Source organism: Marmota marmota, unplaced genomic scaffold (assembly GCF_001458135.2).
Source record: "Marmota marmota marmota unplaced genomic scaffold, marMar, whole genome shotgun sequence".
NCBI classification, from domain to species: domain Eukaryota; kingdom Metazoa; phylum Chordata; class Mammalia; order Rodentia; family Sciuridae; genus Marmota; species Marmota marmota.
The window spans coordinates 11,204,228-11,271,946 of record NW_026000108.1 but is presented as its reverse complement, the minus strand read 5'-3'; the positions used below and the strand labels follow the sequence as shown (position 1 = coordinate 11,271,946).

Here is a 67,719-nt window from a genome sequence, read left to right as displayed (position 1 = left end):
GGCAGGTGTGCCCCGCGGGAGCGCTGCCAGCCCTCAGCCTGGCCAGCCGGAGGCCGGCGGGCATTGCCGCCCCAGGAGCCCGGAATGGGAAGCACAGGGCTTTCCTAGTCGTGCTCACCCAAGGTGACTTTTTTGTTCCGTATTTTAAAGGAACTTGAGCCGTAGAAACCTGTTAACTTGCCCTCCAAATAGATTTTTCACACACGCAGCTAGCAGGGTGGCAATGACCGTGAAGTTCAGTAGTTTATTATTTTTCCCAGAACAGAAATATTTAGCACTCCTCAAAATGTTTCACGTGAACTTTTCCTGAACTGAAAACTTGGACCAAAATATATATGTATATATATTTGCCACGTGAGAAAATCTGCATCACTTCTGAACCTGATTTTCAGTAACTGCATTTAAGCCTGTTATCATATTACAATTTCTGTGCGTTTTAGGTTTTTTTTTTTTAATTGCATTTGTATTCATATTGCAGTTGGATAGTAAGCTTAAAAGAAAAGATCTAGAGATATTTGTTTCATGGAATATAGAGTAATTAGAGTGTTTTAATTCTTACATAATTCCAAGTCTTGGACAGCAAGCTGAACCATAACTCTATTAAATTTCTTCCAGTTAAAAATTTGATTCTAGACTGACACAGCCGAATAGAGGCTGTGTTAGCTGTTATTTCTTGCAGTTCACACACATAAGTGCTTAAGTTATAAAGCTGATGCATCATTGATTGTTCTTGGGTGTTGAAATTACAGGAGTACTTAAAAGACCAAGAGGCTGATCAGATGAGATCCTAATTGATTTGCTAATTCTCTGAACTGGACACATTTTTAAATAGGTTCATATCTTTGAAAACTTAAACACAGACTGCGCCTTGTTTGGTCTTTTTTAGTTAACCATTTGAAATTTCTCAACAATTTTTCATTTGGTTTAGTTGTCAGTTAAACACTTGCTTGCTAGAGTCTATTAATTGGTAGGATATAAATAAAACAAAGCATTAAATCTTTCAGCTCCCTGTTTGCTTAGACTTGACTTTTGAAAGCACTCTTCAAATTGAAATATATCTGACTAGTTTTCACTTTAGTTTCTTTAAATTTTTTTGAGTTCAAGAAAGCCAACATTTTAAAAGCTGGTTTGTTGTTTGCATGAGGATAAAATGAAGTTATTAAGAGCCTTTGATGAGCACAGACCTTGGGCTGGTAGAATTGCACATAATTCTCCTTCCCTGGCTTTCTGAGATGGAACTGGAAACCTGGGATGGGTCTGGATACCTGGATTTCCATACACTTCATCCCATACTCCACCCATTCTTCACCAGCATGGTTCCCTGAGCTTGGTGTACTGAAGATGAACTGAAGATGTTTGACTGGGTCTTAACCCATGGTTAGAGTCTTCACTAGAGCTTTAGCTGTTGGGATGGTCCTCCTTGTTTCCCCAATTCCATCAGTTTTATGAGGAGAGATGACAGTGGTCACTCCTTTTTGTTAGGTCACACTAGCCTTATGGATTAGGAGTTAGGTGAGCATGTTCCCAAGAACATGTCAGCTGGAGGCCCCAGCCACTAGTGTTGTAGTGGGCCTTGGCATGATCTCCTTCCTCTGTCCCCTGGCGTCTGCTCCTGTTGCAGCTCATGTCTACATGTAACTCTGACGCTGCATTGGTGGAAGATTCCCCCTAGATTAAAATTCAGTTAGCCATTCTTCCTTGTTCACTCTGCTCCGCCAGCACAGCCCCTTCTCTGCTCTGTAATCTTCCCTTCCTTTCCAGAATTTAGAACACTGTTTTCCTGGCCAGAGGGCCTTTGAGTGGCACCACCTAGTGTTGGACATAAAGCATTTCTCCCTGAGTCAAAGGAGTCTTCCCAGGTTGGCAGTCACACTGAAGGTGTTACCACTAGTCTATTCTTCCTAGTAAGTCCTCCATGAGTGTGCCGTTGCCCCTCTGCAAGTTGGGTCAGCCTTCGTTTTTCCTTTTCGAAAGTCATATCTTAGTGTCTTGTTGGCCTAAATATCACTTAGTTCCAAACTCCCCTTTATCATTTCTTCCAGGGAATTTGGGGCTTTGATTATAAGACATTTGTCCATCAGTCCTAACAGCCTAGGATTCCCCAAGCGAATGTATGATTTAAGTGCTTATCCATATTCTCCAGCTGAGTAAAATAAATCAAAATGTAGAATTTAAGCTTCATTTTTTTTTTGTTTTGTTTTTGGTTTTGTTCCTGATCATCTTGATTTATATGTTTAGAAAAATAAATATACACATTTATGTATATACCAACTGCATTTATCTACATAAGGTGTGGTTTTCTTATTGTTTCTTTTCAAACTCTTCTCTCACTTAGTTCTCAAAACTTCCGTTTTGACTGTGATACCTTGGCAGTGGGTTAAAGATTGTCTCTGATGCTAGTACTTACACCTTACAACAGGGTACCCACTGAGCTTTCCTAAAAGTGGTCACACCTTGAACTCTGGGGATGATGGTCATCTAGAACTGTATTCTCACTTCTTTGGTTTTCTTTTTTTCCTATTCTTAAAAATGCTGTATTTTTCCATTTTGCTCTTTAACATAAGAACAGATAATGAGTGCTACATATCATCATGGATTTGGCCTTGTCCCCCCTTTTATTCATCCACAGAAGTTCTGGGAGGGAGAAGGGTAGCCATATTCATCTTTGGGTATTGGCATCCAACAAGTCACCTTGGGACTGAGAGTTAGGCAATCTGTGTTCTTGGCTTGGTTCAGTCCTTGAATTGCTTTGTAGCCAGTGCTTGCTTAGATGGCTTGCCTAATCCATTTGGCTCTGTTTCATAGTGTCACTACTAAATAGTACCTAAATTATCTAAGTTGGCATAGTCACCGTGGAGACCTAACAGAAGGTTCAGTGTAAGATAAGTGTGACACCTGCCAGTGAGGCTGAAGCAGTAGCCTCCTTGGGCAACTGTCGGGTTCATAGGGATCAGTCTGCCTTGTAAACAAAAAGGCTGAATTGGGTTTGGGTGAACAGTGAGTGCTGTTTCTAATGAGAACAGTACCAGGGGGCCCGTGCTGTTTCTTTTTCCATGGTGACTATTGTTTCTGCAGCTCAGACCTGTTTTCTGACCTTGGTTCTCTTCTTTGCTTTACCCATCATTGGACCTCTTGCTTTATCTCTGTAAGAGGTTGGGCAGAGGCAGGAGGAAAGATTGAAACTCAGAAAAGCCAATGGACCTCCTTATTAGGAATCCTCACAGAAGATTTCCAGTGGAAAAAAGGTTTTAACTGTTGGTATTCCTCATGTCTTGTTACTTGTGTAATTGAAAAATGTAAGTTCTTCCTGTTGAAATATGTTTTCATTTAACCAGTCTTTACCCTCCATAGAATATTTATATGATCATCCCTGTGGTCCCAACTCATCCTAATGGATGACTAAAGGCCACTAACTCTGAAATTGTGACTTAAAGGCAGATAATTTCTTACTCACAAAGGAAAATAAAAATAATTAGAAAATGGCTGAGAAATTACCACAACCCAGCTACAGATAAGTAAAATTAACTCCTTTTCTCTGACAACCTATTGTTCTGCTTTTAAACTCCTCATTCGATTTACTAATTAGTATGTATAAGCCAAACAGACAGTGAAAAGTTATTCTCTTTTGTCTCTGATCAGTTCATTATCTCTTTTAAATTATTTAACTTTAACTTAGTTTATCCTTCAAAATTCAGTCCTAGTAGCTCATTTGTGGTTCATTGTGGCAAATATGTTTTAAACCATTAACAATCATATTATTGGTATACTGTTTCCATTTTTTTAATCCTTTACTTTGTAATCTGTGTCCTTGGAAAAGTTATTTTTTAATTTTGTACCTGTTTTCCATCTCTAAATTCATGAATATTCTTCCTTTTCTTTACTTTCTGAAATGAGACTATAAACATTTTTTTGAGGAGCATAGTAACTTGAGTATAATATGAAAAATGTTTCCTTTGCTTATATTTGAATTCAGAGGACAGAATTGGTATTATATTGATTCCCCAAAGTCTGAGTTTTTAGTTTGCCTTTCATAGGGTGTGCCTCTGCATTTATGTAATAAATTTACATTTACTATTTAATGTAACCATAATAGAGTCTATAAAATATTTCAGCTAAAAAAACTGGATATTTGCATGGTTCATATTTTCTTAACAGTTAACTAGTATTACTTTCCAACTTACTTTTTCACTGTGCAATGCTATTTTAAGAATGATATATTTAGACATATTACTGAATATATAAATATATTTATGATTACTCATTGCTTTTAATATTTATTTTACCTAGGTTTTTATTTCTAAGCTGTCTTGGAAAATAATTAAGCATAATAATTCTTTTAAGGGTGAGGAAGAAAAAATTTACACTATATTTGTTTTCAGTTTAACTGAATTATAGAGGAGTTCTATAGGGAAAGCTGAGAATTGATTAAAAATATGCTGGAGGAATTGATTGGCATTTATGATTGATATTACTTTTCTTATGTTAAATATTCACAATTGACAAGCCTTAGCTCTAATGTAGAAGCACTTACATTATAATTAAATACTAAAATCCCCCCCGCTTTTTTTTGGTACCAGGGATTGAACTCACAGGCCCTCAACCACTGAGCCGCATCCCTAGCCCTGTTTTATATTTTATTTAGAGACAGGGTCTCGCTGAATTTCTTAGGGTCTCGCTGTTGCTGAGACTGGCTTTGAACTCAGGATCCTCCTGCCTCAGCCTCACCACTGCGCCCAGCTATCCCTATTTTTAATAGAGTTTTTTGAATGTTGTTTTTTCTTCATAAGATCTGGATAAATGGACAATTTTTTTTGACATCTAAAAAGTTCAGAAAATAAATATTTGGATTCTTTTATTTTGGAAAAGAATGCTCTTAAAATGGAAAGTAGATGTATGGCATAACAAATGAGAACGACTCCTTTGCTAAGAAAGAATGAAATGCCATCAGGCACAGGAAAAGTTGAGGTGTACTCCTCTGGCAGAGTTCTTGAAGGGTGGTACCCACAGGCGAAGAATAATAGCTCTCCTTAATAATGATCAGGAAGTGATACCCCAAATCACAGGGCAGATAATTGAGACAGGCATGCAGAATGCTAGAGAACAATGTTTAACAAAGCAAAACAGAGTCGCAGGTGTGCCAATGGTGGTAACATACTGCAGAATACAGCCTCTGCAAGGGTGAGGGAGAGCAAAGGGATGGGTCAGCCTGATAACTGGCACCAGGCAGTGCTGTCCTCTTCCTTGCACAGGAATCAAAACCCAGTCGGGACTAGGTCATGTTCTCTCAATGTTTGCTGGATAGATGGATGATGATTAGGATGTAGGGGAGACAGCATGCTGAACATGGTCCAGATCTAGGTTCTGGTCCAGTTTTGCCCTTAACTTTTCAGTGACTTTGACCAAGTTTCTCAACTTTCTCTGTTTCTTCATTTGTAAAATGTGAATGCCGTTAATTGCTCCCTGTAGCCCCCTTAATCATTGTGAAAATTACTTGAAGTACTGGATGCAAGGCCTTTGTAAGTTGTTCTGTGCCTCCACGTAAAGTGTCTGGATCCTTTAAACAGGGCCTCTTCTCCAAGAGTTGGTGAGAGGAGATAAGGGAAAGCTCTTGAGACATTTGATACCTGGAGGCTTGGGGTTGTTTTGTTTTGTTTGTTTCTTAGAGTTACGTTATCCTATCTTCTAGAACTGTTCTCCATCCCATCAGCCGAGCATTTATTGTGCTCAGAGATAACCCCTTCTGTCAGAGCTCGATCAAGGCTGGACATTAGGAATATAGCGGTACATGTTATTGCTCTCAAGAAATTCATGGTCTTGTAAGGCAGCTGAATGGTTAGTGGTGCAGTGTCACAGAAGTCAGCCCAGGTGCTGTGGCAGCCCAGGGAAAGGGGGGGTGTCTAGTTTTCCAGAAAGAACACTGGCTCCTGTTCACAGCACCTGACAGTGATAGGCAGCATAAAATAGTGACGAAGGGCACGTGCTTAGGGATAGACTTCGTAGAGACCTCCTTAGCTTCTCTCTGCCTTGGTTTCTTCATCTGCAAAATGGGCTTAACTCTAGAACCTGTTTCATAGTTATGGGGGGGTCAAACTATGTTTTTATCATTTGATGTTTTAACATTCTCTGTTGTGATGCAAAATTAGTTTTAATAAAAATTCTTATTTCTGGAGATGAATTCCAACTATTGTTAGGTATTTATAATGTTGTTGAAACACTTTTGTTTCTTACAGAAACTGTTTATTGTTCAACCATAGAAACAGGACTGCAGAAATAGCATCAGTAAACATTAGATAACGGCCAAGCCAGAAGTGGTGAACACTGTAGAACTTGTAAAATGAACAATAAGTGGTTCAAGACATTGTGGCAGGCTTTGCGGTTTTCATATGCATCCATACAGATATGGTCAGTCCTCAGTGATCTCTGTGGAAGGCAAGCAGGAAGCAGGTGTCACAGAGCTGCCTGAGCATAAGTTTTCTCTTCTGTGAAATTGAGGGGGCCGGACTGGAGCTCCTTCTTCTCGTTGCTGACTCCATGCTTTTCTTGTGGGTCATAACAGAATGGATTATGGTAAAAGCTGGCCTCTGCATGCACCAAGGGAGACACCATTGTGGAAGATCATTTTCCAAATAAACTAGGTAGCTATCTAAGCCTTTTTACTTAATTTGCTTTTTTAAATTTAAAATTATTGTGTGAGTGCCCATACCTCTGTCTCAGACCCTGAGGCTGCCCAGCTTCTGTCCTTGTACTTATGTGCGTCTGTATGCAGCACCTAGAGCCCTCCTGGCTGTGACTGCACCATGGCACCTCTTCTGTCAGGAGCTGCGGTTCAGGCACCTGCTGGGCCACGCTTTACCATCACTGTGACCCACAAACAGAGTAGAGGCTGGGTATCTACCAGGGCTGGCTGAGTGGGCACCAGAAGCTCCTCCCCAGTCTCAGAACAGTTGTCCCAGTCGGGGGTCTCTTCTCCTAAGAATCTGGTGTTCTCTTCTTTTGCCATTAGATTTCCAATTCTCTTTTTTTTAAAAAAACTGATAACATTGTTATTTATGAAGCAGTTCTAATGGTTGGACATTTTGATTAATTCTACTTTTTGTGTTCATAAGATCATCTTTAAATATGGCGCCACTAACTCTTCAAACAGATTACGAATGTAGTGTTTAAAGGTGTGTGTGTGAATACTTACAGAGGACATAAAACAAGCCACTTAACACGTTGCTGGTAGAAGTAGGGATCTCTTCCAGTCCCAGAGGAGTGAGCTGTTTCAGACCCCCTGTTCAGGCACAGCTCAGTCCTCTTCTAAGGGTGTTTTTGACTATCAATGCTTTCCCTGCGTGTGCAGCCTAGCTTCTGGTACTCAGTGCAAGATGCAGTTCCTTAAGCAAATACACATAAATGAAACCAACCTTCCTCTGTCATTTTGGGAGGAAACTTCATTACTCCATTTAGTAGCAAGAGAGCACAAGAATAGCTAGAGAGCAGTTTGAAACCTTTTGGTATCCTGAGTTCTGGAAAGGAGTTTGGTCTCCTGCAGAGTAGGAGTGGGAAGAAGTGCTGCTGAGGTGGTGGGCTGTCGGGGAAGGGTAACTCTGGGTAGAGTCAGGGCCAGGCATACCCCTAGGACCCTCATATTGAGCCTCCAGTTGTAGTTGGGGGAGAGACTTCAACCTGTCTTGGCCTTGCTTTCCTCATCTGAGATTAGGGGCTGTTGGCTGGATTTGCTTCTGAGGAACAGGAAGCTGGGTAGATAGGAAGACTCTGGGAGAGGGAGGTGTCCCCTGTCTGAATGCCAGTGGCTTGGTTTAGCTGCTGTGACCATCCTGTTGTAAGCCCTCACACAGGAAATGCCATGGTTGGCTGCTTGTGCAGGATCTCTGAGGCGGATCTGCGACTGCGATGGCGTGTGCAGTGTTCCTGGGGTTCACACCTTGTGGCTCTTGGCCTCTGGCAGTGCCTGTCAGAAAGCCTGGTTCCCGTGGACTCTCTGCATGTTCACCTGATAGACTCTTGGTAGCTGCTCTTTTCCTCTGCCATCTGTCCATCAGTCCAGGTCGTGTATCCCCCTTAAGACCCAGGACCAGGCTCTTGAAACTCTTTTCAGAGTCTCCTGGCTCTCAAGAAGCAGTCCTTTCCATGGGCTATGGCGTTTCCAGTTCACACTACACACAGCATTCTCAACACCAGTTGCTGCTCACTGTGTGTAGATGGTTCTAGGAACAGAATTATAAATTGGTTCTCTTTTTGTTTTATGTATGTATTACTGTGGCCCCAGCTAGCCTGTATGTTCCTTGATAAACACTGTTCTTTTTGTTTTGTGTCATTGTTTTTTTTTTTTTTTCTGTAGAGCTTTCATTGTTGAGGTTCCTCAGTGCTGAACTAACAAGAGGGTACTTCCTCGAACATAACGAGGCCAAGTATACAGAAAGAAGAGAAAGAGTGTACACTTGTATGCGAATACCAAGAGAATTGGAAAAGGTACATTTTTATTTTTCATTTCCAGACATCATTTTGAAACTTATGTCAAATATTAATTATGAAAAAAATGTGAAGATCTTCAGTTGAGTTTCTAAGATATTGGAAATGACATGATAAGTAATTAAGTATATTGGGGAAGTAGGAATTCCCTTATAGGAGGAGACATTAAAAAGTTAAATTGTTATGTTAGAACCAGTGATAGTATAATAATCAATTTTGTCAAAATCTTAACTTTGCTACCTACTAAACTATCGTAAGTAGTTTATCCAAATAACTTTCTCCACTTCTATACTCTTATAATCTCTTCATTTTTTTTTTCACTAGAAGCAGTATTTTTTCCACTCAACATGATGAATCACTTAATTTCAGCCTTTTTAAGGTTTCACTCCCTTAGAAGCCCCCATATGTAAGATATAAGTGACAGATGATTTGCTTTACGATCATAAAAAGTGTCACGGTGAGGGTGAGCTTAGTAAGAGCATCAGAAAACTTCCCACACCTTATCCCTAGCCTGTCTCAGCCCCTCAGGGCTGATAAGAGAGGACACTAGAGCTCTTTTTTTTTTCTAAGTGCTGCTAGAATTGCTGAGTCTGAATAATTAATTGCATGTTTTCTTGCTAGAAGAAAGGAGTAAGAAATAATCCAGCTTAGCTATAGTGAAACCTGTTTTCATACTTTTACAGTAACATAAAGCTTGTAATGATTTAGTTGTTTTTTTTGGAATCATGTTTTCTGTGAACAGTGGCTATCTGGAGCTTTGTTGGTCTGCTCTGTCAGTGCAGGCTAATACTGAGGTATGGGAATGGTAGGCAGTGGGAAGCAGGACCCACTCGGTGTGGCCGATGTTCTTTTCTCTCTGACAGTTCATCAGTGTGGTAGAGGGTGACTAAGGGTAGAGTGAGTTTCAGAAGCATCTCTTTACATGGGCTCCTGCTGGAGTGCCACTTGCTGCAGTTTTAGGAAGTTTTATATTGTGGCGGGATTTAGTGAAGTGAGCAAGGGAGGGTTGGCGAGAACACAGATGTCACAGTGGTCTGATGGCCTTTGAGAGCCTCGGGCACTATACCAGTTCCTGCTGCTTTTCTAGGGAGGCAGAGGGTCTGGTAGAGGCTACTTGAATCCAAGGGACTGAAGGGTGAGCCAGGAGATGGAGGGTCACATGAGACTCTGCCACATCCTTCCAGCTGCATTTTATGTACTGGGTTTGTCTAAGATTTTGTCTGGGGGTGGAAGTCAGGGGAGAGCAAAGTTTCTTCTGCTTGTAAGAAAATTAAAGGTGAAATCAGTTCTTACATCCTTTGAAGTGAGAGATAAGCCATGAGGTGAAAGTGTGAGGGCATAGCAGAGGTAGGGGCAGGGACAGTCTGCCCAGGCCTATGTTCATGTAGGACAAGGCCAGCACACTCAGCCTTTACCTGGCTGGACTTACCCCCAAAGCCCAGGGAGTTTTCTCCACCCATCTGAGCAGTGCCAACTCCCATTTTCTCTGGAGAGGACAGAGAGGGATTTGCCTGCAGCCCTCAGTCTTCAGCAACACAGCCAGAGCATTGCCTCAAGGAGCAACCCCTTTGGTTGCCCATCCCGTGGCAAAACTAGTGAGCAGTGGCAGCATCCAGTCACGATTCTGAGGCCTCCCAGGGTCAAGTGAAGTTCAACTGCCTTGTGAGGAAATGCCCCCCAGGTCTTGATGAGACTTAAGCATCCGCAGGTGTTTTAAACAGGGTCCATCTCCAGACCCTATTGGGTCATGTGATCTGTATGATTAGTGCCCATCAGGATTTCCTTTTCCTTTTTTATTTAGAAGAAAATAGGAAAAGTATTAGAGAACATTCTAAGGGTTACTATTGTCTAGGAAACTTTTATTTCATTTATATGAATGTAAAATATATAGCATCAGACAAGTTGAATTAACACTTAACATTCAATTGTAGTAATTTTCTAAATCATTTCTTTCTTCTGAAAAAGGGTTTTGTTTTAGGCATATTTAGGAAAATTTGTTTTCTTATAACAATTAAGAAGATTTAAAGCTTAAATGGACCAAAGGCTGTTACATTTGTCAGTTTAGAGCAATTTCTCCTAAACTTTTTAAAAATTATTTTTAGTTATATACAACACCAGGATACACCCTGACATAATCTCAAAAGCATGGAACGTAGCCCGCTCCAATTCAGTTTCCAGCACTTCCCACCTTCCTCACTCCCCTCCCTGCACTCCACCAAGCTCTCTAAAATCCATTTACAGTTTTGGGGGGAAGTTGTTGTTTGTTTGGTTTTTAATGAGTGTCCTGTGTATACACCTAATGCTGGGACCCATCATACCACATCCATGCATACACATAGGAAAGTTTAGCTAGAATCATTTCACTGTTCTTCCTATTTCCTATCCCTTCTTCCCCCCTCCTCCATCCCCTTCATCCTCTACTGTTCTTTCCTATATTGTGATAAAATTCCCTCTCCCTTTTTTAAAAACTTCTCTTTCTTCTTCTTTTTTTAATCTCCCTTCTCCCACTACCACTTTATTTTGGATTACCTTCCACATATCAGAGAAACATTTGTCCTTTGATATTTGGGGACTGGCTTATTTAGCTTAGCATAATAGTCTCCAGTTCCATCCATTTACCAGCAGATACCATAATGTCATTATTCTTTATGGCTGAGTAATATGCCATTGTGTATATATGTACCACATTTTCTTTATCCATTCATTGGTCTCCTTAACTTCTAAGGCCAAGTGAAATTTAGAACAAAGCAGAGTTAGGTTTTAATTCTAGGCTAAAATGTCTTGCATAATAGCATGAATTTACTCTGGTATCTTTAAGACTTTTATTTTATATAAGCAAGCTCTCATTTAATATTCTTATTATAAATATTAATTTTAACTCTATTTTATTGGTCTCCTTTTAGTTTACATTGTCTATTCTAATATATAATATATCTATCTTTTTTTGGAAAATGCTATGATATTTTCAGGAAGAGAAACTTGAAAATTAGAGAGCTTTGTTTTTTTAAAGGTTGTAAATACAACAAAACATCTAATTAATGTTTGTCCTTTAAGGTCAAGAGAAAGATCAACTCAGTATCTCCTACCAAACCTGTTTATTAGTGTAAAAGAAAAGAACTCCGAAAATTTTTGTGTGCTTTCATCTCTGGACTAACAACTCATCTTTGACATCTAGTAAAGGCAACTAGTTTGAAGTAGTATTTCCAACTTTTCATATATTTTTGTTTTCATGCTTGAACTTCTTATTTGAGGGGGGCACTTCTTTTTCTCCCCGATCCCTCTTCCTCACACACATTTTTAGCATCTTATCCCAGATCTGCTGCTAATACCTCTTGGTTCACTTGGTGAACTTTATTTTCTGTCTTTATATCCAAGGAGATGGAATGACCCTTCCCCACACTGTTAATGGAGAACTGGGAGGAGAAGTGGTTAAGAGAATGTCCTCTAAGCCAGGTTGCCTGGCTTGGGATCTAGGCTTATAGTTGATTAGCTGTGAGTCCTTGAGCAGCTCACAAAACCTTCTGAGCCTGGGGATCTCAGTGGGTGTCTTCTCCATGGTGGACCTTATAGGAGATTGAAGTCCGCAGCAGTCCTTCCCTTGTGCACATTGAGGGCTGCCTGCACATGGAAGTATTCCCAGGAAGAGAATCTCAAGTGGGAGAACTCAGTGCCGTTTTTTATGAGGGTCAGAGAGGTCAACATCCAGGGAAAATGATCCCAGAGACTTTCAAAATAATGAACTTAATCAGAGTATCACATGGAGCTGCCTTCTTGTTAGTCAGATGGAGGTACCCTTTAAGAAAACGTAGGAATGTCTGTATTTATGTCTGTATTTACCTCTATTTCAGCATAGAAGTCCTGGAGCTCACTGTGAAACGAGTAGAGCTTGCTTACTGACACCCATGTTTATGGCAGTGGTTTCTTAGGCACCTGCTTGGTTTCTAATTTCATGAAAACTTGTTGGAGTATCATTCCTGTAAATTCTTCTCATGACGCAGCCATTGTTTGTAACCTACCCTTGCTAGATGTCCCCCTGCATGGCTGCTTAGAAACAGAAGAAAATCAGTGCAGATGTCACAGAATTTCAGCAGCCATGGCTGGATTTCTCCTTGGCACCAAGGTGTGTCACCTCCTGCTGTGACAGTGGTGGCAGCAGCTTCCAGGCTCCTGCTGCAGTTGTCTTAGCTCTCTTAACAGTGCCCCAGCCCCTTCCAGAAACTCCAGTGAGAGGGAGGAGCAGCCCGGGTGAAGCCCTCTGCAGCATGGGGAAGCCCTGCTTGCTCTTGAGCATGTTGGACAAGCCAGCGAAGAAAAATTCCAGGGCCCCTTTCACTGAGGTATTTAAAGACCATGTGGGAACTTGGCACTGTGGGGCTGTGTTTGTTAGTAACTTATTTCTGTCATGTTAGCTTTGGAAACAATCTTGAACCTCTGTCTTTCTTTGCTTTGTGCTCTGCCAGACCACTATGATCCTTTATTCCAACTGATACTTCCCTTCTTACCTGTCCATCTGTTTGCTCTCACCTTCTGTGATGCCACTGATCACTGCCCAAGAATGGAGGTGTGTGAATCTGGGAAATGTGTGATCACTACCTGCAGCGGCTTCCTTTTACTCTGCAGCTCTGAGGACCCTGCTTATTGACTCAGCCTGCTATGGGGCATGAAGGCTCCCCCATTACCCTAGCCCTCCCCAGGAGCTTCACTACCCTGTCTGTCCCCTGTAATAAATAGCTCAGCTTGGTGGGTTGTCACAGAGGAGTAAGTAAGTCTTCAACATGGATTGGAGATAAGAGAAGTAGGAAAATTTTATATGCATGTTCTTTCTAAATTAAAAAAAAGTTTTTTTATTTTCCTCTTATGAAATCTATCCTGTTAAATGTGTACAGATGCAGATTGTGATTAGTAGGAAGTCCTTTATCAAGACTGCTTGGTTTCCCATAGTTACAGAGGTTTATGTAGCCTTGCCTATCATAGAAGAGTCTGGCTGTTAGTCCTTTTGTTGGCTGTCTCCTAGAGTGTAGATCTCCCGGAGGCCTGGATATTTTAAATTCAGGTGAATGAAAATGACTCTAGATAGGAATGTCCTTAAATCTGGAAGCGATTGCTTTCAAAGTCAGTGGTTTGTAAACTTTCTTGTTGACAGCCCATTCTGCTTGACATTCTCTAATAATGGATCCCTGTCTGTGGGTGTGTTGAAGATTTCTGGAGCATAGGATAAAAGTTTGAGCTCCTTAGCAATTAACAGAAGATCATTTCATCCCTCTTACATAATAATTAACGTTCTAGCCTCACAGCCTGTAATACACTGCACCTTGCATGCTCTTCTCTTTGCCTGGGAATTCTGGTCCTCTTTACTGTGCCTGGCAGAATCTAGTGCCCATCCTGTCTCCTCCGTGGGAGAGCTTTCCTAGCTCTTGCTCCTCATACCTGTTGCGCAGAGCCCCACTCCCCCCACACAACAGACAGACTGCACAGACCTGATCTCTTCAGCTGGTTTCCAGAGCAGCGTGACTGCTTCCTTCACTGGCACTTACTATACAGCTAGTCAGCTCCAGGGGAAGGCCTTTCCTAAAGACCTTTTGTTCCCCAGTATAGGATTGAGCAAGATATGGTCTGGATCCTGTGGCACACACTCGAGCTCTATAAAGAGAGAGACTAGGGGCAGGAGAGGGGACCTCTTTCTGAGACTCTTTTCTCCTCTCTCACCACACACAGACCTGTGGTCCTCAGTCAGGGTGGTGGCAGTGATGGTGGGAGAGTTGGCGTTGAGAATTTTCAGAAGATGATCTATGCGCTCTGAAGAGATAGGTTGTGAATTTCAAAACCATTTTGCTTCTTTCATTTTAGACGTAATGTTTTATTTATTTTGAAATTTCAAATGCTATTTAAAGGAGACAGATTTTTCAAAAGGGAAAATAAAGACTTTTTTAAAAAAAATCCATTTTCTATGGGGACAGACTGGTATTTTTGTTTATTTCTTTTGAGGCAGGGTTTTTCAAGTGGGTAAGAGCAACAGTAGTTGATTTAAAATAAATGTGATAAAAACAAGATGTAGAAATTTTTACTGGCACACAATGTTTTGTTGACCTGTGTATCACCGAAGCACTTCCACTTTGTCATTTTCTCAACATCGAAGATCAGATGTTAAAAACTTATGTGAAGTCTTTTAAAAATATGTATTGAATGGCAAATCCATTGTGAGTTTGAGTCTGGAAGGCTTGAATGACAATTGTCAGTAGTAACAGTAGTGCTTCCGTTTTCTGCAGCCTGGTGCCCTGGCCCTGTCGGCGCTGCTCAAGAACTTGGGCAGACTCCAGAGTCTCACTGTAGGCAGTGGGGTGCTGCTTTCTGCCTCTAAGAGCAGAGATGAAGTGTGACTGAGGCCACGTGCACAGGCAGACTGCAGCCCAGCAGCTGCAGAGGCTCCTGAAGTCCTGCCAGACAAGGCCTCCAAGAGATAGAGGCCCATGAACGTTTCTGTCCTTTGATTGTTTTCACTTATAGGAACAGCAAGAATCACCCTCATTCATCAGCAGACAATTATGTTGAAATAATTATTTTTTCATATGCATATATAGTTGATAAATCTCTACTCTGAGAGTGGATTTTAAGAGATTTTTAAATCGTGTGCCTGTGATTTGTAACTCAGAGCTTTTAATTCACTTTTGTTCAAAGAATATGCCAAAGTGTTCCAGCTCCCTGCCCTCTGCAAAGCTCCCTGGAGCCAGCTTGAGCCATCTCCAGTGCTTGTGATAGCTTCTCAGGCAGGGAACTAAATCTCAACCTGCTTCTTTTTGGGGACCCGATTTTCAGACTGGTTTACCACCTTTATTGGGTCATGAATTTTAAAAAGGGAGAGGAAACATCAATCTGTATTTCTTAGGATAATAGTATTATCTTTGTGAAGCTTTTCTTTTGATATTTTGGGTGCATAGTGAATTGCAATATAAATGCATTTCTGACTGTGTGTTGTTTTTAAAAGTTGAATCCTCTTCTTTGGGCAATAAGTTCCTTTGTAGAACTTTGACCTTCTTAAAGTAGTGAATATGTATTTATTCAGCTTTCAGTCTGCATTGTCAGAGCTGTACAATAAATGGTGAGGGGAGAGGTAAAGGGACAAATCAAAGAATGAGCCAGCCCTAGGAAGGTCTTCACAAAAGATCTTGTGTAGCATTTTGTCTTCCATCCCTGAGATAGGGTGTGTGTCTACCACAGAATGCAAAAAGCCCAGCTTGCTATTTCTCCTTGGAGTGTTTCATTATGCTTTGGTTCTTTGCCATATTTTTGGTTTTCTGCTTTTTGTTAGACATGCACTTGCTAATTCACAGATGACACGCTCATTATAAGGCCTTCCCTGTAAAGGTGAAAAACAAGTCAAGTGAGCACAGCCCTCTACCAGGTAGCTGAGGTGAGGCTGTGCAGCTCACCTGAAGAAGCGGGGCCTGGGAGGAGAGTGACCACCACTTAGGGGGCCCGGGGTTTAAAGAGGTGTATTCCAAAATCATTGTAATTGTACTTCTTGCATTTTAGCATCAATGTTGTATTTATTTTGAAGTTTCAAATGGCATTTAAAGGAGAACAGGAGACTTTTGTGCTTCTCAAAAGGGAAGCAAAGGCATATGTGCTCATTTCATTAACTTAAAGTCACACCTTGTCCAAATGAAAAGGAAATAGTAGTTACCTATTTTATCAAGATGCCATACAAATTAGCTGACGGTATGGAAGTGCACATTGTTATTATTAATATGTTCTCAAAGCTTTTAATTCTTAATAACAAAGCTAGCTGCAAACCTAAATATGTAAAATCACTAGCCCTGTATAAAATTGACTCATTAAATTTCTATTATTTCTTATTTTGTATGATACCAAGCAATGGGCAAGACCAGTTAGCAGAAAGAAAACTGCCTTAGCCTCTATAGCCAATGGAAATAGTAAGAGCTTTTGCTCTGCTCAGACTACTTTAGGGAGGGCCTGGGGCCTGCCTGGGGTCAGGCATCAAGCTTGAGCTGGTTCCTGTCACCCTTGCATGTCCTGGGGCAGGTGTTCCACCTTAGGAGCTCCTGGTGAGTTGTCAGGGGTGACGTTGACCTCAGGAGTGTTAGAGGATTAAGCAGTGAGCACCTGCCACCCCCCAGAACACCTGCGGCACCCGACACCTTCCACACACGACTTGTTGGCTTTCTGGGTCTCTGCGTGCTAAGTGAGAAGCAGGCACAGACACCACCCTGCATAGAGTGGCTCATGGTACACAGTGCGGCTTCATGTCCTTCACAGATGAATATTTTCAGAATTATATCTTGCTTGCTTTTTTAGGAAAGTTTTGCCTAAAATTTTAAAAAGTGCTGTTTTCTGAGAATATGTAACATCAGAACAGCAGGTATTGGAGTTGCGGCACATTTCTATTTCACCAGACCCTAAAAGGCTGGTGCTCTTCTTCCTGTCGTGTGTTCCTGTGTGCATCAATGACTTCTTCAGGTTGAGCCACTTGTTTCCTCCAACTTCATGTTGTGGTGTACTGTGCTCAGGGCTCTTGGAGGTCCAGTTTCAGGTCCAGCACAGTATGGGCACACTTGCCTGTCCAGGGTTTATACAAGATTTTAATGTGGAAGGGTGGTCCTCTGACTTGTGTCCCTGTGCCGACCATGGATGATTCCAGTTCAGGTTCCTCTAAGACAGCAAAAGGTGACAGTACATTTTAAATCTTTTTTGTCCCCTTTGTGTGCGTGTCCATGCCTTGTGCCCTAGGAGGCCCGCTCCCCACAGGCCTCGTCTTCTTAGCTGTGGGGCACATGCTCTTGTCTCCTCAGATGTCATTTCAGGGTCTCCTCTTCTGTGGAGTTTTTCTCAGTCTCCCTACGTTGGTTTGGCTGTCGACCACCCTGTGCTCAGCACACACAGTTTGTCCTCACGGCCTTTAGCACCATGCAGACCGCTAGCTGACTGTCTGTACCCACGGGCTTGCACATTACTAGGCCCACAACAGCAGCTAGTGGGTGTTGGCCCAGCAAGAGCCATGGAGACAGCTACCTGCTCCCTTTCCCATGCACTGTGTCCTGCGCACACACCACAGGGCCTTCTGGGAATGCAGGTTCCAGAAGTTTCTGCTTTGGGTGCTCCACCAGGCAGTCCACCTGAAGATAGGGAAAGGCTTCTCATTGACAGGAGAAAAATAAATAAGAACCACTACTCAGTCTTGTGCACCTCTCCTTTGTAGGTAAATCAGGGATACAGATGCAAAACAAGGACTCTCCCCTGCGCTGTGGCATGTGACTTGTTGGGTTAACATTGTACTTTCATTGTTGTTCATATGAGTCTGAATTGTTGAAAACAGAACAAAAACTATTAGGATCTACATATTCAGCTTAAGAAGTTTACACATATTTGTGTAATATATTTTTGAGACACTTACCAAAAATTAATAAAACGTATGCCTTTATTTAAAGATGTGTGTATTAGTTTGTCCGGACTACCATAATAAAGTACCACAGATTGAGTGGCCTAGACAATAGAAAGGTGAGGTCAAGGTGCAGTGGGTTTGGTCCCCTCAGAGGCCCCTCTCATTGGCTGACTGATGGCCACCTCTCCTGCGTCCTCACATGGTCTTCCCTTTGGGCCCATACTAACAAAGTTTTAACCTCATGCTACCTCTTTAAAGACCATCTCCTGGAGGCTAGAGTGTTAACAGATGAATTGAGTGGGGCTGGTGTAGCCTGCTGCAGTGTGAAGTTTAGCTATCATCTGTAGGTAGGACTGTGTATTGACTCTGGGGATGCAGAGTCTGACGATGAGGGTTGGTAAAGCAGACTCCATTCGTGTGTTAGGCCTGACGAAAGCTACCACCTAGAACACAGAGTTTACTAGCCTGGGCTGTCTTCTTCAGCAAACCACCAAGACTCTATCCTCCTGTAAAATATAGTCCCAGATTTAACAGGTAAAAATATATAATGTTACCAAAAAATTAGAAAGGACTTGACAGGTGACTAAGAACATTGGAAGAGTACATGTATAGTGGCATAAATTGACATGATCATACTTCATATACAGAGATACGAAAAATTGTGCTCTATATATGTAATAAGGATTGTAATGCATTCCACTGTTGTCGTGTATTTAAAAAAAATAATAAAATCAATAAAAAAATTAACATGTGCTCCTGTTAAAAAACTAAGCCAGTTCAAATTAAAGATTAAAAAAAAAAAAAAGAGCAGTGGTAGAGTTAAAAAAAAAAAAAAGTTAGCTGCTAGTTCCTAAGTTAACAAGAATAAGACCGTCCCAATATAGCAGCTTTCAGTGTATATGAAATTGTGTTTAAGTTAATAATCAGTTCACGTTTTTAACATAAATAGTATTTTAACTCTTTCAGTCTTTTATAAAGCACTCCAGTAAATAGAAAATAACAAATTTAAGTAAGAGGTAAGAAGTTTTACCTAAAAAGTTTTCTGTAATGTCTTTAAAGTGGGAGGAGGTACCCAGAAAGCTCCATCAGACGCGGCATAGCCATGGCCAGGGCAACTTGTCTTGAGTGAGTGACTTCTTATAGGTAGTAAACCAATGACTCTGGAGAAATACAAACCTGACTTTGAAAAGGTACTGTCGTTAAAATGTAGTTCATGTGCCCAAGTGGAATTATTAATTTCCTGTATCCTGAGCTAAATTGTAAGAAATTAATTTCTTATCAAGTTTAGAAATTTTCTGATTATTTGAAATTTTTATCTATAGCTGTTTGAAGAATATTTGACTTATTTTTCCTTTTCTCCTTTTAAAATGCAGCTCATGTTTTTTGGCATCTTCCTGTGCCTGGATGCATTTCTGTATGTGTTCACTCTGCTTCCTTTGAGAGTTTTCCTGGCACTGTTCCGACTCCTTACTCTGCCTTGCTACGGCTTAAGGTAAGTTTAAGATCCTTAACTATCTTAAGTGTCTAAATTATTTCATTATTTTTTACTAGTTATAGGATTTTTAGAATAAGGATAGTTTATGGTTTTATTCACACCTTAGCCCTTAGTGCATAAATTAATTGTTTATCTTTTGAATGAGTATTATATGTTTATATAATATCATACATTTTATATGCATATTTTTTCCCAGAAACAAAACTTTTGCTGTAGCCAATAAAACGTTATTACAAGAGACTTTATCAAGGCCCAGAATGAGAGTTAAAGATTTGCTTCCGCCTTTCTTTTCTCCAAGTCCCTGGGCGTGCTAGGCATCCTTTTGGAAAGAGGGTTGGGTTCTAGGTTAGGGTGGTAGGAGGCGGGTGATTCCAGAATCTTCTAAGGAGCTCTTACTGCAGGGTTCCTCCTCCTATTGATCTAAGAATCACTATGTTAGTGGCCTGTGGAGTCTTAGTTATTGATTACAGGTGAGACTCCCCCCCTGATTTGTGACAGCAGAAAAATTCATTCAGGATACTGTTTTCATGGGAAGAGTCGGACAGCCCAACCCAACATTAGTTAGCTGGTTAGTTATAGCAAACACCTGACTTCTCTAAGCCTGTTTTCTCATTGCTTAAAAAGGGATATTGAAAGCTCAGTATCTTTACCACAAAGACTGGGAGATGTAAAGAGACCCTAGCATAATGCCTGTTTCATAGGAGACAAATACCAACTTCTCTCCCTTTCTTCTCTACCAAATCAGAGTAGGGTGAAAGTGTTGAGCCCGTGTGAAGCTTAGTGCTTACTGGTCTTAAGGCTGGAAGGAAACTTTGATTTTGCAGGTTTTTTTCTTTGTGTAGTTATGTCAACATGCCTCCACTCTGTTTAGTTACTCTTCATTAACATTATTATTTGGTTTTTAGTGTAGTTTCTGAGTTACATTTCCAACTTGCATCACTTTACTAAATGCATTTCATTTTGAAAAAATTTTTAAGATTGCTAAAATGGACAATAATTTATGAAACTTAATTTACTGTAGTGACTCTTTCTTTGTATATATAATTAATAAAATGGATTAACCATGGAAATTGAGTTATAAAAATATTTGTCTGTACAAAATTTCATATATATATACATTTTTTTTGAACTATGATCTCTAAAATCTTCAAAGGAGAAAACAAGCATAAACTTAACATATATAGTTTCTTCAAAAATTAAGAGTTTTAATATGAAAATCCTTGCATTGTAAATAGGAATGATTTAATGATCATGGTGATCATATTGGGACAAGAATAAAATTTATTCTTTGTAAGATTGCTTGGACTAAAAAGTTATAAGAATTCAGCTTGTGTTTGTGGTATGTATGATACTTTACATATTCATCTGTCTCACCTTCCAGAAAAATAGTGAATGATGTTACATATTTTATTAACCATAAGTTAATCAGATGTGAGAATCATCTTAGGAATTTAACTGTTAGCTTTAAGATATTTCTAATAGATTATTTATTTTTTGAGAAGGCCTTGTTCTTATGAGTGCACCTTTTATAAGACAGTTGTGGCATGGTGCTTTTATAGTAACGAAACCTCACCTCAGTTCATTGTTTATTACTGTTGTGAGCTCAATAAATTCATGATGTTTTACTAACCTTGTCAGAAAGCCAGAACAAAATCTAGCAAAATCTTCACCTATGGCTACATAAAGAGGATAAATCTGTGGAAATTTGGATATAATCAGATGAAACTACCTGACAAAATAATACGTGGGGATTTTCACATCTATGTTATGAACTAGATGACTTCTTCACTATCCTCTGGTGGACAAAATCAGCCAGTTTGTGTTCTAGCCACCTTCTTATGAATGGCATTTAGAGACTTAGAATGTTCTAGATGATTATTAGCATGATGAGATGAAGCATGGGAAGAGCTTAATCAACTCCTCCTCCTAGAGCGGGTTCCTTTCTTGCGTCCGTTAGCACACAGGTGACCACATGGAGTGACAGTGATTTGCCAGTATTCCCAAGGGTCTCTTTTGGAGCATTAATTTGAAACCTCATTGTGTTCAGTCATCTACTCTGTGCCACATTCGGGCTCATTTCTGTGTGTCCCTTGTCACTTAGGGAAGCAGGGCACTTAAGTAGCACTAGAAAAGTCTTGTTTGTTCTGAATACTAAAAGAGGTATTGCAAGGAATAGGAATCTTAACTCTTCTGCTCCTATTTGTTGAGTGACTAATGCCTCCTAGATCCAACCTTATTATATTTTAATATTTTAGCACATAAAAATGATTGTTTTTTTATATTAGTTTGAAAGACTTTACAATCTAAATTAGTTTGAATCACATTTGTTTCCAAGGTTTAACAGCTGAAAGGACGCTAGAGGGCAGTCTGTTACTCACTTAAGATTCCACTATGCAATTGGGATTAACTAAAAAATTACATTTCATGCTATCACTTATTAATATTTATATGATACAGATGAAATATGAAATTTGGTTAAAATTATGTAACAAAATTTCAGCACTCTTGAATAATCTGTGTGAGGGTAGGCTAGATGACACAGAATATGAAAATACTACCTTAAAATCTCAATGCCTTTAGGAAGGTATATCAAAAGAAGTATGTACTTATAGTAATATGTGTTACAATTTTATCTCCTTTGAGTAATTTAGAAAACAATTCTCTGAGCATTATGTTTTTTCATAGCACTAAAAATAAATTTTATTTACACAATTAGTATTACTGCATAGCTAAATATGTGTATGAAAGATCAGAGTAAAAATTAAGAGATAAATAATGATCAGTATCTGATTTGGACTTAGTTTTCTTAGCATTGAAGTATGTGAGAATTACACATGCCCAGTTTATAACACGAGCATACATCTGTTTTCCATGGCATATGCATAGGAGAATGTGAATTAATGAGCATTATTTTTAAAAACACAAAAATTACATGATAATGTGTAAAGTTATATTAAACAAAGCTACTGTTAATATTAAGTCTAAGACTTTTCAAATATTTTAGGAGTATAAAAATAAATTTTACTTTTACAAAATGATTATGTAGAAAGCCAAATTCTGCCTTCTTATAGCTTTCCTTCCAATGTGCTCCACTTCTGTTATAGATTATTTGACTTGTCTTGCCTATAGCTATGTTATGTTCCATCTTTTTCAGCAAGCAAAAGTGCTCTTTCCTTCAGTCTGACTTTTATTTCAAAGGGAAAAGAAGAAATTAAAGAAACCAGCAAAGGAGTTATTTGTGTACTTTTTTCTAACTAATGTTTTCTTTTTCTCACTCATATTCCAATCTTCTTACCATAAAAACTATCTTCCTAGTCTCTTAGTTCTTTTAAATTATTTCAAAAGAGAGGGGAAAGTGTATTTGTCAAACTCATCAAATGGTGACATGATAACTAGCTATCTACAGCCTATAGTACTATTTCCATAGCACACCCATAGTAGAGATATAGTGTTGCCTTTGCCTAGTTGAGGTTCCTGCTGCCTCGGCTTAGAGTTCTGTCTGGTATGGCATTTGGGAAAGGCTTTTTTAATCTTTTAATTTAATCTTTAAATCTGTTTCCACATCTTCTGAAAAATTGCCATGGTTTTGGGCTCTGGCTTTGGTTTTGCTTTTAGTTTTTTTTGTCAGAGGTGACAACCAAGTGAGCAAAGCCTCTGACTTTGACCCAGGGAGAGGACCAGGAGAAGTCTGCAGCCCCTTTAGTAAGACAGCCTTCATCGTAGTTGCACAACCACAGTGCCTTCTGCCAGCTTCTGACCCTGTCAGTTTTGTCCATTTTGAGTTGACAGGATAATTATCTTGAGTCTGTAGCCGTGTGTCTTGTTTATAGGAAGGCCTCTATAAAAAGTATACGTCTGTCCTTGGTGATCTCAAAAATAATTAGTTGAATCTGTTTCTAATGAATTAGTGATCTTGGAAAATTTTTGCCCCCAAATGTTTTCTAGTAGACTTAAAAAAAAATAGAGAAGAAAAATACATCTAGATTCTTTAAAAGCAGATTCATTTACATATTTCTTCCCTTTCCTAGATAGGGTAGTATCATTTTAAAAGCAATATTTCAAAACTTTTTGAATTAAGGTGATCTTTTAATGGTTGAGGACATGGAAAACAAATAATTTGTGATGAGTTGTGATTCATTATGTGAGGTGTCTGTTTCTAGGGAGAATGGTAGGATTTTATTTTTCAGAAAAACAGACTGGTCTGTATTATGCTAATGAGATATCAACCATCATTTTTCCAAATTTACTTGTAGAGCAAATAAAAACTAGCCAACTATGTAAGTATTTTTAATTTACCTGGCATTTTTGTGGGCCCCATTTCCTTCTAAAATTTGTGATGTTATTTTGTTTATCAAATTATCAGTCACATTTGAGTTGAAAGTTGATGGAGATTATAAAGGAAATGACAAAATTTGGTGCCAGGAGGTGTAGTTATTGTTGAAAACATTTTACTAGAGCATCTTAGTGGTGAGTTGGGTAGGGTTAAGTAACAAGTGCTGCAGTAAAAGGAAACTTTTACTTAGAACAAATAAAACATGTACAAGCAAATTTTCTGATCCCTCACCCCAGTTTTAGGCACAAACTCTTGTTTGAGGCTTCAGTGACTCTTTTTTTAAAAATTTTCTTTCTTTGTTTTAAGAGACAAGAATGTCTTTGCTTTTGAGAGTTGACCCCATAGAAAAGCACTTTTCTCCAAGAAAACTGTGAACTTCAAATGCTTGAGTTTCTTAATGAGATCCATGTGCCTTACCTCTTTCAGGATAGTTCTGCCCCAAATTAACTTCACATATGCATTATAAATAGGTTTTCTCTTTTCAGGCAAAATTAAGCCTTGGTTCTGGCCTAAGTGATTGGCACCACCAGGAGAGCACATGTAGGGAGCATTGTGTCTCTCTGGGGAGGAAGTACGCCTGCTGCTTCCTCTGACCAGGGCTGGTCTGCAGGGCTTGCCGGTGGAGAGCAGTGTGTTATACTAGAGTCTTTCTAACCTCAGGTTTTGTTGTCCCATTTCCTCACCATGACGCTCTAAGTAGCGTAGCAACATTACAACCTTCTCTCTTTCTTTCTCTTTCGTAAATCAGACCGAAGGGAGGAGCACTTTCACTTCCTTTATAGGATGGAAGGTGGTGGCACAGGGACTCCTTGTGGTGAGTAAACCCTGATTTTTCCTTCTATACTCTTGGCCAACTCGACATCAGTACAATGAATTATAATTGTGATGCAGAAGTAACAGCATAGGTACACATAACCATCTGGGCGCAGAAACATGCTGCAGAAAGGGGTTCCCTGTCATTTAATAGCATCCTTACTTGGTCTCATAGCTTTGACCATGTTTGTTAATGAAGAATTTGACCATAATTTCTCCCAACGTGAAAATTGCGTGGTGAAACGCTCTTAATTGCACATGCTGATCTAGTTTGGACAGCAGATACCTTCATCCCCAACACCAGAGTGGGTGACACACCTTCAGGGCTTCCATGTAAACACTTTGTTTTACATTACTTCAAATTACTGAACATAGCTTTATAAAATCCATTATTGTTTTCTAATATAGGTTGAAATTATTTTAAGGTCCAAATACAGATTTTAATCATTCAGTGAAAGTGCTAAGTAATCCTGTATATCAGTCATGCTTAATATTGAAAATAACTGAGTTTCCTAGTTAAGGGAAACATCTTGTTCCTAGTACTTTATTCCAATTTACTTTAAAATTATAAAGGGACTTATCTTTCAAAAATATGAACCATTTTAAATATTTTCAATTTTTTATTTTAATAGTGCTTATATTTCTTCACTTCTTCAATTATACCACAAATGTTTTGAAATGTTGAAAAAAAGCTAGATCCAGTTTGTGTATTTTATAATGAAATAACTCATGCTGATACCCTGGCCTGTTTCAACAATGATTTAAATTAATAGGATTCTCCCATTCTCCTTGCTCATTTTTGTCACTGCCTCTTCCTTCTTGATCTTTCCATCCGTTACCAGTGTTACTTTAGTAGTAGACTCTAGAGAGGGAGGAACAGCCTGACCTAAATCATCTTCTCCACCTGTAGCTGTGTCCCCATATACCTGTGAGCCCTCCACAACAACTGAAGGTGTTTAAGATGGTAAATTCTGCAATATAAAATGGTAAATTGTAATAATTAGTAAGAGAGCAATGGAAGTATTGTAGGAATAAAAGGTAAAATTTAGGAACATAGAAAATTAAACTTCTATTGAATGTCTTTATTTTGAAAATGTTTTAAGGTTCTGGTGAACAACTTATTAATGTTGCTTGATTACATGCAGCCAAACCCATAAATTAGATTAGTGAGTTTTACTTTGCCTAACATGTTTCACTTAGGATTTTCTATATTTGCAAAAGGAATTGCCAGTAAATACCATTTAACAGCCATTTATAACAAAAAAATGTTGGTTAGCCTGCAGTATTCAAAGACCAATTCCAAGTTGATTGGCAGGGCTGTAGATAAGCTTCTTACAGAGTTTGAAATGTTTCCAGATAGTCATCTAAAAATATCTTGGCAAAGAAGGAACAAATACTGTGATTGGTTTAAGTAGTAACTTAGTAAACTTATTTGTGAGGTCAGGTTTCTTATTAGGCTATGATACATATAGGTATCTTGAAACAGTGTTTTATTTTTGCAACTTTTCCATTTCAAAAACCAGGATATTTGGGTGAATACAAGACCCTTGTTTCCTAAGGGTTCTACTTCTTTTGTTCTTTATTTGAATACTATTCCTTAATTTTGAAAATCATGGTCATCTCTATAGCAGCCAGTTACAGTGTTAGCAGTGGAAGATTTTCTTTAGAGCAAGGAAAGGAGTTTGAGTGGAAACACATCATCTTAGGGTTTTACCTGTATTTTTAGAAATAAAGAATAAAATGAGAGGTATATCAGTTTTTCCAGATGGTAAGTTGCATAGTGTTAAATTTTAGTGAGAGAGAAAGCACTGAGTTCTTGGTTCCTATAAACTTAAAAGTTCTTTTGTAAAAAGATGTGAATATAGATGGTTGTGAAGAGCATGCCTTCTAGGACAGGGCTGCCAAGCTTCTGGCCCTGCCCCACCACAGAGCACCCTGTTCACCATGAGCCACAGGCATCTGCTCAGTTGCCTCTGACCCATCTGTATAACTGGGATAGTGGTGGACTATTGTGAGCACTCACAGGGGTCTCTGCGGAGTGCCTGCAATGGTGCGTGCCCTGTCGTAACTGAATTGTAGCATAAAGCGTTTTTACAACTTTCTTTTGTCTTGACAGCCTGGTTTAATCCTAGGTAAGATAAAACTAAATTAAAGTTGTTTACTATTAATTTTAACTTATCTTGTTTCAAAAAGTGTGGTTTTACATTATTTTGATATATATTTCCAATATTTGGTAGATCTCAGTTCTACCAATGATCTTCCTTCTTAGGTATGCTACCAAATTGTTTCTTAGTTGCAAATATGTTTATAAAAAAAATGCAATTGGGCATATACCAAAAGAGACTTCTATCTAACTGTAGTTTTCTACTTTCGTTAGTAAACAAAATGATTTTGGTCATCAGCGAAATTTAAATAATATTAGCCTGCTTTTAGTTCCCATCATTTTCTTAATTATAACATAAGACCTGTAGTCCTTAAATCCAAAGGCCTTATGCTTGGTGCCATGTGCTGAGCATGTGCTGAGCCGTGCATGAGTCACAGGAGGAGGAGCAGCACAGGCGTTTCTGAGGAGGTCTGAGTGCCACCTGCGCTGACACCTCTCACTTCGTCTCCTGGCCATCAGAGTGGAGATGGGCACACATGAGCCAGGGAACTTAAGAGTGTTCACAGTTCTCCTTCTCTCAGCGTTTGAACTGAAAATGTGTTTACTCTGGACAGAAGTAGTTCTTTCTTTCTCAGTCTTGTGTGGGTAGGGGCAGGAAATTCCCTGAGCTATCAGGTAACCCTTGGCAGAGATCTGTGCTCTGGGTTGGGTGTGTAGAATATGGGAGATGGAGTTCATTTGGGGGTCTACAAGACAACAAGGGTTGGAATCTGTGTGGGAGAAAGGGGCAACATTGGGGAAAAGAAAGGGTATGGCCTAGGTATCCCAATCTATGACAGGGATTGATTCAGTGTCCTTGATGTGCTTTTACCCAGGGCCCCGACTTTGACTACCAGGAATCATCTCACTAGGTTTCTCATGCCTGTTTGAAGACGTATGAACTGACTTAGACACATTCTGACCCTTCTCCCATGTAGGCTCATTGGAATGTCTTCCTAGCCACTTGTAACCCATCCTGGATTTGCGCCTCTTCAGGACTTGCAGTATCCCATGTTTTGTATGTAAACAGATCAGCCAAGGTCATTCTTAACTTTAGTTCACATTGTAGAAAACAGGTTCTGTAACAACTGCTCACAGAATTGGAACCCATCACATGGTCTTGTAAAGTAGTATTCCAGGTGATAGTTTGGAAGATTTAAAGATTCCTCGCCAACACTTAAGAAAGAGCCCCTGGTGTGGAGGTGGACAGCGGTTAGGAAAGAGCCCCAGAGTGCAGGTAGCAAGGAATGCCAAGGTGTAATCAGGTGGTTCAGAGGCCAGAGACTGATCAATAAATTAGCTCACCCTGGTTGTTATTGTTGCTTGGAATGTTGCCAAAATTAGAAATAAAAGGCTCTGCAGCTCCTGAGGGAAATACTCAGGCCTTTTTATTGAGTGTACTATACAATAAAAGCTGCCAATAAGGGAGTCTGAGGAATCTTTCATCTTGAGGAATAAGCCTACAGTAGACATGTAGAAAGTATCTTTCACACCCTCGTCAGAGGAATTCTGTATCCAATGAAAGAGACCTTAAATCTCTTCTTTTTTAATTTATGTTTTGTTCTCTCTTATTTAAATGTTTTACTTGGACATGTTAGATTAGGTTTAGATTTTCATACTCTGACCCGAGAATTAAGAAGTGATTCTTCTCATTAGTTATGAAAAGTTTCATAATTCATTTCAATTCACATCACAGAGAACTTCCTTAGTATAAGAACTGCCCTATAAACTAGTACAAAAAAAAATAGTAGAGAATTCACAGGCAAGGTAAATAACTCTATATGATGTTCATTCTCCTACTGGGAGAAATTAACTTTGAAACTACACTGGATACTGTTTTTCACCCCCAAGACTGGCAGACTCAGAAGCCTGTCTCACACTGTTGGATGCACACAGACTGCAGGCTTCCTCCTCACATCGCCAGCAGAGGAGTACATGGGCACACCCCACAGAGGGCACGTCAGCTGATTCTATCAAAATATCAAGTGAATGTAGCCCTAAAACTCCAACTTCAAGAATATATTTAGATATATTTATGAGACATGACATGTGCATTGTGCCATAGTTTGTCTTGGGAAAGATTGGAAATCTGTCAAGGGTGTGTTAAATAAGTGATAGTATATCTGCCTAGGGAACGCTGTGCTGCCGTGGAAATAGGAGTTCCTTGTGAACTGAAATGGAGAAACCTGTTATGCTTTTGAATAAAAAGTACAAAGTGCAGACTGGTGCGCACAGAATGCTCACATTGTAGAGAGGACTGGCCCAGCAGGATGGTGCTTCAGTAGGTGGAAGGCTTATGTCATCATGGAAAACGGTTGCTTAAAGGCTCTCTGTCAGCAGGTACCTGCCCTCTGTTCACTTGTGAAGAAGACTTCTAACTTCTCGTTGTAATTCTGGCTTAACATCTTTGTATTCTGTAGACAGAAAAATTTATACTGTCAGGTAGTCATTTAGTATGACTTTTCTTGTGAGCTTGAAGTTTTTAAAAGGTCAGCCTAATTCTCATTGCCTTTGCTAGTATATGTCCAGTAAAGATTGTGTATTTTGAGAACACATAAAGTAAGACTCATATTTCATTACTTCTTGTATGTTTCAGGGACAGACGTTTGCTTCAGCCAGCCCAGGTGTGTGACATTTTGAAGGGCGTCATTTTGGTGATCTGTTATTTCATGATGCACTATGTCGACTACTCTATGATGTACCACCTGATAAGGGGGCAGTCTGTCATCAAGCTCTACATCATCTACAACATGCTTGAGGTGAGAGTGCTTGTGACCCTGCAGGGTCAGTCTAGCCTGCTGTCTGCACAGGTGTGGCCACTGCACATGACTCAAGTCTCCCAGTGTAGAACGTGCCTGAGAGTCTAGTAAAGGTGCTTCTGGCCTTTAACATGTGATAGTCACTTGGGGCTCTGTTAAGTTGAATTCTGCTTTGGTAGATCTGGGGTGGGCCTGGAGAATCTGTGCTTCTAATGAGGGGATGCCTGGGCTACTGGCTGTGTGACACACTTGGGGCAGCAGGCTGGGGTGTGATGTATCCTCCAGCATGCAGGAATTTTCCTACTGTGGATGTTTCTGAGTCAGCACACTTAGAGAATGTATACTGTCAAAAGCCAGGGAAATTTGTTCTGCAAGTTCATTGGATATCCATGTTGTGTTTTTTTACTAGAACTTTTTAAAGACTATAAATAAATTCTGTGATTATATGTATTTCTGCTCTACTAGATTTACACTTTAAGTTGCTTTGAAATTTATAGTTTTCCAATTTCTGTAAAAACTTCATATTTTTAATACAAAAGATATTTCACTTTATACAGTTTAAAGTAAAAAAAACCTACATTTATAACAAAAATATTGAAGTTACACATTTACTTTACAAAAAATTACTTTGTTTTGTAGTCAGACTCTTAATCAGCTTTTTAAAAATAGCTATACTAGGTTATATAATAATTTTGAAATTTAAATTACATTTTCCTATACCTTTTGTTTTCTTCAGTGGGGATCCAGGGTCTCATATGCTCTGCCACTTACCTACATCCCCAGCCACCTGGGGTTTTTAGACCATTGTAAGGTCTGTCTTTTAACTTACTATGAGGACATTTCCCCTGACAAATAGACAGGTGGAGTGACATGGGGCAGCAGGCCTTCCTGATGCCTTACTACGCAGGTGAGGGCTTCCCATGTCTCTCCAGAAGCCATGGAAGCCTAGCTGTCCTTGTGTACACCCAGCTTCCTGTTTGTAGGCTGGTTGCCTGTGCACTTGCTTTGCCCCCTTAGGGGCAAAGGTTGCTGAAAGCTGGGTATGAGTGAAGTCTGTGAAGCAGGGCTGCCCAGCCTCTCCCCACCCTCTCATGGAAACATAGGCCTGAGCCTTGCCCTTCTTCTGCTACTGCTGATCTGCTCTCCTGCCAGTGCCCTGCTGACCTCCCATACTGCCCAGCCTCATAGGGACTGCAGGGCATAAATAAGGGCTTCTCCTGCCACCAAACTTCATGTGTGCATCTCCTCACTCAACAGAGCCCTTTCCAGGGTAGTGTTGTTGCTGTTATTAGAAAGTGAGTCATGGAAAAGGATGCACAAATTGCCAATTTAAATGGCTTAAATAGTTAACTTTGTAACCTTACCTGATGATATGGCTTAAGTGTAGCAGGTAAGAGTCCAGGTTCTAGGTCTAGAGACAAACTCCCTCCTGATCTATTCCTGATGCTTTCTCTTATTACCTGGTTATTCTGGGCTTGGTTACTGATTGCCGATTATCTATAATCAACTTTTCATCTGTAGAGTAGAGATATTAGGGAAGTTATGGGACTGGATGAGACAATACAAAGAGTTTAGCATAGAGTCTGGCATGTGGTGAGAGCTCCCTCAGGAGTGTTTGTCAGCAAGTACTTTCAGCTGCAGGGCCTGCATGCTGTGCAGTCTTAGGCCTCTCAGATGGGGGTGGGCGGAGCCTGTTCTCTGGAGCTTATGCTGTATGGTGGGAGAGAGCCAGTGAACAAGGAAATGTGAGAAAATCATGAAGACTGATGAGAAAGACCAAGGTAATGCGTGGAGGCCGTGGGGGCCACAAGAAGATGGGGCAGTCTGGGAAGGGCCTCTCGTAGGAGGTGGCACTTGGCTGACTCCCAGGTGGCGTGATACCGTTCTTCCCTCTTCTCATGTGTCTGCGTTAACATTGAGTTCAAGAAGAGCAATACCTGAAATGTCTTTAGGAAGTAAATCTGTAGATTTTAAATTCCATATAGTAAATGTCAAGCAAAATACAACTGCATTGTTTACAAATATTAGGTGTGCATAGAGTGACTTAGCTGATATAGTTGTCCTTAAATTTAAGTTTGAAGCTGAGTTTAAAGTGTAAAACCAGAGGCACCATGATTTTGATGTGCCTGTCCACTTTCATTATTGACACTATATAAGACTTTTCTTGTTATGAACAGCAAATTGTACAAATTCTAATTCAAGTCCTAAAAATATTTGAGTACTTACTATGTGCCAGAGAATAAAGAATTATGAATGAATAAGTAAATAAAGATCCCCTTTCTTTACTTTACCTAGTACTAGTATTTAAAAAAAAAATCATTAGGCAGGTCTCGAGTATTCGAGTTGCATCTGAATTTTCAGGGCAGAGGATGATGGCCAATGTCTCTTTGTGGGGTTCTTTCTGCCCAGGGGAATCCAAGCCACCTACAATCTCAGGTAATTAGCAAGTAACAAAACACATATACTCAGAAATATATTTACAGACTATAAAGCCCCTGATAGATCTAGTCCACATGGGTTCTGGAACTAGACAAAAGGAAAATATCTTTAGTGGTTTATTTAAGGGGATAAGTGGTTTATTTAAGGCAGGGATAAGGTTTCAAGGGTGGAGTCTTGCATTGTGATCTCTTGCAGTCAGCAGATTGATTGACATCTTGGCAGGTCACACCCATCTCAGGTGCTGTGTGGGCCGTGGCAGAGTGGGAAAGAGATTCACATTGTCCCTGGGCAATTGACCAGAGGAAATGTCCACTGACCATTCCCAGATACCAGATGTCTCTATTCATCAGCTTCTATGCATGGTGACCCACGTACAGCCCACAGATGATTCGTGACACTGAATTGTACCATGTTTTAGGGCATGTGAAGAAGTGTCTTTTGCCATTTCTCTGTAGGTTGCTGACCGCCTGTTTTCATCATTTGGACAAGATATCCTGGATGCCCTCTACTGGACAGCAACAGAGCCTAAGGAGAGAAAGAGAGCCCACATCGGGGTGATCCCTCATTTTTTCATGGCAGTTCTTTATGTCTGTATCCTTTTAAATTTGTTGAAAATTCCAGCAGTCAGCACGTATTCTACCTTTTTTTTTTGGATTGTTGTTTCATAGATTTAAAGATATATGTGTGTATCCAGAAGATTAAGTTAAAATACCTGCTTCCTTTTGAGAAATTGGTTTAATAGAAATTGGAAATGAGTTTAAAGAGCCTCATGTTTACAACGACCCTTTGAACTTTTGGAAAATTACTATTCGTGGTATAACTGAATCCAGGGGTGCTGTGCCACTGAACCACATCCCCACCTCTTTTTATTTTTTATTTTGAGATAGGATCTCACTGAATTGCTGAGGCTGACTTCTAACTTGCCATCGTTCTGCTTCAGCCTGCAGTCATAGGGATTGCAGGTGTGCACCACCGGCCCTGGCTGTTGGCATTATTTTTAAGTCTGTGAATTCTTTTTTTTTTTAATTTTATTTTTTATTTGTTCTTTTTAGTTATACATGAGAGTAGAATGCATTTTGACATACATACATGAAGTATGACGTTCCATTTTTGTGGTTGTACGTGATGTAGAGTTACACTGTTCATGTATTCATATGTGAACATAGGAAAGTTATGTTTGATTCATTCTACTATCTTTCACATTCCCATCCCCTCTTCCTTCCCCCATTCCATCTTCTGCAGTCAGTGAGCCTCCCCTTCTCCCTTCTTCCCTACCCCACTTATTGCGAGTCAGCATCTGTATATCAGAGAGAACATTTGGGTTTTGGGTTGGCTTATTTCACTTAGCATGATAGTCTCCAGTTCCATTCATTCACCAGCAAATGCCATAATTTCATTCTTCTTTATGGCTGAGTAATATTCTTTATGGCGTGAATTCTTTATAAGAATGTATGTGTGTGTGTTTGTATCCCTGGTTTAAAGTCTGTGTGTGTGCATGTACCCACACATATTCACGCACCAAGCATGCCTACTCTGGAGTTCCATGTGAAGTTAGGACTCACTCACAGTCTTTCTTAGTGTCAAAGAGTGACACTTAGAAGAAATTGGGTTCATATTTGAGAAGTTAAGGGCTAACTGGAAAGATACCTGTTAGGGCAGAAGCTTGTTCCAGCTTTAGTGGAGTAAAGCAGTTACCATTTTAGATAACATATTAACTGTTCCATATGTAATATGAATAGAATTCTGCATGACAGATGAAAAAGCATATTAATTTTTAGACATTTCTTGCTATCTTAACAATCCATGTTACCTGAAGAAAAGAGAAGACAATCACTTCCAGACCAGCTTTTATGTTCTTTTCTTATTAAATTCAAATTACCTTAATTCAGAATGTATATTCTAAGTCTCTTCTTTCAGTATTTATGATAATTTATTCCATAAATTTATTTTTCCAGCTGTTTTGAGGTTATGTTTCACAAGCATTGTGCCACGTTCCAGGGATGAAGAAAAAGCAGAACCGTACTGGTTAGGAGGACTGGGGTCTAAGTAAACGGATACACAGAAGCTCCTTTCTGCTTTGGCTTCTTTCATGTGGATTGCATTCCTTTTCTCCTATCAAATTTTTGTCAACTACAACAGACAGGGAAATTATGAAGAAAATAAAATACATATATTTGGTTTAGGAAGCATGGTCATTTCTCCATTATTCACTTTCAGAATTTTCTAGTGTTATCTATCAATAATATGGAAATAAATTTTGGGTTTTTCCTTGACATTCCATTAGTTTTGCATGCGATTCTCATAATGGTTCAGGCAACAACACTAAATGTAGCTTTTAACTCACACAACAAGTCCCTGCTCACTATCATGATGTCTAATAACGTAAGTATGAGGTTCTACTTTACATTGGGGATTATAAAGTACTGTGGGGTGATACTGTAGATGAAATGAAGTGTTTTGTTCTGTATAATATTTATTCTCCAGGAAGTATTTATATATAGCAAATCGATTTTTGAAACTATTACAATGATAAAGATATTTCTGTTTTCCATTTCAGTTTGTTGAAATTAAAGGAAGTGTTTTCAAGAAGTTTGAAAAGAACAATCTCTTTCAAATGTCAAATAGTGGTATGTACAATTAGGTTCTACTTGCAGTTCCAATTAAAATTGATTCAAAGTGGTTGACTGCCATAAATATAGCTGATTTGGATAAAGGTTAAAAAACATTTTTGACCCTACCCCCTCCTAAAAAAGTTAATTTAATATGGTTTATTGCTATAAAACATTAGAACATTATCAACACTAAAACAGAATCTAGGAGAATATATTCTCAATCTTTGTGTAGACAAACATTTTTAGAGGATGCACAAAAAGCACTAACCATATGAAGAAATAAATTGAACTTTAAAGACTTACACTCAATTAAAAAATTAAGAAAAAATTCCAGGCATTGTAGCACACAACTGTAATTCCAGTGACTTGGAGGCTAAGGCAGAAGAATTGCAAGTTAAGACCAGCCTCAGCAATTTAGCAAGACCCTGTCTCAAAATCAGAAAAAATGGGGTAGGGGCAGTGCTGGGGATGTGGTTCAGTGGTAAAGTGCCTGAGTTCAACTCCAGTACCAGGAAAAAAAAATTAAGAAAATGAAAAACTATTGAAAGAGTGACATCTATACAGCAAACTGTATTTTTTATTTTCTGAATATATTACAAATTCTACCAATCAGTTATGAAAAAATAATTTTAAAATGGGCAAAAGACTAGATCAGACATTTTGTAAAAGATGTATAAATGGCCAAGAAGCCCATAAAAAGGTATTTAGCATTATTAGAAAAAACATCACCAGGGAAAGGCAAAGGATCACAGCACACCCACCAGGATCCCTGGTGTCCAGACAGTGCCTGCAGTTAATGAGGATATGGATTACCTGACACACTCAGGCAGTATGGTGTGGATGTAAAATACTACAACTGCTCTGGAAAATTTCTTTGCAGTTTCTTTCTTGATATAGTTAAACAGCAATGCTGTAATTCCAGCATTGCAAACTATTATGGCAGCTTTATTCACAATAGCCAAAAACCGAAATGTCTATTAATAGGAAAATAGACCATAGAATACTACTCAACAATGAAAGAAAAAATATGAACTAATTATACATCCTATTATGTCTATCTCAAAAGCATTGTGTTCAGGAAAATAAAACCAGACACACACACACACACACACACACACACACACACACAGTACATACTATTGGGTTTCATTTATTTGAGGTTTATGATCGGACACAGTTTATGATAGAAATAAGACTGGCTTCTGATTGGGAACAGGCACTGATGCGGGGGTATAAGGGAACTTTCTGGGTAAGAGAACTCTTTGGCATATTTATTAGAAGATTGGCAACACAGATTAAGCATTTTCAAAACTCAGCAAATTGTATACTTAAGATCTGTATTTCACTATGTAATTTTGGCTCTGTATTTGACAAGTAAAATAATAGCAGATGAAGATAATAAAGCAAAAAAATAAAAAATGTTTAGCATTGTAGGAAAAAATTAGGCAAGGGATCACAAGAGCAAATGGAAAATTAACAAGTCCAGATGATTTCATGGACCACAATGAGCCTTAGCCCTCAGAGCTCTGAGCGCAGAAGGTGCTGTCTCTATGTTCCTGAATGAAAGGGAAGGAGAAGGGGGCTGCTCAAGGGAGACATTTTGTTGTCAAGATTAGTAGCTTATAATTAACCATAGTACATATCGATTGAACTGTAAGAAGTTTATTTTTTGCCGAAATTATGTTTTTATTAATTTATATCAATAGCCTGCTTTGAGTATGTGCCCTTACATAGATTTTAAGTTTTAAAAGTTTTCAGTCATCATATATCCGGGCTTTAAAATTATAAGGAAATTGTGAATGGTTTTTAAATCTGGCCACTAGCATTTTGTATCATTAGTATCTCTTTTCTCTCTTTCATAAACAGATCTCCCAAATTACAACCTCTTAGCATAGAGAGATTAGAAATTCAATACTTCAGTTTTTTTTAAATTCTGAAAAAAAAATGACGTATTGTTCAGGTATTCATATCAGCTCAGAAAAAATTCAGGAGTTTATTACAGATTAAAATGGTTAGTAATTAGGACAAAAAGTTTTGCTTTTTATTGTTAAATAAAATACTTAATGTTATAGTACAAAGTGTCTGCATTGTACTCCTTCATTTCTTATAAGAAATTAACTTTATACTAAGGTAGTTTTAAAACCCCAAGAATCTGCCCTAGGCAATCATGCTAATACTGCAAATAGTACTGGGTGTTAAAGGGGAGGATGAGGAGTCTCCCTTTGCAGCTCTTGCCCTCTCTGCACTAGGTCATGGCCACACCATGAGGTGTGCCCAGCACTGTATCTTTGTGTGTGCATTTTCCTGTGATTTATTTTTTTTCTCCCTGAGAAGTTGAGTTACCAGATATGTAGCATAAGGTTCTGTCTCTTACCCTGGGTTAATGTGGAAGACTTTGGGAGTTTTAAAATGACTTTATTCCTCCAACATTAGCTGAACATACATTTTCTTTATAGGAATTGTCTGAGGACAAGTGAAATTGAGTTTAATTAATAAAACCAGACTTTTAACAGTTAATCCTTTTTCTCACTTCGTTTTAAGCACCAGCTGAATGTGGGACCTAGGGCTTTTCGATTTGAAAGCCTAAAATGAAAAATTTTGCCTGTTAATAATGTGAACTGCATTCAGAATGATCCTTCAGGAGAGTTAATCCTCTTAACAAGCCTGGAAGGCTGCCATCAGTTTGAAGGCTGTTGTGGGGAGGGGTAGTCACTCATTTCCCAGTTGGACTGCAGCTCTAAGTGTGTTGATGTGTATCTGTTAGTGGTACTCCAGCGGGCAAAGGAGCTGCCTGATTAGAATGTCAGGAATGTCCTAAAAGGGTTGCTTTCCACTGCTTTAAGTTCCTTGGTAAAGGCAAGAGAAAACATTCCCATTATAGAAGCTGTGATTTTTAATCTATGTAAGTTTAATCTTACTGAAAACCTTACTGTTCTGGAAATGAGATGGTATATAAATATATTTTCATTTCATTGTTTATATAAGATTTTATTACAAACAAAAACTTTTTTAAAAAACATTTGAGCTGTGCGCAATAAATGAGTTCTTTTTTTTCTTTAATTTTTATTGTTGGTTGTTCAAAACATTACATAGTTCTTGACATATCATATTTCACACTTTGATTCAAGTGGGTTATGAACTCCCATTTTTACCCCGTATACAGATTGCAGCATCACATCGGTTACACATCCACTAATAAATGAGTTCTTGAAATCAAAATATACTTATTTGTGGTGGTTCTTTCCTTTTTAATCTTTAAACTTAACATCGTGCATATTCTTCATTTTATAAAATCGCATTTGTCTACCAGAATTTTATAAGTCTATCATTTTGAAATATGCTTTTCTAAAATCATTTTTCTCTTAAGTATCCCCCTAGTAAGATGTGTTTTGTCCTTTCATCAGCATGCTTAGAATTGGAATGACTGCACATTTTCTCCATGTCAGTAGTGTGATGTATTCAAGAATCAGATGTAATTAATTTAAATGTTGTTCTTGTTTTTGCTTTATTTTATTAGAGTTCATAAAAGTTCCTTTGGGTTGTTTCAAATGATGTTCTAAATTTCTCAAGGCAGTTTCTTTCCAGAGAATTATGTAATAAGCCATATCCTACAGGTCAAAAATAAATAAATTTCTTTGTTAATATTGTTTATGAAAATTAGAAAGGCCTTATAGCACATAGGTAGAGACAACTTTGTAAATAGTTAATTGTACAGAATTCCAATTCCAATGTACCTTTGAGAAATTTAATCCCATGAATTAAAATCTAAAATTAACTGTAGTTAAATAACAAAGAATATATTTTGTGTCACACTTTGATAGCAATTATTCTAGGGCAAACTTTAGTTAAACCTATGGCCCCTTTGAAATCACAAAATAAATTGGATGTGTTGATCTAGAACTAGCCAAAACTCACATACTTAAAAACCTCATATGTGCTTCCTTCTATTTGTATCCTGCCTTTTGAGAGTCACATCTATGCTCTGCACCTTGAGACTCACTGCTCTGAGCTTACACCCAGAACATGGTCTCACATAAGGAACAACACTAGAATTCCTAAAGAGAACAGCAGTCTGTGCCCACTGGCTTCAAGGCAATAGAGGTGCAACTCCAGCCCATCTCAAAGAACTGAACTACTCTGCAAAGGAAGGCCTCAGCAACCTCCTGAAGACTCTGAGGATTTAGGGAAGACACAGATAGTAATGGCCAGAGCCCAGAGTTCTGCTGTGGAAGAAAAGGGCACCAATGATAGGCCATGAAATTGGAATTGAAATACAGAGTACAATGTTGCTAAGGTGGCAGAATAGATGGAAATGACTAAAGGATATACTAGAGCTTTTCAGGTGGGCTGCTTTATGTTTCTGGCCACAGCCCCCACCATTAAACAGAAACCCACATGGGCATGCACACCTACTGCAGCCAGATCGAGTTTGTCCATCACTCAACTACATAGTATCTTAGAAAATAACAGCTGAAAGATGAAATGTGAAAACCAGCATTTGACAGGAATTTAATTATTTGCTTGTATTAAATTCATTCTGACCAATGATATTTATCATAAATTAGTATGTAGTATTAGTAGGTAGTATACTAATTTGTGGTAAGTATCATTGTGAAATCTAATTGGTTTTTTTTTTTTTTTTTTTCCCAAAGTTCTACATATACTCTGAGAAATGCTGTTGTGATGCCAGCGTTCTCCTAGCTAAGGGATTCATCAGGGCAGTACTTATGTACTTACTGTTTGCCAGATTAGTAGTCTGGGACATGAGGGTTTTATGTTACTCAAATTCTTGTGTTTTACTGTCTGCTTCTTTTTTCCTTTCGTAAAATGAAAACAGTTGTCATAAGTCCCCAGAGGTCATTGGAAAGATTTAATAATGACCAAGTCTGAACAGTTTGATGGTTTGAATATTTTTTGAGTATTATAGAAAACTTGAATTTCTGGGTTTGGGTTGTAGCTCAGTGGTAGAGCGCTTACCTAGCATGTGTGAGGCACTGGGTTTGAGTTTTAGCACCACATATAAATAAAATAAAGGTTAAAAAAAAAAGAAAACTTGAATTTTTAGACAAGAATTATGTTGCCAAAAGAAATAAATGCTTATCAATTTTGCATCATTGTGTGTGTGTGTTTATGTGTGTGTGTATATATTGTGCAGTCATCCCTCGATATTTGAGTTTTACACTCAAGGTTTCAGCCAATCACAGATTAAAAATATTCTGCAACAAAAAATGACATCTGGTCGGAATATTATAGGGTTTTTTTCTTGTAGTTATTCCCTAAATAATACAGTGTAAATATTCACAGAGCATTTACATAAGTATATGAAAGGATATGAGTAGGTTATATGCAAATACTATACTGTTATCATATAAGAGACTTGAGCCTCTTGGATTTTGTAAATACAGGTTCCTGGAACCAGTGCCTCACAGATTCTGTGATTCATTTTTGTTTTTTTTGTTTGTTTTGCAGACAGTTGTATGTAGCATAATAATTTCATCAGATTTTGACAGAACTATTTTAGATATGTACTGTATTATTATCTATATGAATTATAGTACTTATGTTTGTTTTCGTTTTTCAGATATCAAGGAACGATTCACAAATTATGTGCTTTTGCTGATAGTATGTTTAAGGAACATGGAGCAGTTTTCTTGGAATCCAGGTAACTAGCTCTTACCAAATTTAGTGTTTTAGGATTTTACTCTTAAACCAAAATCTTTCTTTCACATGGACTAAAATGAATACTACAGAGAATTTTGGAGGGCTGGCGTTGTTTGTTTGGGTATTAGAAAGGAAAATGGACAGGGATTTCTGGTGTGGTTGGATTCTATCTTTTCCAAAAGCCTCTCTGACTCTGGAGCTGCATAGTGGTGGATGAGCAGACCCTGCTCTGAAGTCAGCCCTGGGCCTCACTCAGCCGTGGTTACCTACACACTGACATTTTCACAGTTGACTGGAGGATTCTGTGCTCTTCCTTAATGTTTGTGTTTTACCTGTTCACTATTAATTTTTAGGCCAAATAGGGATAAAGAATTATAATGTAAAGCACTAGATTTTGTTCCTCATGTATCTCTGAATTCAGGCTCACAGGAAGTTAACACAGTCCATGAATTCTCACCCTCCTTCAGCAGACACTACCCAAGCAGGTGCAGAGGGCCAGGCACAAGGCAAGGGACTGTGGCAAATATCAGAAGTGCTAAGACATTTAATGCCGGACTCAGGTAGGGGAGAAAAATAGGCTGTTACGATACTGAAGTGGGCTGGGTGGGAAACAATCAGATATCTCAAGTAATTGAGAATTTTTTCCCCCAGTGCTGAAAAAAAAAACAGTTTTTAACGATGCTGGCCATGCTTTGCATTCTGTTTATCACTCCCAATATCATGGATGTTCTAGGCATCCAGTACCTTTTATTAATTTATTTTATTTCATTGCTTATTTCCAGGTACCTTTGAAAAATCAGAAAGAAATACAAAATAAAATATACATTTGATCTTGGAAATAAGTTTCCAGAAGTTACATTCTTAAAGAAACTATAACATCAAATGATAGATTTTTAAAAATATTTTTCTAATATTTATTTTTTAGTTGTAGTTGGACACAATACCTTAATTTTATTTATTTTATGTGGTGCTGAGGATTGAACCCAGGGCCTCATATGTGCTACATGCACGCTCTACCACTGAGCCATATTCCCAGCCCCTCAAATGATAGATCTTAAGTGGTATGCATTCTAATCTAAATACACCCAAAAGCCACGTAATTTGTGGCAGGGAATGTCCTACACACACACACACACACACACACACACACATTCTTTGTGTACCTGGAATCTTTTAATGAATGGTAGTATCAGTAGGTCAGCAGTATTCATGAAACAGAGTGGATATGTATAGCCCACAGACCCCAGGTGGGGTCATTAATCCCAGAACAGAGTTGTTACACAAAAGGACAAATACTCAAGCTTCTTAACACCTCCGTGTGCGAAGTAATGTTCTCATTTGTACTGTGACTTTCAACGGGTTATCTTAAGTTTCCTTCATCAGTACTGTGAAGATAAAATGATCAAAGGGACACTGTGCTTATTGGTGGATCCTTCATTCTTTTACTTTTATTTTAGCTTTTTTTAAAACCAAAATACCATTTGTAGAAGCTTTTACTAAGTGCCCAGGATAATTAATAACCAAAAAATAACAAGCTATTTTGTGTGCCAGGAACATTGCTATATACTCTAATCTTATTTAATTCTCATAATAATGGAATGTAGACAACTTCTAATATCCTTATTTTGTAGATCAGGGAATCGGAACAAATATAATTAAAAACAACTGGGTACTGTGGCCCATGCCTTTGAACTCAGCTACTCAGGATGAAGCAGGAAGATCACAAGTTCAATGCTTGCCCAGCAACCTAGAGAAACCCTGTCTCAAAAATAAAAATGACTGGGGATATGTATCAGTAGTATAGGCCTCTGTTCAGTATTGAACAGCCCTAGTTCCATGCTTTGGAAGTGTTCAGCGCAGCTAGGAGTTGAGTTCAGATGTCACCAGACCTGCAGAAAATAAAGAAGAAGAAACTTGCAGAGTTTCTTGTTGAAAGAGGTCCCCTGGTTTCTGGAGCCTCACCATGATGCCAGACTCAGAACAGTGCCTGGCGTCCATCGTCAGCGCGTGGCCAGCTGCAGCCTCCAGGTCCTTGGTCTCCATGGGTCTTCGCCAGCGTTTCCAGCCATCCTTTTCTTGCTCTGTCCCACTCTTAAGTCCTTCCTCCAGGTCTTAGGAGGTTATCTGTGGGTATTATTTTTATCAGCTACTTAGTACTGAATTGATATTTTAGTAAATATCATAAATGTGAGCAGATAACAAGAAGTTGCATCCATATGACAGTGAAATAAATGATCGTTAAGTATCTTTAAATCAAAAAGGAAAAGATGTGCTCAGTTGACTCCAGCATATCTCTGTGAGCTCTTTACTGTCAACTGAGGCAACTACAGAATTAAAAGGCTTTGCTAAGGAACCTGCCTAACCTGGTCATGCTCAGGTGTCAGCTCCTCAAAGGCAACATGGCCTGCGGACAAAGCAGTGCTAGGAACACAGAAAATACTGAGTGACTATTTGTTGGATGAATTGCCCTTAAAGTTGGTAAAATGTTGTGTTTTTTTTTGTTTTTTTTTTTGTTTGTTTGTTTTGTTTTGTTTTTGATAAAGGTTTAACTGAAATACTAAGTTTTGCCCTTTAGAGATTTTAGGTTGGATTCTGCTCATATTAAGAGATGTACTTATCTGTCTTTTCTCTATACTGTATAGATCATCTCTGGGTGCTGTTTCCAGATGTCTGTATGGTGATTGCCTCAGAAATTGCTGTGGACATTGTAAAGCATGCCTTTATCACCAAGTTCAATGACATTACTGCAGATGTATGTATTTCTATAAGCAATTCAGTGTTCAGAGTTTACTGCTTAATATTATGAAGTTCTTAATGAATTTAGGTTTATTGTGTTTACGGAGATTATAGGATATAACTACTACTTTAAAGTTAATATTGTAATTTTAAGTTTGTAAAAATTATTACACTACTGAAAGGCTTTGCTTCAGTATTGAACAGCCCTAATTCCATGCTTGGAAATGTGCAGCTCAGCTAGGAATTGAGCTCAGATGTCACCAACTCAAAATCTTCATAAACTGTTACCACTATCACTATCTGTCCACTTCAGTTTTAAAATCATTTTGTGTCTATTTTAAAAATAAGACATCAGAACTTCTCTCAGGGTAGCTTTTAAAATATTTTCTATTTCAAAATTGATTTTTTTTCTGTGATTATCAGTTGGTTCCTAAATTCAAACCATACATTTTTCTTGTGAAAGTACTTGATGAAACTTCAAAGAATTTGTTTTACATTGCAATCATATTCTGTAGAATTTCTGGAAATAGGGGCTGTAGGCTTATTTGTATAAATAGTAAACCATAGAAGAGGTTCCTGAGACGTTCCTGGCTTTGTCCTAAATGAGTATTAGTTTAATAGTTTTCTGGATTTTATTGAGTTGTACTTTTAATTTACAGTTTTTACTCTGACACTTATTGTTTAACGACTTAAAATCGAATGCAGTTGCTACAGTTCAAAGATTTGATCATGAGTTTCTGAAGGATTTGATATACTAGAAGAAAATATGGTTAGGAAATTTTTTACTGATGAAGTGATTTTACCATTTCCTTTCTTGGCCTCAGTAGAGAATAATTCCATTTTCATAGGATCATTTTCTCTGCATCTGAAGTCAAATTTAATAAGCTTCAGGTATTTTGTGCAATTTTTAGTGGAAACGAGTTTATAGTGCACTTGTAATTGTAGCACTACTCTGTTCCCTATCAATATTATCTTAATGTTGGCATCCATTTTTCTAAGAAGGTGATTATCATAACTTTTTTTTTTTTGTACCAGGTATTAAACCCAGGGGCACTTAACCACTAAGCCACATTCCCAGCCCTCCCCCCCCCCCTTTTTTGTTGTTGTTGTTTTTGTTTTTTATTTTGAGACAGGGTCTCACTAAGTTTCTGAGGCTGGCCTCAAACTTGCAGTCCTTTTGCCTCAGCCTCCTGAGTCTTTGGGATTATAGGCATGTTCCACCACACTCAGCATTTCATTTAAACTTTCATTTTAAATTCTTCATTTCATTTAAAATTTCAAAATTCTTTTTGACACATACATTACTTTTAAAATATTCACTTCCCAAAATTCTAAACTCTCTGGATCATAAATCATTGAATATTTATTCCTTTTTGAAAAGAACCCTTTAAAAAGCCTATGCATATAGTAGATCGGGGAAATCGAGGCTGTGTTTTACCTTTACTTCAGGAAGACAAATAGTCCGTGTTCAGAGGTCTGGTTATTAGCATCTGTTCCTGGTTAATTATTGAACATTTTATTTACAAAGTCTAAATCTTTCCACATGGTATATTTGCATGAGATTACTGAATATTTCTCTCTTATTTGTCTTTAGGTCTACAGTGAATACAGAGCCAGCCTTGCTTTTGACCTTGTTAGTAGCCGACAGAAAAATGTGAGCATTTTATCTAAGGCATAGTCCCTTTAACAACAATGGTTAAATTTAGCACAAAGTATTAGTTAAAGGAAAACCACATTTCTGCTTACCTCTGTTCTGTACATAAGCATTTACACAGCAATAGTGCTTATATTACATAGTGGGTGATTTTTATAGCACTGTAACACACAATTTTGCATTTAAAACTTCTTGTGAACAATTAGATTTCCACATCATCTTATTAAATTACAGAACAGGCACTAGGTTCTCTTCCTGTCCATAGCCTCACCTGTTTATAACATTTGCTGGGATGAGTGAACAGTACTTTTTAAATGCTGGTTAAATTCCAGAGAATCTGAACCCTCCTCTCCTTTCTCTGCAGGCGTACACTGACTACAGTGACTCGGTAGCACGACGGATGGGCTTTATTCCTCTCCCACTGGCTGTTTTAGTAAGTTCAGTATGTGTGTCTGTATTTAAATGAGATAGTCATCATTATATAACATTAATAAATTATCAGTAAATTTGCTTCAGAGGGATAGGATCTAAAAATTAAATAACTTGGAAGAAAAGAAGTTTGTTTTTTTAAAATAATGGCATTATTCTTTCAGATTAAGTGGTAAAGAAGGAACTGTTTTTGTAAGTGGCTTTTCTAAAAGTGAGGATATTCTTTTTTGTTCTTTTGGCAGAGATTTTTCTTTTTCAACAGATATCTCTAGCGGTGGACATTGACATGACCACTGGAATGCATAGTGGTTACAACATAAATTGATCCAACATTGCTAGAGGGCAATTTGACAGTGTTCAACTTTGATGCAGTTATTCTGGTTCTAGGAATTTATCCTAAGGAGATAGTTATGAAAGGCATGCAGTGATTGATGGGCAAGGCTAAGCACTTGCAATGGTATTTGTAGTTATTAAAACATTAGAAGCCAACTACAGTGTTCCCAATGAGGGCATATTTTGGTATCTGCTGTAATTACCACTTCTTTGTGTTTGTTTGTTTTTTGTTTTTGTTTTGTACCGGGATTAAACTCAAGGGCACCTGACCACTGAGCCACATCCCGAGCCCCATTTTGTATTTTATTTAAATAGAGTCTCACTGAGTTGCTTAGCACCTTGCTTTTGCAGAGGCTGGCTTTGAACTGAAGATTCTCCTTTCCCTGCCTCCCGAGCCACTGGGATTGCAGGCATGCACCACCACACCCAGCTGTAATCACCACTTCTAAAGTTTTTTTTTTTTAATTTCATTGAAAATTCCTGCTGTTATGCATAGGAAATACCATTTTTAAAATAAAAATAGTTCTGAAATTCAAATCAACTCTAAAAAAGTTGCCACCTCTGATCTTTTTAATGAACTTCTCAGCACAGTCTTATAAATAGTTGCTAGCTACATTGGACTATAATGTTAATTAAGATTTGCTGACTGTACCTGTATTTGATTATGTTCCTTCTTGACTACCTGTTCTTGTGTCAAAACAAACTTGACCATCTTTTTGCCAAAAGGCATCTGAAGTTCCCTTATAGAAACAGTCTTGGGCAAATCAACTGGGAAATGTATCAGCAAATTGTGGTGCAGCCAGCTGAATCTTAGACCAGCTTGCCTATCCTTTTTCAGATGATGGTTAAAGAATAGATTTTATGTTACTTAAATGTCAATATGACTTTCCAGATAACCACGTTCTAAATATTTTTAATTACATAAATAGCTTGTTATTCCATTACAAAGCAGGAGGTTTTTGCTTAGGAAAAGGAACTCTTAGAATTTGGGGAAAATGGAAGATTTTAAAGAAAAAATATTGGGTCAAAGTTTAAGAGATTGACAAAATAGAATATTTTTTCTAATTTGTTTTCTACAATTGGGACCATGATATATGCAGTTGCGAGGGTAAATGTGGATTCCCTGACTTTGCAGAATGTGTTGGACTAAATGGCAACAGTCATTTTCCTGTTAGAGGCTGTTACAGGGGAGGGCTTCCATTTTTTTCCTCATAGTGAAACTTTATTGAACACATCCATTCCCCCTAACTAATCCTGTTTTTTAAAATATCTTTAAGAATGTATGTTGATGATATTTAAGACACCCTGCTAGACTCTTCCATTCAACAGCTCTACTTTACTGGATGAGCACGGTTTTTCTCCTGATTCTCAATTTCCATGTAGTCGTCCCACTGGGCCTTCATCTGTGGGCACATCTAAAATGTGTAAACATTCCCCCTTGACTGGTGCAGCCAGATTTATTCATCAGAATTCCAAGGATAATGCTGTTATTTCTGTGTTTCTGCAAGATAAGTAAGAAAATAGGTATTTAATTGTAATTATCCAGAAGAGAAGTTTTCCCAACCTTTAAGTAATTTATTTGTTAATAGTGTTTAGATTTTTTAAACAGTATGAACTTCCGAAGGTTCCCTTTTCTCCATGCTCCCTGCAAGTTATTGGGAATTCTTGAAGAAGTTAAGGATGGTAGACAGGGAAGTGCCCACCACGTGGGTCCATCCAGCTCTGGTAGCAACCAGGGTGAGAAGATGAATTCATTTAGGCTTTCCAGAAGTAGTTATAAAAATCAGCTGATCAGCGTATCTGTCAGGTACAAGCAGAGGCATCAGTCATGTGCGCGAGGTTAAGGTCTGCCTTTAGAGAGTCGATAGTCCACATCCCAGACTTGCCTGAAGAAACTGAGTCCACCAGAAGCTGTCATGCGCAGGCAGGTCCTGACAGGGACTGGCAGATCTAAAGCTGTCCTTGGAGTTAGACCAAGGTCACCGGCATGTGCCTACCGTGTTGAAATCAGCATGCTGAAATCTTCTATTTAAACATTAACTAATAAGCCTTCTGTGTTTTTTCTGTGTGTTTTGTTGTGTTTCTGGCTAGCTCATCAGAGTTGTAACAAGCTCAATTAAAGTGCAAGGAATCCTGTCATATGCCTGTGTCATACTCTTCTATTTTGGGTAAGATGGCCTATTCCTGAAAATGATTTTAAGTGTAAATAAATGCAAGATGCAATGGAAGTGAGTAGTGCCTACATCATGCGTTTGTTCTCTGTGTGCTTTAGATTTTATTTTACTCTTCAGTGGAGGCTTACTCTAAGCCCTTTTTGCTTAAGAGTATGTTTCCCCCATATTTTCTTTTATGAAAAAAAGTCAACCTTTGTAGTCTGACTTTTTTCCATGTTTAAAAACATCTTTGACCTTTTTGTATTGCCACATTTAACTATTAGCACACTCTAGGGCCATGTCAGATCAGTTCAGGAGTGAAGCAGGAATGGCATTTCTCATCTGCTGGCTGAACCTTACCTGCAGATCTCTTGGTTTGAGGTAGCTCATATTCTGTTGGGGAAGATATACAGAAAGTGAAACTCACACTGTTTAAGATAAGTCGTAAAAGGTAAGAAGAAAATAACAATATGAAATGGCAGTTTTGTCGCTGTCGGTTTTCTCAAGAAGTGAACCGATGATACAAGTAGCCTAGCCTGGGATCAGGGTGTAGTACTCAAAAAGAAAACTGAGCAGCTTGTCCCCACCCTGGCTTATGAAGGGTGCATAGGAGCCAGTGCTGAGGAGTGTTAGTCTGGGGGGCTCAGATCTGAGCATCTCCAGAGGAGTGGGGGGGTGAATAAGCAGAGCAAGATCATCTCAGCTATAGATCCCCAAAGGGCCTCATCAAGGATGAAGTCTGCTTTCCAGGGACATCCCTAGGTTTCAGTTACATGTTTGAGTGTTTTCTGCATTTGCCTGCTACCCACATACTGCTGGTCTGTGGCAGGTGCAGCACAAGACACTCTGTCGAAGCAGCCAGGAAACAGTCAGTTCTCCCCCATGCACCTGGAGCAATAAATATGCGTGCCAGCACCTGCAGTGCCCATCTGGGCCCTCACCCTACAGATCTGGGTTGAGGCTAAATGGCTGGTGGCGGTGGTGCCCACAGCAAGACATAATTCTGATCAGGTTGCATACCATTTACTATTGAATGAACACAAAACTGCTTTACTTAGTTTGTTTTTTGTTGCTGATAGCACAGACTGGGTAAGTTATAAAGAAAAGAGATTTATTTTGTCACACAGTTCTTGTTCAAGTTTTGGGGGTCATATCTGATGATTCCTTCTTGCTGGCAGAGTCCTGAGGCCATGCAGGCATCACATGGCAAGAGACTGGGAGCAAGTATGAGACCTAATCAAAGTGGCTTTAATAGCAGACTCCCTCTTGAGGTACCCCATTAACCCATTCAAGAGAGCAGAGCCCTAATCCCCTGGTCCCACCACATAATAGCTCATAATGGGAATGCATTTCAGCATGAGTCTTGGAGGGGACAATATTACTTTATTAAGTTAACTCTTTTCAGATTTTTGACGTTAAAAAACAAGAGATCCTCCTGTTCTCATACAAATTCTCACCCCTCAGAGTCAGCATGTGCCAAGTTTATCAAGTGGTTTTGCTGTAATTGTTCTCCTCTTTGTTTAACAAGTTAATTGTTCTAGTGGGTTTTTTTTTTCCCACACAAACAAAACTAGAAGTGAAGCATATGTATAAATACCTGAAAACCTTTGGTTAGTTAGAATTGTGTGTGCAGAAATCACCAACTAGAGTTCAGATCCATGCAGGACCCCATGTTGGTGTTCTGGGTCCTGTTGGGGGTTCCCAGTCCCCTCCTGCTTTGTGAGGGCCCCATTTCTGCACAGTGAGAAAGAACAAGAGGATGTGTGCCCAGAGCAAACACTGAAGGACAGGGTACCAGATGCCACAGGGATTGACGTTATTTTTCAATTTTCTTTCTTATTCATCTGCATGTATTAAATGTATTTGTTTTGTAGTAAGAGAATAAATGTTAAATTACTTAATAGTGGGAAGACCTCTAACTGGTAATGATTAATGGCACAGAACTAAGGACTTTATCAAAAGTTTTCCCTGGTGACAGAAGCTTTGGGGACTCTGGGCGTTGGTTGAGGAACTTGTGTCCTCTGCTAGGTCCTGGCTCATGGGCCCACCCCTTCTCACCAGGCCCACCTTCCTATTAGCAACAGTAGGAGATGGCAGGCGTGGTATTTCCATGGATTCTAACAGCGGTCATTTGTTTTGTTTCCATTGTTAGGTTGATATCCCTGAAAATACTTAATAGCATCGTGCTGTTGGGGAAGTCCTGCCAGTATGTGAAGGAGGCCAAAATGGAGGACAAGCTGTTCGACCCTCCCCCAGCCAGCGCTCCGGGCAAACCATCCAGCAAACCACACAACAAATGCAGACCCTCACAAGGTACATGTGCTGCTTTTCATCACCCCTGAACCATTTTCAGCCAGTTGTCTGAACTCTTTCTAATGAAAGTCACTGTTTGACAACGTGTAGCAGACTTTAAAGAATTTTTTCACTTTAAATAGTTGGGTTTTTTAACAGTTGTATTTTAGATCTCGTCACAGATCTACTGACACAGAGCTCTGAGTTTTTACATTGGTTCGTTCATTTGTCAGTAGGTACCTCTGAGCCCGTTACATGCCAGGTCCAGGGGATCTGCAGGGAATGGCAGCGCCCCTCTCTGGTGGAGCTTATGCTACATGGTCGGGAGGGGGGGGTGGGGAAGTGTGCACCTTGCCAGGTGGCTCGGTGGAAAGCTGCAGGGAGCTGAGGTGGACCCTCAAAGGGAAGAGCTGTGGCTGTGGGGATGGCGCTGAGCAGAGCTGCTTGGTGGATTCAAGGACAACAAAGGCCAGGCCTTTGTGAGACCTCAGCTTGGTCTCAGAGTGGGAAGGGGCCAAGGCAGGGTTTAGCATGGTGGACGAGCAGCTGGTGTTCCCAGAGGATCATTCTCAAGTTGGTGGACAGCAGACTCAGGAGAGTAACCCTGGCCAGCTGCAGAGCGGAGGCTGCCTGGCAAAGCAGGGTCTGGTGGCATGAGCAGAAGGCCTGGCCGCATTCTGGTAGGTCTGGAAGATGAGGGAAGGACTCTGGTAAGTAGATGGTACAGTGTGAGGAAGAGAGGAGAGCGAGGGTGGTTCCAGGTATCTGCCTGAGGGTTCCAAGGAAGAGCAGAGGCCAGGCTCAATGTTTGCATTGGATGGCATCCCTCTTAACATAGGTGTCAGCTCATACGACTTTGAGTTTATATGATTTATTTTTAAATGCATGGAGCAAGTGCGGGGTAATGCAGGTGAACCTCCACGCCAGTGCGAGGTGACACAAGTGAGAACCAGATGGGCGAGAGGACTGGTGGGCATGGGAGCACATTCTTCCTGGAGCTGGCCTTGCCTGGACTATATCTTGAAGGATGAGAGGAAATAGGCCATGTGGGGTCTGGTGAGAAGGACACTGAGGGAAGGGGCCAGCGTTACCTGAAGTCACAGAGGCCTGAGGAGGTTCCAGAGAGCTGGCAGCTCTGTATTGCGACTGGGGAGCTCTCGATGGCAGGGGAGACAGCTGGGCCAGAGTCTGGGCAGAGGCAAAGGCTGTGCTCATTGCATGTGCCTCATGGGGAGCTGAACAGCTGGAATAGAAAGTTGAAATTAATTTTTTCCATTATAAAGAACATATTGAACGGGCGCAATGGCGCATGCCTGTAATTCCAGCTGTTCAGGAGGCTGAGGCAGGAAGATGGAGAGTTCAAAGCCAGCCTCAGCAAAAAACGAGGCACCAAGCAACTTAGTGCGACCCTGTCTCTAAATAAAATACAACATAGGGCTGGGGGTGTGGCTCAGTGGTTCAGTGCCCCTGAGTTTAATCCCCTACCCCCACATACAAAAAAAAAAAAGAATATATCGAGTATTGTTAGTGAGATTGCATTTATTTCACCTAACTAGATAGCTCATAATGGGTCTGCACACGTTCTCTTATGTATAGTAAGAAATTAATAAGTGTCAGTCTTGTTTAAAGAGGATTCTAATGGGGGAAGATAAAACTTGGAAGCATATAAAATGTGAGGCCGTCAGTCAGGGCTCATGTGGGCAGTACACATTAGACCAGTGTCTGCAAAGAATGTCCTAGAGGTCAGGAGACCACAGACTTAGAGTCCATTCTGGAGGGCGATGAAGTCAGGCAGGAAAGGGTAGACGGGGGCCATGCTCAAGACAGCGTCAGAGTTAACCCCGTTCATTCTAAAAGAAACAGAATACAGCAGGGCTAGAGGGAGGGTACCCCAAGAGGCAGCTGGGTGCATACACTGCCTCCATGATGGCCGTGGTTCAACAGGTGTATGCAGATGGCAAAACTCATCGCACTTGTAATAGGTGCAGTTTGTGAGCAGTTCCATTTTTGGCCCAAAGAAGACAATCTCAAAAGGATTAAATGTTCATGCCCAAGCCCAGCCCCACTGTCCTCAGGGCCACGCTCGGGGATCCCTATGGCTTAAAACAAACACTGGGGACTTGACTGGGTGATGGGTGGGTTTCCCCACTGACATGGACTTCTGGAGCAGTGCTTCTGCCCTCTGTCTAGCTACAATGACTACAGCAGCCTGAGTGGAGGAGCCAGGGCTGGTTTTTCAGATCTGGCCACAGTCACATTAGGATATGGCCATTTAGGAAATAGCCTTGGTATCAGAGTTGGGTCTCTTCAGAACAGGGTTACAGTGTTTTTTGTGTGACGAGATCAAAATAATGCACCCTTCCAGAAAATCTTGAGTGAGCAGTAGGGCAGCTTCTGAGTTTTATTGTAAATCACAGCTGCTTATCCAGTGTGCACTTTGGTCATTTGTTTTTTCCAAAGAGGGCAGATGGACACTGTTTTCAGCACAATTGAAAACACAGGTATTGAGGAGCTCATGGTTACTGTAAATTGAGGGGAACCTGTTTTCTAATTCAATGGCTCTCCTTTTCCATAGGACTTTCCACAGAGGAAAACCTGTCTGCCTCAGTCACCAGCCAGCCTGCTCATCAGAAGGAAAATGTCATACCACTACTTGTGACCAGCAGTTCTGATCAGTTTCTGACAACTCCAGATGGTGATGAAAAGGACGTAATGCAGGAAAATTCTGAATTAAAACACAGATCCTCAAAGAAAGATTTGTTAGAGATAGACAGGTTCACAATTTGTGGAAACCGAATTGACTGAATTCCGTGGCTTGTGCTGAGGATGCTGGCCCTGGGCAGCAAGTGCTGAGCTGCCAGGACAGACGGATGCTAAACATGGCACTTGAATATTTATTTAAAAACTTAAATTATTAATGGCAAGCAAATCTTAGTATCTCTCCTCCAATAATGTGGTCTGGCCAAAGGTCAGATCACGGAACAGCAGCAACCTCCGGCCTCGACTCTGGGAAACTTGACGGAGACAAGCACTTCCCCTGTGTGGCCAGAAGCAAGAGCTCTTGGCTTGTCACTTGGGCTCCTAGAGTATGGCGTTGTCTCCAGGCCTCTTCAAAATGCAGATGTACACCTGGACAGCTATGGAGCTCTTACCATGATGACTCTCCAGCCGCACCATTTTCATAGACAGTTCTCAGACTTTACTTCATCTGCCAAAGCATTAAAATTATTAAACATAAGTCAAGATAAATGTTCTTACCACCAGAATAATCCTTGAAGATATATCTGAATTAATCAGAATAAAAGGCTACCTTAAATAAGACATGATGAATAGTAGCGTTTTATAGAGAAAAAAAAAAAAAAACACCCTAAGCCAGTTCATTTATTTAAAAGAAAATAATTAATTAATGAAAGTTATGCATCACTGAGAAAATGTTTTATAATTTTTCAGTTTACTCTTTAAAGCAAAATGTGAGCTGTGTTTCATTTAATTGCAGAGGATAAAATAGAAATTTCCTTATAAAAAAGCACTTTTTTTTTTTTTTTTACTGAAAAGGCAGAGCAGTGTTAACTTTAAGGTATAGTTAACTGGTTTTGCTTTAAAACTAATCATTTCATCAGCTAAAGGATTCGGTGTTGAATAGGCTGAAAAATTGTCAGTGTACAAAATTCAAAACTATCAACTTTAACTGGATTTTTTTAAGTAACAGTTTCAAAGTAAATATTCCAAGTGGATCAGGCATCATCCTCTTGCTTGGGCTTATAAGATGCATTCTTCATTCATTCGTCAGCAGTGCACCTGTGCCCAGGCGGGGTCTGGGTTCTGCATGGGCAGGTGCCAGGGGCCGAACCTACACTGTAGGCCAGCCTGTGCTGGGAGAGGACCCCTTTTGAAAGTGAATGGGGGTGTCTGGGTGTGGACGCCCGTCTGTGTGTGTGAGGCGTTTGTGGATGTTGGGAACAGCAATCAGAGGGTGCTTTTTGGTTTTGTTGGAAATTAAGATTCCACTTCTGCTTTACTGCTTGTCACAGCCTACATTACAGGACAGGTTGTTTCCACCCCATTTTATCTTGAGAATCCTTTCAACATTTCTATAAAAATTTGACCACTTCTGATTACAGAACTGTCCAGAAGATGGTACTGATCACTTTATTTCCATTGGTGTTTCATTTTTGAAATTGTTTTATGCAAATGTTTCAAGTATATTTATGCAAAAGGCAAATTGGGGGTGATTTGTCTATCCTGGGTAAAATATAAAGCAAGCTTTAATGCTTTGGCTTGTTCATTTGAAGTACAAAAGTGAATTTTAATGTTTTGCACTAAACAAAAGAAATCTGAAGATTGATATTGAAGAGATTGTACAGACATACATTTGTGAAACCGAGATGTATTTTTAAGTTAAAAATGAACATTTTAATTGCTTTGTGTATGTTTCAGTGTAGCCCATTTTAAAACCTTTTTTTCCATCTCCTTCTCACCAACAAAAGGAACAGCGCTCATGGTGAATAGGAATGGTTTGGAGAGAGCTTTTGCCAAACACAGCCCGGCTCAGAGCAAGAGTGTGGCTTTGGTCTGCCGGTTCTGCCTGAATGACTGTTACTGTGCTGTCATCTTCAGATTTTCGTTTCCTTTGCAGATGCCCTTGGGAGTGTGGGATGATACTCGTTTCTTCTGTCATAATGGCATTCAGTACTAATTTTATAAGTGCATCTTGTGTGAAACTCAATAAATTCAATTTTGTAATCTTTTTTAAAAAGGTCACTGAATTTATTTTAATGACGTTTACTGTTGTGTTGGTGGAGTAGATTTCCCACTCACTCTACAATATGAATTTTTTCCTAATTTACAAATGATAGGACTGTCTTAATTTGACAGTCTTAATTTGTCTTAATTATTCTTTTGTCCTGGATGGTGGCAAAATGTTACATTTTTGTCTTTGAAAGGATAGTTTTAGACCTGGCCAAAGACCCTGTAATACCTCTCAGCACATAAAGGTGTCTATGTTTGCAGGGGTCCTGAATGTCACACGTGTGCTGCTTTCCATATCTGGGAGCCACATTCAGGATAGGGCTTTTGGCCCTGCATGATTTGGACCCTTCTTAGCCTTTCCTTTGGAATGGAAGTGCAAATACCATATGTTGTTCATGAGTTGTCCAGGCTTCTTGTTTAGACTTTATACTCATGATACATAAGCATGAAAGAAACTTGCTATAATTAGCTCCTCAGAATTTGTCCTGCCACTTCTAATAACTCAGCAGAGGTGATAAGTTCCAATGTAATTTAAAATCACTATGGTTTGATTTTCAACTTCATATATTTATTTTTTCCACACAGATTTGTTTAGAAACCCAAGTGTCAGAAACCATTGAGAATTAGGGTCAGCAACGAGCAAGGCCCCTGCCTCCTGGCGAAGACTGACAGCAAGAAGTCAGTGCAATACCAAGTGACCTCCCAGGCTTGTTTCAGCCCTAAGATAAATGTAGTTTGTTAACATTTTTACATATAGCTGATTTTTTTCCTGTTATATCTGCTTATTAAAGTAAGATAATTATATAAAGTTAGAAATGTTAGAAAGAGTATACAATGAATCAGAATGCATATATATACCTAATTAGAATAAGTAAATAATTTTTTTTAATACAGGTAGAAAAAAAAAAAATGTTAGAAATTTTTAAAAAGTGCTTTTTCACTAAAGACTACTAACTGTTCTCAGAATCTCTCCTGGACATATGCATAGGGTCATAGCTGGGCCTCGAGCCTCCTAGTTAGGGGCTATTTCCCAGCCCCTCGTGCTGTCTCGTGTGGCCATGTGACTAGTTGACAGGGAGTTCAGTTAAAGGGATATATGCCATTCTCAGGGCAGAAACCTTAAGTGACAGATCCTTTTCACCTTCCTACCAGCTGGAACCTAGAGAAGGTGGTGACCTCTCCCTGATCTTAAGATAAAAGCATGCACTTCGGGTGGCAAGTCATTCAGGAGAAAGGGCCTGGGTCCCTGTTGCGTGTGAAGAGCAGAGTTGCTGGTCACCTGAGAAAACTCAGACTGTATGTGAGAGGGGAGAAACAGGAAATGCCTTTGGCTTGAAGCCACTGAGTGTGGCGGGTCAGTGTTAACACAAAGAAGCCCCGGTTAGTACACTGAGGAATGTGAAAGGGTCTTCTGCGAGATCCTCACATAAAGAAGAGGTGTTAGACCTAACTCTCAACATGTGCTTCTGAAAGTACTGTAGGGGAGAAGGTGGAGGTCATTCTGCCCCACTTTTTCCGAGGTCGGACTTCCAACAACTTTGAACTGAACGCTGAACTTGCTCAGAAGTGGCAGAGCCGTGTTTGCTCATACACCCTTACCTAACTAAAGACACGCCTTGTCGCTCATCTCTCAGGGAAGTCTACGGTAAGAGAGCAAATTGTGGGAGCAGCCCAGGCTCAGAGAAGTAGGAGCAAAGGGGCTGAGTAAGCCAGGAAAGTACATCTCCCTGCCCAGGTAGACTGGGCCTTTGCAAGCCATCATGAAGGGACCGCTCTGGAGTGGCCTGGCACAAGGAATGTGTGTGTGATGGAGAAGGGGAGGCATTCAGAAGAAATAGGCGTTCTAAGGTGGTCTCAGTGGCCTGAGAAGCTGGCTTGTAGGAAGCAGCTCATACTGACACGCTGAGCAAACAAGGTATTGCCTTTCTAAATGACAAGAAGAAAAGCTAGGTAAACATACGGCAAGCGAGGGGAAGGCCCATTTCTACCTTGCAGGGAAGCCGCACTCAGGCTGTTTGTAAAGGCATGCAGTGTGAAGGAAGGCAGGCGTCTGTAGCTGTGCATTTTGCTTTTAACATGCAACTTTCATTTTGGCAGGTGAGAAAACGGGGATAGAGCACATTGGACATTTTAGTTGAGTGACTAGAGCAGGAATCACAGAATGAATAACCTCCTGCAGGTGATCAACCTGCAAAGCAGCGAGCTTAAGGTTAATTTCGAAACTAACTCCTTTCAGGAAGCACATTGTCATTTCACTTTAGATACATCTACATAAGAATGTAAACTGAGAAGGCCAGAAATAGCTGATGTTAAGGTTAACCAGGCGAGTGCAATGCATAACAAGGAAAAATGCACAAATATCTTCTTGTCGGACTTATTATACCATATGTATTAGTTGCACAATCTCTGCAAAGCACAGAAATAAGCAATGCTCTGTGATCACGTGGCTTATCTGTGGTCTAGTCAGGGGACCATTTGCTAAACAAACCCAGCAATTGGGGTGCAATCATGAACAGAGGCCTCTGTGACTGCAGAATGCCTCATTCAGACAGGTTCTGCCACAATCATTGCTGTAGCCCAAGCACCTGAAGGCAGCCAATAAGTATCGGGTGAATAAAACAGGCACCATTGTAGAGAATGTGTACTTTGACTGCCTTGGAAAAGGAGTAGGAATTGGGTGAATGAGGAGGGGAGAAAGGGCGAGGCTGGTATGGAGGAAGGCGGAAAACTGCATGGGTTCAGCCACTGGCTGGTAAACACAGGTGCGTAACTGCCAGCCTGGGGCTGAGACGGTGAGGAGGAAAGCTCCAGTCCAGCAAGGTGGAGATGCAGGCAGGGGCTAGATGTTGGCAAGGTAACTCTTGTTCAGGATCTTAGCTCTGATTTTGTAGGCAAAGGACAGAGAGGAATTGTAAGTGGGATTTTAAGTTGGATTGTTACAACTGTCAAATGAATGAAAAATCTTTGTAAGATACTTAGTGCTATGATCAGATCAATGTGTTGGAAAAGGCAGGCCGGTGGCCTCATAAAGGGTTATTATCTAATAGCTTCTGTTTTCATGTTCAGTGCTAAGCTCACCTGCGTTCTTTCACTTAATCTTTAGATCTCTGTGAAGTACACTCTTTATTTCATTCTACAAGTTAAAAAAAAAAAAGAAACTGCACCTTAGAAGGGTTCAGCCATTTGTCATTTACTTACTTGCAGGTAGTAAATAACAGAGCAGAAAGGCCAGCCCCGTCCCCAAGCTGGTGCACTTTCCCTCTCTATGCTATCAGCTCTTTTCTGGAAGAGGGAAAAGAGGACATGGAGGCCCCGAGGAGGCATCTGGGGCCATCCGCACCAGAGAGGTGAGGCTGTCAGGGATGCAGGCAGGGTAACCTGGATGACCCATGTCAAGGATCTGTGCCCCTCTAGGCAGCTCAGGGAGGGCGGCTGGCTGTGATGTTGCCATCAGGTACTTGCTCAGGGTGGGGCAAGCCTGTCTCCACATCTGTAAACCAGGATTAATGGTTTCCACTTCTCAGGGTTGTGGGGAGCAGGTGAGGTAACACACCTGAAACCGGGTAAGTGCAGGGGTGAGTGACAAAGTGCTGACCCCCATTGCCTGATGCCCAGGTCAGGGCTTCTTGGTGTGGGCCCTGGGCTGCCACACCACACTATCTGGAACAGGTTGGAAATGCAGATCTCGGGGTCCCACCCAAACCTGCCAAATCAGAAACTCCAGGTGATTCTGGGGCACACTAACATGATAACCCTGTCCTTGCCCAGGGTCTGGACCTCAGAATTATGGGTCCAAACATACCACTGTCTACTTTTCCCAGAGTGAGAGACTGAGAAGACTAAAATAGGATTCGAGGGTCAGAAGTCCTCTAGCAGATGCCTCCATTTGACTTAAAACCTTTCATTGTCATCATTCTCTCAGGGCCAGGCAGCTGGACAGAGACAGAATAGAGTTAGGACCATGAGGAGTTGCTTCTAAATCTTCCCCTTACCTGCTCTGCTCCTCCTGCTGCTCGCTCAGGGCTCTGTCCCCATCCCCAGAAAACAGAAGTTTTCAGTTAAGACAACAGAAATCACATGCACTGGGTCAAGATGCCATGGGTGTTCCAAAGCTGTAACACCAAGGAGTTGCGCAGAGAACAGACACTCCCACTAAGTAGAACTGAGCCCAGGATGCTCTGCAGGGAACTCTGGGAGGAGACCGTCCAGTGGGCAGGGTCCCAGAAGCTTGGATTCCAATGAAGCTCACAGATGACATGAGTGAGCTGTTATTTCAGGTGATCTGTGCTACAAAGAGAACAGGAAATGTGATTAGGACTTGAGGCTTCCTTGGCACTGGGTGATGAGAGAAAGCCTCTCAAGGTGACATGGGAGCTGAGACCTGCACAAAGAGAAGGAAACTTATTCAGGTGGAGACACAGGACCTGCAAGCACACGGCTGCCCAGGTGTGTGCGGGCTGTAGTCAGAAGACAGAAATGCAAGGCAGTTGGGGACCTGGGTATGATGTGCCGCCATGTGAAGTGTAGCAATGAGAAGTGGAGCTCCAAGAGTCCAGGGACTAGTGACAAGTGGAGGCAGGCAGCTGTCATGGGATGCAGGAGGCCAGCGAGGGGCTGCTTGTGAGAAGTGAACTGGCTCGGTGGACCTGAAGTCACACCAGGGCAGTGTTAGGAACCACCCGGCCGGGGGCATAGCCGCCCAGCCTCTGCAGACACCTTGCCACAGCATGCTTCAGCCATCCAGACCCAGAACAGAGCCTCGGAACCCAGCCTCCTCCTTCTGCTTCTTCCATACTGATGCTGCCTAGCAGGCAAAGCTGATTTTCGTTGGATTTTGCTTCTTGCTGGATAACCATGGTGACCAACACCCCTCAACTCTGTCATTCTTCCAGAATGATTCCTAGAGTCAGGCTGGCCCTTGCTGGGGGTGGGGGCAGAATGAAAACTACATTTCCCTAAGGGAAAGCGGAAGGGCCACATCTGTGAGCCCTGGGCTGAGTAGCAGGAGACTGGGCTGAGCTCACCTGTCAAGGAAGGCTGGACAGAGAATTGGGGACTGGAAGAGAAGCTGTTGGTGAGGTGAACTAATGCCAAGCGAGTTTGGATTCCACATCTGTTAGCTTTCTGTCACTGTAACGAATACCTGAGACAATGAAGAGAAAAGGGTTCTTTGGCTTATAGTTTTGGAGGTCTCAGTCCCTGGTCATTTGGGCCTGTCCTGAGGCAGCACATCATGATAGGAGCACATGGAGGGGCAAAACTATGGCCAGGGGGCAAAAAATAAGAGGAAGAGGAGAGACTGGAGCCCCATGATCCCCTTCAAGTGCACAGCCTAATGACCCAAAGGCCTTCTGCCTCCTGAAGGTTGGTCCAGGAGTGCCACCCTGGCCTTTGAAGGGCCTTTAAGAGACATCTAAGATCTGAATTTTAGCACCATTCTCCAGTTAAAAGTCACAGCAGGAAGGAACATGACCTTCCCTTGCAAATACAATGGGCATGAATGCAATTCTCATTTCTCCTTCAAAGAGAGGTTCGAGTTGGCGCAGGTCCTAGGATGATGGAATCTGGGTATCCAAGGGCTCCAACAAAGGCATCTACCCTCTCTCCTAGGGCAAGCTTCATTTCTCCTGCACCCCTAACCAGTTGTCATCTAGCTTTGTCTTGAAATAAAAGATATAGTGTTATTAATGTTTAAATCAGTACTTATTAAACATTGACCACAATCCATCCTACAAGGCTGTGTTCATCGCTTTCCAGCTCTGCCACAAAACACCAAAGATAAATCAACTTAAAGGAGGAAAGGTTTATCTTGGCTCACAGTTTCAGAGGTTTTAATCCATAGTCCCTGATCTTTTTTTTTTTTTTTTCCTGGGCCTGAAGCAAGAACACCGTGGAGGAGAGGGCTTGGCAGAGCAAAACTGCTCACCTAGTGGTGGCTGGAAAGAGAGAGAGAGAAGGGCAGGGATCTCAGGATGCCCCTGAGGGGCACACTGCCTACTTCCTCCAACCAGGCCCCACTTCTAAGGTTCCCGCCAGCTCCCATCAACATCCCCAGCTGGGGACCTAGTCTTCAGCACATGAGCCTTTAGAGGACACTCCAGATCCAACCATAACAAAGGCCCTTTTAATTCATTGTGTTACTTAATCTGCACAGTGTCCCTTTAAAGTCCCTGTTTTACAGATGTGGAAACTAAGACTCCGGAGGCTCTTTTCTCAACTAAGTCACCCAGATGGGCAGTGACAGTGCCAAGATTTCAACCCTGGTCTATCTGATCACAGAGCCCTGCTTCTTAAGCACCATATGCCTACAGACCTCAGCACCGCCCTGCACGAGAGCTGCGACCAACACCCATAAGACTTTTTTTCCCCTTAAAACGTTTTCTAACAAAAGCATGCACAGTTAACAGATTTTCCATTCTTTCTGCCTTCCTTTCAGTTCACATTTTCCAGACTCTCATACGATTCTAATTCTCCATAGATGGGATTTGCTGAGAGTTATTTTTAGAATTGGATTATGAATAGATTACTCTGGTTATCCTGCTTATATCATTGAGCCATCTTCTTTCTTCTTAAGGAACCATGAAGCAAGAGGCAGAACAACAAGGACTTCTATGATGGCTGGTACTTTCCAAATAGTCTCTCCTTGACTCCTGACTCAAGATTGAAAGGTGGGCATAACAGTACTGGTGATGCCCATGTGCCTACCACAAAAACAATAGTTTTGCAAACTGGTTTTGCAATAGTTCAGGTGCAGTGCTAGGGCCAAAATGGAGGGCCCCCATGGGCATGGTGGGGCACCCTGTAATCCAGTGGCTTGGGAGGCTGATTGAGATAGAAAGATTGTGAGTTCTAAGCCAGTCTCAGCAATTTAGCAAGAGCCTGTCTCCAAAAAGTAAAAAGGACTGGTGATGTGGCCTGGTAGTTAGGTGTCCCTGGGTTCTCTGGTACCAAAAAAAAAGGGGGTCACCATAGGTCAGCAAGTGCTTAATAAAAAGAGCTCTCAGTCGGCATGTAGAATATGCCCAGCATGGCAGTGTCCATGCTAAGGAGGGAAGAGTGGGCAGAGCAATGGCAATTATCACATATTTTAAAAGCAATTATCAATTTAGATCCCCAAGTAATACATATTTTCTATAGAAAAGGCAGAAGATAGTTAAGAAAAAGGTGGCAGCTCTGAGAGGAATACCCATTCATGCACCATCTAATTTGGTGCATGTTCCTTCAAATAGTTTTTGATATTATATACACAGATGTAGGCATCCATGTGCAAATGTATTTCAGAGAGACTCTATCATGCTGATTAGAAGACACAGGCATGTGGTAAGACATCTTATAACATCTTCCATTTCTTTTACACATGGTGGGCATTCTTCCCTGTCAATCATTTAAAATATTTTCTGCATAGAATTTCATGTATGACCAGACCATAATTTGTTTAACCAATTCCTTTGCATTGGGCACTTTTCTGATTATTTTCTTAGGATAATTTCCCAGAGCAGAAATTCCTTGGACCAAGCGGCTTTTGCTGGATGTTACCTAATTGACTTTCAGAGGCAACTAGCGTCTGAATGTGCCCCAAGCCCCACACTCTTGCCAGCCCCGGGTTGGATGCGTGTCTGCCTTGTTTTGCCAACTTGACAGGAATTTGCAAAGAGGTACCTAGTTGTAAGAATATGAATAAATATTTTTGCTATTATATATTAGCAATTTTTATTTCTTTCACATCATTTAGTGATGTTTATATCTCTAAGTATCCTTTCTGATGTTGGTATTTTTCTTGATGACTGAAAAAATTTAAGGAATTCAATCAATCTTTAGGGCATCCAAATGAGTTCATAAAATAATAGAAATTCTTGGCTGTCCCTAGATTAGGCCAAGTCCTCAGTGGAACTCAGAAATCAATTTGTACTCTTGCAATAGGCCATTTACAAAGAAGGAAAGAAGAAAGGAAATTTTAGCATGTTAAGTACTTACAAGGTCTTTGATAAGAAGCCAGAAACCCGATTCATAAGCATCTCTCATGTGGGATGCCCATGAGAAAAGACTGCTGTGGATGGAGAAATAACAGATTATATTTGAGGGCTCTGGATTAGGTCTCGGAAAAATTGAATTCCTGTAGAGCAAAACTATAGAGCATCAGAGGCTCCCCGACTGTTTTAGGCCTCTGCCTTCTCTGCTTATATCCTAAGAATAGATGCTTGGACACATTCACCAATTAGTGACTGACACATCCTGTGGTCCTGAGGTAATGTAAATTTCAGTGCTCTCTTCTCTTCCATTGTCTTGTCCGTTGAATCCATGCTAGACTTGGGACTTCAGAGGACTCTACTGCAGTCTTTGTTTTTAGGTGTCAGGCTAGTAAGTGCGAAAGACCAAGCCCTTCCCCGGCAGCTATTTCAGAAGAAGAAGAACAACAACAACAACAAAGGAATAAGGTATAAAGATGGGAGACAGCCACAGACCTGAGCAGCACCTTCCTGAAGCAGAGAGGTCAGGTGATCTCTCAGCTGCCTCCTACAGCCCAGGATCCTGTGAACCATGGTCACTCTGCCTGGGGTCACTGAGCGTGTGAACCCGAGGAAGATTTGTTCCCTGATTTACATTTTATTGGGAGATTTCAGAACTCTTGGGGATCGACTTTTTAAGGAACAGTTCAGATGTTGGGTAACTCAATCTCCTTTTCTCCAAAATGGGCTCTTTTCTGGAAGACCACAGGAGGTAGTGGGACAAGCGTGGACTTTGGAGGGAGGCATCACTCTACTCTAACATGGAAACTTTGTCAAGCAGTGCCACCTCTCTGAAGCTCTCTCCTCTGTGAGTACACTGGAAATCACCCTCCCAGGATTGCTGCATGGTTACAGGGAATAAGGAATAAGTGTCTTAGCAGGTACCTTTCCTCTCTCCTTCTCCAGTCGAAGGGATAAATGGTCTCATGTTTGGGCCATTTTACGAAATTCACCCTCTAAAACTCACTGTGGAATTTATGGAAATAAGGATGTACTATTTATTCCTCTATGCTCTCTCCAAGATTTGTTGGAAAACAGTGGTCAATAATTAACAAACAAAGAAACAAATCTCCACTGTCTGCTAAGGTAGGGCTCCCTAGACCAGTAGTTGAGAGAAATGATCAAAATGTGACGATGAGGCTGATAAATCTGTGCATTTTTGTTAGGGCCTAATACTTTCTGGATGTTGTTCTTAACAGGTAAAATGGGTTTGATTATTTTCATTTCTCAGATCAGGAGAAAAAGACCTGGAAAGGTGAGGTGACCTGCCCTGGTCACACCTCCCACACCAGTGACCAAGGCCAGACTCACCCAAATGCAGGTCTTTGGCCCAGGGCTCCAGGTTGGTCCCACCACCTCTGAGGAGCCAGAAACCCTGTTCATGAAGCATCTATCTCGTGGGATGCCCATGAGAAAAGACCTCTCGGCCACTGGGAATTAAGATCCTGTGATTTCCCAATTAAAACGGCAACAATTAGCTCTGTCACTCTGACATAGATGACTGCTGGCAACCCAGTCTTTTCCTCCACTTTGCAAAAGTCCTTTGACTTTCCACTATCTCATTAGGCCACAGGATAACCCCCTAGCAAGCTGCCAACCAACCCCATTTGAAAGTCCAGGCTCTATCTCAATGTGGAAGTGGCATCCTAACTGAGAAGTAGAACCTTCTATGCCTTGATGACCTCGGTCTAGATCACCAAAGCCAACTTCCCAACCCTGAGGTTCACCCCAGCTTGGGCCATTTTTCCTTTCTGCTATTAAGATCAAATGATAAATGGCTTATTTTTAAATAGCCATTTACGGTTCACAGAGAGCCTGAATCCCATGATCTCATTCATTGTGTTTGGGCAGCCAGGGAGTTACAGCACACGATATGAGTTTGTGTGTTTGGGGAGTGGCTTACAGTGACCAGAGTCTGCTGAAGTCCTCTGAGTGCATTGGGCACTCATTCTGCACACATGCTTCTTTAGCTGGGTACTGTTAAAAATCTACCCTCTTTTATAGATAAGATTGAATCAGAGAGAAGATGCAAGTCTAAAGTAACCTAGCTGTAGACCCTCAGCCCCATTACCCTGTATCCTCCATCTGAGCCTTTCTGTGGTACAGGGCCATGTTCACCAGTTCATTCTTGAAAGCATAAAGGCTCACAGTCAATAAACAAAATATGCAATATCTCACGCAAACTAAAAGGCACAAATTGAAATTGAGACTTCTTTTGCTTATCAAATTAGCACAAAGATTACAAAGAACTATAGGACCAGTGTTGATGAGGATTATGAGCGCTTCTCTGCATTTTTACTAGGGAGGATAAATTAATATGTCTTTTCTGGAGAGTTATTTGAAAGAAAGTACCAAAAAATAAATAAAAGAAACATAAACTACTTCATTACATTTAGGGGTCCAAAATGATTAACAGCTTAAGTTTTAGAATCAGATAAACCTAAATTTGGTTACAGCCTCTACTGTCAATGCCTGTTTAACCTGAGGCAAGTCATTTGCCATCTCCAAGTCTCAGCTGCTTTATCTGTAAAATGGGATTAATCACAGTACCTGCTTCCTAAGGTTCTCTGAGCATTGAATGAGGCACTTGGTTCCAATTCCCACATGTAGTAAGCACTCAATAAATATCACTCTTTTATTGTTTATAAGAATTTAGTCTAAGAACGTAGAGGGCTTGTTTTGACAATCCTCTTTGTAACAAATCGAATGATGATGATGTCTAAAACATGCTGAGTTTATTTAAATTATAGTTCAGCCACACGATGATTTCCATGCAGATATTTTAAAATATAGTAAAATCTTTATTGATATAGAGAAATGTTCACAATGTGTTAAGTGAAGAAAAAAACAGGCTAAGAGACTATAATGTGAAACTACTTATGTGAAAAGAAAATCTTTACCAAGATACCAAGAACATCAGTCAAACTGTTGAACCACACATGATCTTGTAATTTTTAAAAAACAGATTTTATATTTTTAGTCTAGTTTTAGGTTAACATCAAAATCAAGCATGGAGTACTAAGAGTTCTCACATGCCCTGCCCTGAACACACACCACCTCCCACACCAGCCACATCTCCACCGGAGTGGACCACTTACCACAGTCCATGAGACTGCATTGTTGCATCACAGAGCCATGATTTCCAATTGGTCCACTCTTGGTGGTGTCCGTTCTTTGGATTTTGACATTTATGTATATAATGCCATTCTAACATTGTAAGGAATACTTTTACTGTCTAAAACTCTTCTATTCCAGCTACTCATCCTTCCCAACCTCCTGACTCCTGGCAACTCTGATCTTTTTACTATCTCCGTACTTTTGCCTTTTCCAGAATGTCACATAGTTGGAGTTGTACACCACACAGTCTTTCAATGATTTCTTTCCCATATAAGGCTCATGGTGCCTTTTCATGATTCCATGGCTGATTTCTTTGTAGCATTGAACAATATTCCATAAGATGGATGGGCCAGTTTATCCATCCATCCACTAAAGGTCTTCTTGGTTGTTTCTATGTTTTAACAATTATTGATAAAACTTCTATAAGTATCCACATGATGAACTTTGATGATTTTTTTAAACATTTTTGTTGGTATATAACTCACATGGTGTACAAGTCACCCATTTAAATTATGCAATTCAATGTTTTCTAGAGTACTCACAGAGTTTGTTACCATTGCCATATTTAGTATTAGAACACTTTAGTAACCCCAGAAGGAGCCCTGTACCTATTAGCAGTCCTTCTTCAGCCCATCTGCCCCAGCCTTTGGCCACCTCTCTTCTGCCCTCTAGCTATCCATTGCCTGTTCTGGATATTTCCTCCCAGTGAAATCACATAGCACATCGTCTTGTGACTGACAGCTTTCACTTAGCATAGTATTTTCAAGGTTTTATCCACGTTGTAGCTTGCATCAGTACATCATCCCTATTTTTTTTCTTTTTGAATACTATTTGCTGAATGAATATGGTCCTTTTTCTATAGGACCACAGCCAATGAGTGCAACCACTCAAAGTCCTTTTTCTATAGGACTTTGGGTGGTTGCACTTGTTGGCTGTTATGGGTAGAGGTGCCATGAACATCTAGGCACAGCCTCTTGGAGAGAGGACATCCATTCTCATTCTCCTGGTTGCATCCCTAGGAGCAGACTTGCCAAGCCCTGTGGTAACTGTTCAGCCTTCTGAGGACCTGACCAGCTGTGTTGCAAAGCAGCCGCACCCTCCTCTGTGGGTTCGTTTGGGCTCCACTCTCTCCACATCCTCCGTACGCCTGCCGTGAGCTCCCTGTTATGGCTGACATCCTCAGGGCTGGGTGGTGGGTTTTATACACTGACTGTTCCTAATGGGAGTGCTGCACTTTAGAAATTGTGAAAGGTGTGTCACCGAAACACATTACAAGCCAAAAGCCCCCTTGGGTGGGATTTCTATGAGCCAAAGTGCATTAAAACACAGTTCCGTCTGCGGAAGTTAGTGGGGTCTGTGGGAGACACAGGGGCTTTGTGATCAGCATGTCCACTATATGCAGAGGTGGGCCGAATCCGAACTGAAGGCTAAGGCAACAAAAGAGTCAGACAGTATAAAGAAAGGTGCTGAGTCTCTTCATCCTGTTCCAGTCACCCAGCAGACATCTTCAGGCCCACGTGTCAGTGTCAGTGTTTTCAGCAAAAGAAAGAGAGACCTGGGCAGCTGTATTGTCCTAACCTCCGTGACCGAGGTGTGATCTACAGCAAAGCCAGGGCCTAATAACATACTGCCCAGCTGTGTGACCTCCCAAATTAGTGATTTTTAAGTCAACTAAAAGCAAGTGAAGCTAGATGGTTGTTTTTTTCCCCCCTCATAAGAATATCAACTCTAAGCAAAGCCCAAGCCCTTAAGAAGAGAAGAGGTGTAGCCTGGCTTCCTTATCCCAACTGCGCCCCAGCGCCCCAGTTGAACTCAGCCCCTCAGGGCAGCCGTGTGCCATCAGTCCTCCGTTTCTGGGGAGCATTGTATGGATGCTCCCAAGCTCCAGATGTCTCAGACCGGTAAGTGCAAACCTAATAATGTGACCGTTGTATGTGTACCAAGCTACAGGCTTGAAAACATCCCCAAAGCAGAAGCCACCATCACTGAAAACTGAGGACATCCAGACTTTAACCCTGCAAGCTGTTCATGTGTGTCACCTAACCCTCTGGAGCCCAGAAGCTTCCTCACCATCCTGAGTACTGTAAAACCCCTCCGTACCCACCTAATGTGTGGGTTCCACA

The 67,719-nt window shown here is 40.3% G+C and overlaps 1 protein-coding gene and 1 long non-coding RNA gene across 3 annotated transcripts; one reads left to right on the top strand and one right to left on the bottom strand.

Moving 5' to 3' along the window:
* The first annotated feature begins 8,344 nt into the window (after window positions 1-8,344).
* Tapt1 (transmembrane anterior posterior transformation 1) lies at window positions 8,345-54,480 on the top strand. 2 transcript variants are annotated; one of them, XM_015481975.2, is made up of 14 exons: window positions 8,345-8,475; window positions 19,246-19,364; window positions 24,449-24,514; window positions 29,253-29,415; window positions 32,310-32,445; window positions 34,139-34,236; window positions 34,412-34,481; window positions 40,048-40,128; window positions 42,770-42,879; window positions 44,458-44,517; window positions 44,882-44,950; window positions 47,371-47,447; window positions 49,585-49,745; window positions 52,300-54,480. In XM_015481975.2, exons 4-14 carry the CDS (start codon window positions 29,326-29,328, stop codon window positions 52,527-52,529), a joined length of 1,182 nt encoding a protein of 393 aa, XP_015337461.1. In that variant the 5' UTR covers window positions 8,345-8,475; window positions 19,246-19,364; window positions 24,449-24,514; window positions 29,253-29,325; the 3' UTR covers window positions 52,530-54,480. The 2 variants fall into 2 exon arrangements, with proteins under 2 accessions (XP_015337461.1, XP_015337462.1); XM_015481976.2 differs by lacking the exon at window positions 24,449-24,514.
* LOC125610938 lies at window positions 49,983-50,957 on the bottom strand. Its single transcript, XR_007341032.1, has 2 exons — window positions 50,816-50,957; window positions 49,983-50,410 (listed from the first exon to the last, which is right to left on the bottom strand). It is a non-coding gene; the product is annotated as an uncharacterized LOC125610938 (long non-coding RNA).
* Window positions 54,481-67,719: the final 13,239 nt, after the last annotated feature.

Bases quoted from the DNA above. Each gene is read 5' to 3' on its own strand.
- Tapt1 (XM_015481976.2), top strand. From the start codon at position 8,449: ATGCGAATACCAAGAGAATTGGAAAAG. The intron at 34,482-40,047 runs GTATGTACAATT...TTCGTTTTTCAG, and splicing joins CTTTCAAATGTCAAATAGTG to ATATCAAGGAACGATTCACA. The intron at 49,746-52,299 runs GTACATGTGCTG...CCTTTTCCATAG, and splicing joins CAAATGCAGACCCTCACAAG to GACTTTCCACAGAGGAAAAC.